Below are 72089 nucleotides of genomic sequence, written 5' to 3' on the forward strand. Positions count from 1 at the left end.
CAAAAATAAAAATAAATAAATAAATTTACACTAAAAAAATAGAATGAATGTCCTTATACATTAAAAAAAGAAAGAAAGAAAGAAAATTACCAGTTGTATATCTTCAACCCCTTGCTAACTCAAGGGTTTATGGTGACTTTGTAGTATGTCAAGTTAGCTAAGATGGAACTGCATTTCTCAGAATCCCCTTCCCTGTATGACTCTAGGTTAGGGTTAGTTAAAAGATAAATTTACGTGAGATTTGGAAGGCAGAAGTAAAGCAGAAGACTTTTTTTGCTCTGAAAATCACTTTAGGGCCAGGCACTAATCATGGTGGCTCACCATGTTGGCATGGGCAAGCAGCCTGTCCTGCAGCGATCCAGCTCCCACCAGGTCTCTCCTTCAGCTTTTCTGAATCCTCAACTAGGTGCATGTTCAACAGTGTGGCCAAAGGTACCAGGTTATCCTACAGGTCATTCATATCACTGAAGTTGGATGCAATGAGAGACACATGCAGGTTCCACTTTGTCCTTGTGGTTCCAGCTTGTCCTCTCCAGTTTCAATCTTTCCTTACTCTATCCCATTTTATGACCACTTTCCTTCCTGACTACTGCCCTGCTGACTTTAGGCCCAACACCAGACACAGTCTGCTTAACCAGCTCTTACATAATTGTAAGAGCTAATGCTCATGATAAATCCCATATTTTCTATCAGTTATAGAGGTTCTGTTTCTTTGATTTAACCCTAACTGATAAAGGACTGGTGGTTAAAACTGAAATATTTAAATCAAATTATTCTCTTTCAGCTTTACAAAGACTTGAATTCACATAAATTAAGCACTTATGCACTGCAACTCTATTGTAAAGCTATGTTTAACTCTCATGTTAGAGGTATAAAGACAATGTAATAGGAGTACAAGGGGAGGGAGGTTACTTCTGAGATGATTGGTCTGAATGCTTAGTAAAGAGGTTTGGGATTTACTTGGAAGGTGTAGATGGTTCCTGAAGGCTCTGGAATAAGAGGATGACTTGATCACTCACACAGACTATTATATTCTTCAGTACTGTATTAAAATGGAGTTGGTATTTCATTACATGGCATAAAGAATCCATATGTCAGAAGGCAATTAAACAGTTGATCCTCAAACAGCATGAGTTTGAACTGCCCGGGTCCACTTGCATGCAGATTTTTTCACTAAACATATCCTATAGTACTATAGATCCTGGGATAGTTGAATCCACAGATGCAGAACAGCAGATATGGGATTTCCACTGCAGGGAGTGTTGGCACTCCACACCTCACCCTCTCCCCATTGTTCAAGGGTCAACTGCAATCAGAGATATTTCTGAGACAGATGAGGGGAAGCTACCAAACAACTAAAAGGATAAGTGCTAGTCTTGGGAAGACTGGCCCCAGAATGATTAATGTCATTGGGAGTGACTGCTATTTATAAACTTTTGACAGACAAAATGGCAAAGATGTAACACAACAGACCAAAGATAAATTAGATAATATGACAAATGAGAATACTTTAAGACTAAATTATAGAATGATATCCCAAGGGAGAAATGTAGGAAAATTCATCAAGTCAGACTATTTAAAAAGAAAATATTTCGGGCTTCCTTGGTGGCACAGTGGTTGAGAGTCTGCTTGCCAATGCAGGGGACGTGGGTTCGTGCCCCGGTCCGGGAGGATACCACGTGCCGCGGAGCGGCTGGGCCCGTGAGCCATGGCCGCTGGGCCTGCGCGTCTGGAGCCTGCGCTCCGCAACGGGAGAGGCCACAGCAGTGAGAGGCCCGCGTACCGCAAAAAAAAAAAAAAAGAAAAGAAAATATTTCAAGTAATAGATAGCACACTATCACCATTCTACCTGGCCAATCTGCAGGATAAAAGTCATACAATAGGACTCTCTCATGTTTAATAGATGTGACCTCAATGAATAATAAATATGATAATGATACCCATGTATATAATATTACCTATTTATGAATACTAAGTTAATATTTATGCTATACTCATCTGACCTGTCATTCTTATAAACACATTGCACCTTTTTTCCATTTCACATAAGCTAAAATAAAAAATTTTGCAATTGAAGACCTGAGTTTATACCTGATGTTAGCATAAATAATTGTATGACTGAAAAAAATGTTAATACTTCATAGCTTCAGTTTTTCATTCATAAAATAGGAAAAACAATAATAATGCTAATAGAGGAAATTCCAGTATGCTTAAAGAAACATTGGGAAAAGTTAAATGAGAAAAAATGTTGGCTTCCAAAAATACTAAACTCGCAGTTACTCACCCAATTTTACCATTATATTGTACTATTCTGCATACCAAAACAAAATGTAATTTCTATAGACAAAAGAATACTTCTAGACTGTTTTTTAAATGGAGACTACTGATAAATGAACATACTCTGAAAAGAACCGAAATGTAGTTGATTTTGGCAGTGTGATAAATTGGTCAGCCAACTCACTTCACACAATACACAAAGATTAACTGAAAATGGATCATAGACCTAAATCTAAAAGTAAAAACTATAAAACTTCTAGAATAAAATGTAAGAGAAAATCTTGCAATCTTGGGGTTTAGCAAATATTTCTTAGAACACAAAAAGCATTAATAATAAAAGTTTAAAATTTCATTAATGGGACTTTATTAAAATTAAAAACTTTTGCTCTTCAAAAGACACCATTATGAAATGAAAAGGAAAGACATAACAGGAAAAAAAATTCACAATGCAAATATCTGACAACTGGTATACAAAATATATGTTTTTTAAATATTCCTAAAACTCAATGATAAGAAGACAGCTCAATTTTTTTTTTTTTTTTTGCAATATGCGGGCCTCTCACTGTTGCGGCCTCTCCTGTTGCAGAGCACAGGCTCAGTGGCCATGGCTCACGCGCCCAGCCGCTCCACGGCATGTGGGATCCTCCCAGACCGGGGCACGAACCCGTGTCCCCTGCATTGGCAGGCGGACTCTCAATAAGTGCGCCACCAGGGAAGCCCAACAGCTCAATTTTTTAAATGGGCAAAATGTTTGAACATATATTTTACAAAAGTACATATACAAATGGCCAATAAGCAGATGAAAAGATTCTCAACATAACTGGTTATTAGGGAAACACATATTAACACCACAATGAGATACCACTGCAACATTAGAATGGCTACAATTAAAAAGGCTGATAACACAGGTGCTGATGAAGATATGGAGTAATTAGAACTTATATTCTGCAGGTAAGAATGTCATGTGGTTCAATGTACTTTGAAAAACTGGCCCTTTCTTACAAAGTTAAATATATACATCTACCATATGACTTATCCACTCTGGTTCTAAGCATTCAACAGGAAAAAAAAAAAAATATGTTCACACAAACTGTTATACATAAATATTCACAGCAGCTTTATTCACAATAGCTAAAACTGTGAAATGACCCATATGTTCATTAAATGGTAAATAAATAAACAACAGGTAGTATATCCATACAATGTAACACTATTCAGTAATAGAAAGGAATGAACTACTGGTACAGGCAACAACATTGATGAACCTCAAAATCATTATATTGATTGATAGAAACCAGATACAAAGAGTACTTACTGTGTGACTCTATTTGTATAAAATTCTAGAAAATGCAAACTAATTTAGAGGGATCAAGCAATTCAATAACTGGCTGGGGCCAGGATCAGAAGCAGAGGTGAATTGCAAATGGGCATGAGAAATCTTTTGGGTTGGTGGTAATGAAGATATTCAGTATCTTGAGTACGGTAATACTTTCACAGTAGTATACAACTGTCAAAACTCATCAAAATGTACTCTCTAAATAGGTATAGTTTGTTGTACATAAAATATATCTCAATGAGGGTTTTTTAATGAGAAGTAGCCCAGAGTTCTGGGATAAGTAAGCTTATATAAATAATTCATAAGTAAACTCAAAATAAAGAACTCATTGGGGGATCTTAACAGCAGACAGAAAACAAAACAGCATATGTCAGGATTAATGAACTTGAAGAAATTATCCAAATTGAACCTCAAAAGGAAAATGGGTAAAAAGAACCTCACATAGTATGAGAAATGTTAGGCAAATAAGTTCTAGGAAGAGAGAATGAGAAAGATGTAGTTATTTAAGAAACAATGGGGACTTCCCTAGTGGCACAGTTGCTAAGAATCTGCCTGCCAATTCAGGGGACACAGGTTCGAGCCCTGGTCCAGGAAGATCCCACATGCCGCAGAGCAACTAAGTCCGTGCACCGTAACTATTGAGCCTGCGCTCTGGAGCCTGTGAGCCATAACTACTGAGCCCATGTGCCACAACTACTGAAACCCGTGCACCTAGATCCTGTGCTCCACAACAAGAGAAGCCACCGCAATGAGAAGCCCGCACACCGCACTGAGGAATAGCCCCCAGTCGCTGCAACTAGAGAAAGCCCGCATGTAGAACACCCAACACAGCCAAATAAATAAATAAAATTAAATTAAAAAAAAAAAAAAACAATGTAAGAAATAACCAAACTGATGAAAGATATTAACCACAGCTCCAAGGTTAAGGATAAATACACAGACACCACACCTGATGAAACTAAAGCTAAAAAGACAACCTTAAAAGCATCAGTCAAAAAAGACAATAGCAAGAAATACCACTGATTTCACAACAAAAACATCAAAGCACAAAACAATGGAGTGGTAGCTTTAAAGTGCTGAAAGAAAAAACTGCCAAACTAGAATACTATACCTAGGAAATATCCTTCAAAATCAAAAACAAAATTTCCAAAGTTTCTCAGATAAAATCTAGGAGAAAAAAATGAGGATGTACTTCTGATTAAAGGAAAATTATCCCATGAAAGTTCAAGAAGGAATGAACAGCCCTAGGGAGGATAAATTAATGGAAAAAAATAGAAGATTATTGACTGTTAAGGGAAACAATTAATAGCTATATCATCTGAGTTTTATAGCATGTAGAAATAAAATATATGATAAGAAAATCAAAATAAGGCATCAGGTAAGAAAGGAATCCCTGAGAGATGGGAAATAGATCAGGTAAGTTCAACTATAGCCCCAGCTAACCTCCTGCAGGAAGTTTTCAAGCCACAGTGCAGAAAGGGGAGAGAGCCACAAAAAGAGAGAGATACAGAGATCTTTAGAGGATCCCCTGAAGTATTCAGTTGAGTAGTGATTAGCGAATGCATGTGAGAAAACTCCCCGAGGCCAGGAAAAGAACCAACCAAAAGGATCAGAGGGAACAGTGTCCAAAGATCACACAGGCCCAGGAAAAGTACCTGTTCCCAACAGTCAGAGTAGAAAACTTCATCATTCATGGGGCACTGGGTAGAGTAGTAAGAGTCTTGCCTCAATACTGGGGAAAATTAACCCTGGACTAAATGCTGCTCTGGTTCTGCCCAAAAAAGCTCAAAAGGAAGACACCAAAGAGTTTCAAAATAACTTAACTGCCTCCCAGAAAAAAACTCAGTATTTGTAGGAATACAAAAGTCTCAAGCACCAAACAAGGTAAAATTTGCAATGCTTAACATCCAGTAAAAAATTATCAGGCATGCAAGGAAGCAGGAAAATATTGATATTATCCATAATGAGGCCAAAAATCACATAACTGAAACTGACCCAGCAGTGACAAAAATAGTAGAATTAGTAGACAAGGACATTAAAAGACAAGGACATTAAAAGAAAGATTGGTGAATTTGAAAACATAGCCAAAAAAAAAAAAAAAATCCGTAATGAAGTACAGAGAGAAAAAAGCTGGAAAAAAAAGTGAACAGAGTACCAGTGAGCTGTAGGACAACCTCAAGCAAAAAAATATAATGGGAGTCCATGAATAAGAAGAAAGGTAGGGACATAAAAAATATTTTAAGAAATAATTAGCAGTTTTTTTCCAAATTTAATGAAGATGATATACCCACAGATCCAAGAAGCTCAGTGAACATCAAGCACAAGAAACAAAGACATTTACACTGGGGTATATCATATTCAAATTACTTAAAACCAATGACAAAGAGAAAACTTAAAAGCCGCCAAAGAGAAAAGACTACTTACTCACAACAAATAATGATAAGTATGACAGTAAATTTCTTGTTGGAAACAATGTAAGTTAGAAGACAATGGAAGTTAAAGCAATGTCTTTAAAATGCTAAAACCAAAATCTGTCAACCTAAAATATTTTACCCATCAAAAATAACTTTCAAAAATTAAGTAACTATAAAGACTTTTTTCAGAGTTAGATAAGTTAAAATAATCCTCACTAGAAAACCTGCACCACAAGAAATATTAAAGGAAGTCCTTCAAATAGAAGGAAAATAATACCAGATGGAAACCTGAATTTGTACAAAGGAATGAAGAGCACAGAAATGGTAACTACATGGGTAAACATAAAGACTTTTTTCTTATTATTTAAATCTCTTTAAAAGGCAATCAGCTGGAGAGAATTCTGGGAAGATGGTAGAGTAGGAAGCACCAGAAATCTGTCTCCTCACTTAGACAATGCAGAATCTATCTCAGAATCTATCTCTATTTTGGAAATCTGGAGTCTATTAAGTGCTTGCATCTACCAGGTGAAGGCTTGGACAGTAAAATGCAGTTAATTTTGGTCAATTTCAGCTCTTAGCACAGTAGCTGCTATCTACACCCCCCACCCCATCCCATAGAAGGCACCTGTGTTCCTGCAGCAGTCAGGGTGGGCAAAAAGGAACCTGTCCTTCAAAAATCAGTGCTCTGTTCTCTGACCACTGATTGCTGCTTCTGATCACAAAGGTGCTGACAAAGAGGCAACCAATCATTGTTACACCTCCTCCACCCCACTGTTACAAGCCCCTCTCCCTCCAGGTGAAGTGACTTCCACGAGATTTAAGGGCCAGCACGCTGTTTCCCTGCTTCATTTTTCTCTTTTTCCCCTTTTGGGAGCCATGCATTAAAGACTAGGACATTCAAAGGCAACTGCATACATGGGGGAAATCAGCAAGTCACTACATATGCCCAGGGAAAAGCAAACACTCAGAAAAGACCATAGAAGATCTTAAGTTTTCTCCTCAGGTTGATTCTTGGCACAGAAACAGCCTACAAGAAAAAAAACAAAAACAACTCACAAAAACAAAAAACAGCAAACTCTGATAAAAGAGGAGAATCTGATTTCCAGAGTTACCACTTTATTAGAGTCAGTATCCAATTTCCAACAACAACAAAATCACAAGGCATACAAAGACACAGGAAAGTATGGCCCATTGAAAGGGAAAAATAAATCAACAGAAACTGTCCCTGAAAATATGTTATGGCAGATATACTAGACAAAGACTTTAAATTAACTGTCTTAAAGATGCCCAAAGAACTAAAGAAAGACATAGAGGAAGTCTAGAAAACAGTGTATGAACAAAATGGAAATATCAATAAAGAGATAGAAAAGCTATAAAGAAACCAAAAAAATTCTGGAGCTGAAAAGTAAAATAACTAAAATGAAAAATTCACTATGGTGATTCAAAGGTAGATTTAAACAGGCAGAAGAAAGAATCGGTGAAGTTGAAGATAGGACAATGGAAATTATTGAGTCTGAGTAACAGAAAGAAAATAAAATTGAAGAAAAGTAAACACAACCTAACAGACTTGTGGGACATCTTCAAGCAGATCATCATATGCATTTTGGAAGTCCCAGGAGGAGAAGAGAGAGAGAAAGGGGCAGAGAGAATATTTAAAGAAATAATGGCTGAGAACATCCCAAATTTGATGAAAGACATGAATATAAGCATCCAAGAAACTCAACAAACTCCAAGTTGGATGAACTGGAAGAGACCCACGCTGAGACACAATGTAATCAAACTTTTGAAAAACAAAGACAAAGATAGAATCTTGAAAGCAACAAGAGAGAGGTGACACATCACATACAGGGGATTCTCAATAAAATTAAAAGAGTTTTCATCAGAAACTTTGGAGGCCAAAAGGCAGTGGGTCAGTATATTCAAACTGCTAAAAGAAAGAAAAAACAAACAAAAAAACAATCAACCAAGAATCCTTTAACTGACAAAATGGTCCTTCAAAAGTGAAGGAGAGGAAATTCTCCAGTGGTCCAGTGGTTAGGACTCATGCTTTCACCATCAAGGGCCCGGGTTCAATCACTGGTTGTAGAACTGAGATCCCACAAGCTGTGCAGTGCAGGAAAAAAAAAAAAAGAGGGTGAAATCAAGATATTCCCAGATAAACAAAAGCTGAGGAAGTTTATTACCTTTAGACCTGCCCTGCAAGAAATGCTAAAATGAATCTTGCAAATTGAAATGAAAGGACATTTGAAGTAACTCAAAGCCATATGAAGAAATAAAGATCTCAGTAAAGGTAAATACATGGGCAATTATACAACACAGTACTATTGTAACAACAGTTTGTGATTTCACTTTTAGTTTTCTACATAATTTAACAGACTGATACTTCTTTTAGAAAGGAAATTGACTGTCTATAGCAAAAATTATAACAATGTATTTCAGGATTTATAAAATATATGAAAGTAAAATGTATGTCAACAATAGCACAAAGGCTGGAAGGGGGAAATGGAATTATACACTTGTAAGGTTCTTATACTATATGTGAAGTGGTATGTTATCATTTGAAGATAGATTGTGATAGGTTAAATATGTATACTATAAATCCTGTACTTAACCACTAAAATAATACAACAAAGGATTATCACAAGTAAGCCCCCTAAAATGGAATTTAAAAACCAGTTAATCCAAAAGAAGGCAGAAGAAGAGAACAAAGGAAACAAAAACCAGATAAGACAAATAGAAAACAGCAGGATGGTAGATTTAAACCCAACCATATCGATAATCATGTTAAACATAATCTAAGTCATCCAAACACCCCTAATAAAAAGGCAGAGATTGTCAGGTTAGTTAAAAAGCAAGACCCCACTATAGGTTGCTTACCAGAAACACATTTGGAATATAAACAAATAGGAACAAACTAAACGGTTGGCAAAAAGTATACCACTCTAACTTTCATCAACAGAAAACTGGAGTGGTTATATTAACATCAGACAAGTTAGATTCCAGAGCAAAGGATGTTACCAGAGATAAACAGTGTCATTTCATAATGATAAAGGGGTCAATTTATGAACAAGACATAAAAATCCTAATTTTTATATCCTAATTATCCTATTACTTTTATACTCTTAATAACAGGGCTTCAAAATACATGAAGCAAAAACTAAGTTGAGGATTACCAGTTTTTTATTTTCTTAATATAAAGACATATCTATAGCTTATTATTTTTATATAAACTTTTAATTCATCACTTAAGATATAACATTTATCTTGAAAAAGGAAATGACCCATGACTAAAATCTGATGCGTTGACCCAAAACAAATTACTTCCAGATTTTTAAAAAGCTTTTCCACAAAAAAAGTAGCAGACCCATATGGCTTTAATGGTGAATTCTTCCAAATATTTAAGGGCAAAATAATACCAAATTTACAAAAACTCTTCCAAAGAATAGAAAAAGAGGGAATACTTTTGATCTCACTTTTTTAAGACCAGTAAAACATTAATATCAAACCTAAAAAGGACATTACAAAAAAGAAAAATTACAGGTCAGCGTCTCCTTTGAATGTAGATGTAAAAATCCTAACAAAATATTAATAAATAGGATTCCAGGGATATAAAAAAATACATAATGCATCATAACCAAGAGGGGTTTATTCCAGGAATAAAAGGACAGTTTAACATTTTAAAATTCCATCAGTGTAGGGCTTCCCTGGTGGCGCAGTGGTTGAGAGTCCGCCTGCCGATGCAGGGGACGCAGGTTCGTGCCCTGGTCCGGGAAGATCCCACATGCTGCGGAGCGGCTGGGCCCGTGAGCCATGGCGGCTGAGCCTGCGCATCAGGAGCCTGTGCTCCGCAACGGGAGAGGCCACAACAGTGAGAAGCCCGCGTACCGCAAAAAAATAAATAAATAAAGTAAAAAAAATAAAATTAAAAAAAAAAAATTCCATCTGTGTAATTCACAACAGTAACAGAATTTTAAAAATGGGGGGAAAGCACAATCATTTCAATAGATGAAGAAAGCACATTTGATAAAACTAAACATGCGTTCACGATTTCAGGGGGAAAAATATCCTCAAAAAGTAGAAATGCAAGGAAAAATCTTTTATTTTAAAAAGGTCATCTAGTAATAAAACACTACAGCTAAATCATTCTCAGTGGTACAATGGTCAAATCTTTCTCCCCAACAAAATGAGGATGTCCACTACCACAGCTTTTATTTACCATTGTGCTAGAGGCCCTAGACAGTGCTGTAAGACTAGAAAGAAATAAAAGGTACACCACTGGAAACAAAAAGTACAATTTTCATTTACATATTACATGATTGTAAAAAAAGAAAAACTGAAAATATATCAACAGTTAAAATCAATAGTAAATTTAGCAACAAGCTCTCTAGATATAAGGTTAACATATCAAAAAAAACATATTTCTATATACTAGCAAGAAACTATCAGAAAATGAAAGTTTTAAAAATACCACTTCGGGCTTTCCTGGTGGTGCAGTGGTTGAGAGTCCGCCTGCCGATGCAGGGGACTCAGGTTCGTGTCCCAGTCCGGGAAGATCCCACATGCTGCAGAGCGGCTGTGCCCGTGAGCCATGGCCGCTGAGCCTGCGCGTCCGGAGCCTGTGCTCCGCAATAGGAAAGGCCACAACAGTGAGAGGCCTGCATACCGCAAAAAAAAAAAAAACCACTTATAGTAGAATGAAAAAAATCAAATATCTAGAAACAAGTTTAAGAAAAGTTCCATAAAGCTAATATTGAAAACTACAAAATATTGCAAGTTTCTACCATAGAAAGAAATTAAAGATGACCTAAATAAATGGAGAGCTGCATCATGTTTATGAATCAAAAGGCTGAATATTGATTTCAGTTTCCCCCAATTTGATGTGTGGATTCAATGTAAATGCAATCAAAAGCCCAGCATGAATAGTTGGTGCATATTGACAGGCTGAATCTTAAATTTATACGGAAATACAAAGAACCTAAAATAGCCAAGATAATCTTAAAGATGAATGAAATTGGAGAACTTATACTATCAGAGTTTCAAAACTTATTGTAAAGCTGCAGTAATTAAGACAGTGGGGTATTAGTGCAAGGATAGACAAATAAACCAATGTAACAAAACAGAGTTCAGAAATACACCTATACCTATAGAGTCACTTGGTTTATGACAAAAGTATCACTGCAATTCAGCAGGGAAATGATAGTCTTCTTCATTAAAAGGTGTTTCAACAATTTCATATAGGAAAAGCAATAAACCCTACCTCACATCAAACCCCAAAATTAATTCAAGGTAGATCATAGATTTAAACATGAAAGCTAAAAAAATAAAGCTCTAGAAGAAAATGCAGGAGAGCAACTTGACAATTTTGGGGTAGGTAAAGATTTCTTAAACATGACAGAAAAAGCACAAACCTTTAAAGACAAAATTGATAAATTTGACTTCATTAAAATTGAGAGCTTCTATCATCACAACACATCAGCAGAAAGTTGAATAGGCAAATCATAAACTGAGAGAATATATTTGTAATACATATATCTGATATATCTGATGAAGGATTATATCCATAATATTTATATAAAGAACTCTACAGATCAATAAGAAAGCTTTTAAATTTGGCAAAATACTTGAACATGAACTTCTTAAAAAAGGAAGCTAAACATACATCTACCTTATGATGCAGCAGTTTCACTCCTAAGTATATCCTCCCCCAAATAACAAATTGAGTGCAAATGTCTGTAAAAACTTGTATAAGAATGTTTATAGGGGCTTCCCTGGTGGCGCAGTGGTTGAGAATCTGCCTGCTAATGCAGGGGACATGGGTTTGAGCACTGGTCTGGGAGGATCCCACATGCCACGGAGCAACTGGGCCCGTGAGCCACAACTACTGAGCCTGCGCGTCCGGAGACTGTGCTCCGCAACAGGAGAGGCCACAACAGTGAGAGGCCCGCGTACTGCAAAAAAAAAAAAAAAAGTAGCAAAGAGATTCTTGAAGAGACTCTTTCAAGGACAGGCTAAACCTTTCCCATTCAAAATATGGTTAATGGAGAAGCAGGAGCAATGGCAGTACCACCTGGAACCTTGCTGGAAGTGCAGACCCACCCCAGACCTACTGAATCAGAATCTACACTTACAAGCTCCCCAAATGATTAGTTGGTCCAGTAAAGTTTGAGAAACACTGGCCTAAACTGCCTAGTAGATGCAGAAGTAGACTAGTGAACGAATTTAAGAACTATTTGGAGCGAGATGTGATTGTACTTAGCATAATCATTGAATGGATAAGGTGGGAAGGAATGAGAAATCAATAGTGATATTTAAGCTGTGGGCAACTAGCTTGATAGAAATTAATGCCATTTCCATTTTTTTTTTTTTTTTTTTTTTTTGGCTGCACCACCCGGCTTGTGGGATCTTAGTTCCCTGACCAGGGATTGAACCCAGGCCCTCCGTGGTGAAATCACAGAGTCCTAACCACTGGACCACCAGGGAACTCCTTAATGTCATTTCCTAAGATAAGGGATATGGGAAGAGGCAGAAGAAAGAGATGAGTTCTGTTTTGTATATATTGATTTTGAAGTTCTTATAGGACATGAGGCTCTTCAGGAGTTCAGAAAAGAGATCTGGAATCATCAAAATGTGTTGGAATAGATTAGATCACTCTAGAACTGTACTTTCCAATATGGTAGCCTCTAGCACATTGAGCACATGAAATGGGATTAGTGTGGCTGAGGAACTGAATTTTTAAATTTTGGTTTTAATGAATTTAAATTTAAAAGTTAAAGCAGAGTAACATGTTTTCCCATAAATACAACTTCATTGTTTTGGTAATACTACATTTCACTTTAGCCTTTGAAAATTTGGAATCGAAACTGAGATGAGCTGTAAATACAAAATACACACCAGATTTTGAAAAGTTAGTACAAAAAAAGTGAACTATTTCATTAATTTTTTAATTGATTACATGTTGAAATGGTAATTTTTTGCATATATTGGATTAAAAATATATTATTAAAATTAACTTCACTTATTTTTTAATGTGGCTGCTAGAAAGTTTTAAATTATATACATGGCTCACATTATATTTATATTGGAAAGCACTGCTTTAGAAGTATACAGTGTGAAACATAGAGGGACTAGGATAGAATTCCATGGGTTTCCAAGGGATGCCATAAGTAGACAGTCAAAACAAAGCTCAATCATTTTAGGAGGATATGATTAAACATGTAATGCTAAGTAAAATTAAGATGGAAGTGTCCAAAGAGGCCAATAATGACTTTGTGGATTAATTTAAGTATGCGGACTAAAGTCAGATTGCAAGAGGTTGAAGAGTCACTGAGCTGTAAGGAAGTAGAGATAGCAACTCCACTGAAAAATCTGTCTACGAAGAAGAGTGGACCAAGAAAGGGTACAGATGTGTCATAGAGGGCTTTTTGTTTGAGAGGAGAGGCTTGAATCTGTTTAAATGTTGTTGGAAAGGTGCCAAGAGAGGGATACGATATACAAGAGAAAGGGAATACTGATAAAGGGAGATCCCTGAGAAATTAACTCAGTATGGCCTTTAGTACAGAGATGAGCCTTGGATAGGTGGAACAAATACCTCATCCACAGTGACAGGCGGAAGAATGGAGAAGAGGATAGGTATAGACGCTGGGATGCAGGAAGTGGAAAGCATTCCCGTCTGATAGCGTCTACTTTCTCAGAAAGTGACCAACTGCCACCTGATGAGAGGGATGTAGTGTGCAGGAATTTTATAAAAAGAGAACAAGGGGATTCTTTAAACTGTTGTGGGACGTTTGGTCTCTTTTTAGGGATGAAGAAAGCTGGATAAACAGATGCTGCCAAACTTACAATGTGCAAAAAGAGCAAGTTCACAACTTTCTTGAATCCATCCAAGTGTTGAGGTTGTAGGGCAACCAACCAAGGAAACAGGTGTGACAGTGGCTTACATAGACAAGGCATAGGTGTACAAAGAAAAGAATAGTTCAGCTAGGGTGACTGGCAAAAAGGGTGAAGTCTCCGCTACTGAAAAAAGGAGAGTCTCCACCCTGGTGCAGGCTTTTTCCTCATGAATCCCACTGAGTGCTCACATAAAAGATTTTGAGAGTACTGGAAAAGTCCTCATTGTGCAAAACTCAGGGACAGAAACAACAGTCTTTGCTGGAGGTAGAAAATACTTTGCTGGGACTCTTCACTCCTACCTGCCTAGGGAAAAAAAGCCTTAATCTGTGGCAGACAAAAGCTGTCACTCTTAGGGAACTGGTGAAAACTCACTGTGGCTGAGAGAATAAAAATCTGTTCCCAAGGGCAGAGGCAGAAATATGTGTTGGGCTCAGAACTATGTTGGCAGAGGCAGGAGCACTAAGACCACATCTCCAAGACCCAGGAACGTGATGACTGCTTAAGACTGAGGCTTCATTAAAACAGAGAACATCTCCACCCCTCAACCCCCAATCCCTACTGCCAGTTAACTAGCATCAAGCAATAAGCAACTTGCAAGAGAGACCCTCTCTAAGGTGCAACACAAAGGGAAAATCTAAAGGTGAGGGTGGAGAAACAAACATTAAAAAGAAAACCTCTGCAAACTACCCCCACCTAAAACACAAGGTATAGCTAGGGAAATTTTAAGCCTGTGGTGCAGTGACAGTAATCTCAAAGCCTCAAACCCAGGCCAACTACTAACCCTGGAATAAAGGCCTAGCACAAAAACTATTTACCTCAGACTCTAGACCTAAAGAAGATGTCTGGCTTTCAATAATAAAATGACAAAGAATGGGAAAAGGCAAGAAAAAAACCAACATATTCCTAAGAGACAAAGCAATCATCAGAACTAGACTCAGATATGACATATATATGTTGGAACTGATAGAGGATTTTTTTTTTTTGACTGTGTTGGGTCTTCGTTGCTGCACACGGGCTTTTCTCTAGTTGCAGCGAGCGGGGGCTACTCTTCGTTGCGGTGCATGGGCTTCTCATTGCAGTGGCTTCTCTTGTTGCGGAGCAGAGACTCTAGGCACGCGGGCTTAAGTAGTTGTGGCGCCCAGGCTCAGTGGTTGTGGCTCGCAGGCTCTAGAGAGCAGGCTCAGTTGTTGTGGCGCACGGGCTTAGTTGCTCCGTGGCATGTGGGATCTTCCCAGACCAGGGCTCGAACCCATGTCTCCTGCATTGGCAGGCGGATTCTTAACCACTGAGCCACCAGGGAAGCCCATGATAGAGGATTTTAAATAACCATGATTAATATGTTAAAGGCACTAATGGAAAAGATGGACAACATGTAAGATCAGATAGGTAATTTCAGCAGAGAGATGGAAACCATAAGAAAAAAAATCAAGTGAAAATACTAGAGATTTTAAAACTCAGTAAGAGAGATGAAGAATGCTTTCACCAACTTATCAGTAGACTTGACGCAACCAAAGAAAAATTTAGTGAACTTGAATATAGGTCTGTTGAAAATAATCAAACTGAAACACAAAGAGGGAAAAATGTGAAGAATAAAACAAATAAAATAAAAGAGCTGTGGCACAATATCAGTGGTCAAGCATACATGTAATTAGAATTAAAGAAAGATAAGACAGAAAGAATGAAACAGAAAAAAACTGGAAGAAAATAACCACCAAGAATTTTCCAAAATTAATGACAGACATCAAATCACAGATCCAAACAGCTCAGAAAACACCAAGTAAGATTAAAAAACAAAAACCACTTAAGGCAAATCATTTTTCAAACTGTTGAAAATAAAAGACAAAGGGAGAATCTTAAAGGCACCCAGAGGGGAAAAACAACAGTTGTGGTGAATGAGATGGAAGAGCTTATCAAAAAACATAAGATTGCTGAGCAGCTCTGACAACCAAGGTGAAGTTAGAGATTGTGGTTACAGGATTTTTTTAATGCAATACTCAGTGGCCTTTTACCAATAATAAAAAAAAAAAGTACATGTGGTTGAACTTATTCAGAACTCAGGTTTTTCTGGTACAGGTGATAGAAAAGGAATGGGACAAGGGGACTGAATATCAGTCTGGAATATATGCTAAAAAATCAGTGGAAGTAAAAAATGCCTGAGAACATCTAACTCTACAAGGCTACAATATAATGCAAAATGATATCACAATATACTTTCAAGAAACAATGTTTTTAGGGTTTTTTTTTTTTCTTTTCTGCGGTATGCAGGCCTCTCACTGCTGTGGCCTCTCCCGTTGCGGAGCACAGGCTCTGGACGCGCAGGCTCAGCGGCCATGGCTCACGGGCCCAGCCGCTCCGTGGCATGTGGGATCCTCCCGGACCAGGGTACGAACCCGTGTCCCCTGCATCGGCAGGCGGACTCTCAACCACTGTGCCACCAGGGAAGCCCCATAAGTGTCTTTTGAGAGGTTTTAAATTTGTGGAATTCTTATGCTTCCATAAGACTGCCATAAGGACTTCTTTTGTCAGCCTAATTTGTAATTTCCAGAGCCTTAGTTATCTTTAAGAGTATTAATGAACATCAATTTAATTGAAACATAATCTTGGATAAAGAGACAATATAATTTTACTATACATGTGCTCTTATTTAATAACTGGAGTAGCTCTTAGCTACCAGTTTCAAAAGGATATTCAGATGCCCTTATATTATGTTGGTATGCATATACATTTTGAAAGAATATAAAAGATTTTGTGTAGGTAAGGGGATGTCCATGCAGAGTAATAAACACTTTTTCTACCTAGATTAAAAAAAATTTTTTTTTGTCTTAAAACAAAAAGTGTCTGGTTGTGCTAGAATACAAGAGTACTTTTTGTAAAGACAAATCTAAGAGTATACAGAAAATGTAGAACGTTTGAAGGGTGAACTTTGGGTTCATAATGAGCTATAAATAATAGGTTGGAATGATTAATAAATATGTTAAAACTGTTGACAAAGTTGGTTAAGTATGATGAATGTATTCACAAAGATAGGCTCATGAAACCATTACTAGATGTTGTTACATAGAAGATAAACAGAAAGAGTAAAACTATAATTTAGACTTTTTTTTTCTTCTGGTAAAACAGCAAAGCTATCTCTGTGCTCAGCTGAGAGTTGTCTTCTCTCATTATTAAAGAATACCACTCTGAACATTTTGATATACTCAAATCATTTTTGAAAAAAGTTCCCCACTTTTGAAAATATTAAAGTTCCTAATAATCTCAGTCACATACTCTTTCATCTTTTATGCTTATGCATCAAAATTAACAAAAGTAGACTATGTTTCAACAAATGGTATTGGGACAGCTGGATATCCACATGCAAAAGAATGAAGTGGAGCCCTATCTCACACCATTCACAAAAATTAACTCAAAATAAATCAAAGACCTAAATGTAAGAGCTAAAACTATACAACTCTTAAAAGAAACCATAGGAATAAACCTTTACAGATTGACAGAAAAAATCTTTTCTTAGATATGACACCAAAAGCATCAGTGACAAAAGAAAAAAGATAAATTAGACTACACCAAAATTAAAAACTTTTATGCTGCGACTATTACTCTCATCAAGAAAATGAAGACAATTCACAGAATGGGAAAAATATTTGCAAAATCATATATCTGACAAGGGACTTGTATCCAGAATATATAATGAACTGTTAGAACTCAACAATAAAAAGACAAATAACCAAACAATGGGCAAAGGATTTGAATAGACATTTTTCCAAAGAACATAAACAGATGGCCAATAAGCACACACAAAGATACTCAATATCGTTATTAGACAACTGCAAATCAAAACTAGGAGATTACCACTTTACACCCACTGGAATGGCTACAATCAAAAGAAAAAAGCTAGTGTTGACAAGGATGTGGAGCTATTGAAACCCTCATACACCACTCATGGGAAAGTAAAAGCTTTGAAAAATAGTTTAGCAATTCTTCAGAAAGTTAAACATAGTTACCATGTAACCCAGTAATTCCACTTTTAGGTATATTACCCAAGAGAGATGAAAACATATACCCACATAAGAACTGATACATGAATATTCATATGGGCATAACTCATAATAGCCAAAAACTGGAAATAACCCAAATGCCCACCAATTGATATATGGATAAAATGTGGTATAATCATACAATGTAATATTATCAGCAATAAGAAGGAATGAAGCTCTGATACATGCTATAACATGGATGAATCCTGAAAAATTATGCTAAGTAAAGGGAGTGAGTCACTAAAGACCACTATACTACAGTCGTCTTAGATAGTAGATCACTATACTATAGTGGCCTTATAGTAGACCACTATACTATATGATTCCATTTATATAAAATACTCAGAAAAGACAAATCCATGGAGACAGAAAGTAGATTCATAGTTGCTTAGAGCTGATGGGGCTTCTGGAGGCTGGGGATTAAATACTAATGGGTATGGAGTTTCTTTTGAGGGGATGAAAATGTTCTAAAATTAGATCATGATGGTTGCACAATCCTGTGACTATACTAAAAAACACTGAATTGTACACTTTGAGTGAATTTGATGTTATGTGAATTATATCTTAATAAGATTTGTAAGCAGGCAAATGCTGAAAGCAGGTATATATAGAAAAGTTATGGAAATAGAAGATGTGGAAATAAAAAATTATTTGATCATTCTAATAAATCCACAAATCTAAAAATGAAAATGGCTTACAACTATTGACCTAAGACAGCTATCCTCTCTTCAACAAAATTATTGGCTGTCAGTTTTCAATTAATTCTTCATGTATTGCATTTTGACAATACAAGAACCAAAACGTAATAAGGTAGAACCTATTAGACATGTACTTGAAATCTAGAATCAGCATTTACAAGATGGATATGTTCCCGGTTCATACATGACAACTCAAGTATAGTTAGTTAAATTCAGAAGACAATGCCCTTATCAGGTACAAATATCATGAAACTATGAAACACATATTTGAGCTTGCTATTTTCTCATTATTTAACATTCTAATAAAGTCCCTTACTATCCTTTTTTTTTGTTTAGTAAATTATTCAAAAAGTGACTCAGAAGCATTTTTAAAAGTGGATCCATTGGGCACAGATGGTAAATGGTGTTACTATTTTTCCCAGTATACTAAATACAGATATCGGCTGAGACTATTTCTTGCCTTTGGATATTTTTCACTCATGTTCATATCTTGTCTCCTCTGACCACTATGATTTTGCCTTTCCCATACTGAGGCATAATAAAACTGTTAAGATGTCTTTTTTGCCTAAACTCTCTTGAGTTTCCTTCACTTTATGGAAAAAATGATAATAGGAAAAATTAAGTTTGGCATTCTCCAAATTTTAATAAATTCAAAACTATTCTAAAAGCCCTTTTTAAAAATCAAACTTAAAAGAAAAAGAGATTGACAAATCCAGAGTTTAGCCTTCCTAGGTTAAACTGTGTGCAAGTAAAATTTGTTAATAAAATGCTTCAATGTGCCTTTGTCCCTTCAAGCTGCTATAACGAAATACCACAGACTCACATAATCAACTGAAATTTGTTTCTTACAGTTCTGGAGGCTGGAAGCCCAAGATCATGGTGTCAGCATGGTCAGCTGAGGGCCCTCTTCCAGGTCACAGAGGTCTCCGTATATCCTCACATGGCAGAAGGGACAGACCTTTAGGAGAAAATTGGTCTCCTAGGAGTTTAAAAGAATAGATATTAAATCTTTTACGGTGAAATTTGACTCTGAACCTGCTAAATTCCACTGCAGAAGACTTAATAGTTGTTCCTTTAAACTCCTGAGACAAATTTCCTCCCAAAGGCTCCTTCTAATATTTGAGCTTTCCTCATACCATTAGCCCCAGTCTTCATTATTGTAAAAACTGGAACTTTACTCCAGGTCAACAAAATACTTCTGCTATAATCATTATAGCACTGTCAGCAGAACCAACATCACCAAGGGAGGAACAAATGCTGGAGTTATTCTCACTGTACTGGTTATTTTCTCCAAGATTTTCCAGACGTCTATGAAGGAACTAAGCTCCACTGAGAATGTGCCCACCACAAGGAAACAATTATTGGCTTACTCCTGTTGTAATAAAATAGAGATAAAAATCTATATTCCTGATATTATCTATAACTCACCAGGAATTCCAACAACAATCAGACTTTTGCCCACCTCCTACACCCAAACCTATCTTGGGTGTATAGGATAATTAAGAGGCTTTCTGATATTTAAAGCCCTTTTCTCTCCAGTGTAGCATGTATCCTTTAGAAGGGTAACAAGAGACTTCCAAAATGAAGTAGGTACTGGCTGCTCAGGAGAGCTCTCAGAAGTGATAACTGAACCTCTTTATGCATACTGTGCAAGACTACTACTCCAGCAGCAAGAATACAATTAGAAAAGTGGTCCAAATTTTGCCTCATCCTCTGCTGTGAAAGCCCAACAAACCAGTTTAAATATACTACCCAGGGGACTTCCCTGGTGGTGCAGTGGTTAAAAATCCGCCTGCCAATGCAGGGGACATGGGTTCGAGCCCTGGTCCGGGAAGATCTAACATGCCGCGGAGCAACTAAGCCCGTGTGCCACAACTACTGAGCCTGTGCTCTAGAGCCCACAAGCCACAACTACTGAAGCCGGCACACCTAGAGCCCATGCTCTACAACAAGAGAAGCCACCACAATGAGAAGCCCGTGCACCGCAACTAGAGAAAGTCCGTGCGCAGCAACAAAGACCCAACGCAGCCATAATTAATTAATTAATTTAAAAAAAAAACCACTACCCAGGACTGTCATGAACAATCACACTGTCTTTATATCCTCTTGGCAAGCCAAGGGACACTTTGTTTTTAGTTAATACTTCCTGTTGTATCTCTATAAAGATCATTGGACAGATGAGATCCTGGTGGTTTCTGGTCAATGGGCATCACCAGTAAAAGTCAAAGGGCTCCCTTTGAATGAGACACAAAGGCTTTACCTTCATACAAAGAAGTAATGAATCCTATAGTCTATACACAAATGTGTAACATTACCAATATTAAACAAAACCTGATCAGTATTATGGCAATTTTGTTAATAAAAAACATATGAATTTGCAAATATAAAAAGTGACAACAAATCTGTTAATTGAAAAAACTTTTTTTTTTTTTGACCGCACCACGCAGCCTGTGGGATCTTAGCTCCCCAACCAGGGATAGAGCCCAGGCTACGGCAGTGAAAGCGCCTAGTCCTAACCACTGGCCTGCCAGGGAATTCCTCTGAAAAAACTTTTAATCTAAAGAAATACTAACTGAAAATAATTTCTCCATATGTAAAAATGTATATTTGATATGTTTTTCCAAAAGTCCCCAAATTTTGATATAGTTGATTTTAAGTTAACTATTCTAGCAAACCACTGTAAATATAAATGAAAGATTATAAATGCAATGCATGTGGCACAATATTGTGACTATGCTTTATTTTTAAGTAAAAAATGAATCATAGCCAAAACAAAATGTTTTGCCTCTGAATATTTCCAGCTTAAGGGAAAAAAGTCATTAATGATGAACATTTTTTCAGTGTTTTTAATTTTTTATAAAGATTTTAATTAACCTTCATAGTCACTAAGCAGTTTTTAAACTTAGGTTTCATGATCCTTTTGACTTCATGCTTTCAAATAGAATGATTATCTTCAAAACATGACAAATTTCAGAATCCATTAAAAATTATTTTATTCAAATTATGTTTTCCAAAAGAGAGGGTTCTGTGCTAGTCGTCTTTGAAAGTTTTCATACCTACAAAAGAAAAACATATTTATAAGAAATTTAATTAGAATCTTTCATAATGTGACAAATGACTCATCAAAAAGCAAATAACTTTACATGTCATTTCTAAAATGCTAAGATTAAAAACTTAGAAAGTTAAAAGTTAATCTGGGAGTTTAATTATTAATTTATAACAGACAGCAAGCATAGTGATTTAACTGGCTGTATCAGAAAGCACAAATCATAATAAATTTTATTAATTTTTTTATCTTTTGCAAATCTGAGAGCTAGAAGGGACCTAAGAAAAAGTGAAATCTAACTCCTTCTCCCTCGTTTCATAGATGAGAATAATTTTCTCAAGGTCACATAGCTACATTATTACAAAGCTCAAACCTAATACATTCTAGTACAATCCATGCTATACCATGCTACCACTTCTCAGCAAACTCTCCTTATGTATCTCGCCAACACTGGGATATTCAAAGTGAAAAGAAATATCTATAAAACAGAAACATAGAAAAGTGCAGTATAAACCACTCTGATGTTTCATACATGTTTATTTTAGATCAAGACTTTCTACTAGTGAAAAAAAAAGTTCATTGATATTTCAAACCTCATATACAGTACTTACAATTCAAAATATAAAAAAATGTACAGCCCTTAATTGTGGTCCCTAAAACATAAGCAATTTTATTTTCCTGTCTTTATAAAGCCAAAATGGCTACTATATAACAAAATATTATTTGGGGTAAAAATTATTCCTAATGTGAACTCTAAAATACATACTTTTTAATTGCATGCAAATGTTAATGTATTCTGATGTCCACAATAAAAGAATATGTTTAAATGTCAAAGAAGAAATACATTCACAAGCAAAAAACACACATCTTTTGTAGGCTACTAGAAGCCTTAATATGAGAGCTACAAAATGCCCCATACCATTTCAGAACCACATTTGCCGGAATGAACATTTCAGATGGACTTGGTGTCATCTGGGCCTGAGAGACAGCAAATGATGAAGCAAAATTGTAGAAGTTGTCTAACATCTTTTGTGTGAACTAAAAGTTAATAATAAATAGATTAATGGATTATACTAAACACTCCATTTATACCTTAATATTTTTAATTTAAAATGTTGTCATATTAACTTGGTTTAAGGACTGTGAGTTCTGAGACAATCTAATGCTGAACATTAAGGCAAGTCATAAAATGACATTATGCCACAAAATCATAACAATCTGCCTTTAGTACTTTCTTTATATCTCAAAGAATTTCTATGATTATCAAATATTTTAAAGTTTATAACATATTCAGTTTGGGAAAAAAAAAGAAAAAATGTTTTTTCATTCAAAATATCTTCTTTTATCTCCACCTTTGGAGATGCCCCTCTCCTCAAATACCACCCTCATCAAATCAACCTATTTTCTCATATAAAATAGTAACCATATCCAAGAAGTCTTTTTCTTACCAGAAAGATAAAAACTTAAGTATAAAAAAGGAACAACTGGTTACTCACCATCAATTACAAAGAAGAGAAAGGTAACACTATTTCATTTCTATTTCCTGGTCTGTTCGTTCTCACTGACCCTCAAATGGGCAAATCCACTAACAGCCTCCAAGACTCCTTTGTAGAAGCAAGAAGTAAACTGATTCACATTTCTTGAGAATCAAATGGGTTTAAGCACTAAACCCCAAAATTAATGAACTACTAACGATAATACTACCTTTTATTCACTCAAAAATAATCTTCCCAACATCACTTTCTCCAAAACACAAAACTAGCCATGAAGGTTCTTGCTGTCTCTTTTCTACATGGAAGAAACATCTTATTAGGGTTTTTGTTTATTTAATAATATCGAGGTAGTTTAGTCCAAGAGACTCTACTGTTAAGGTACTTGAACCAATATCAGAGTTGAACCAATAAGATCACTAACTAAAAGATCAGTACCAGGAGAAAAAAAATCAACAGCAACCCTCCATACAAGCAAGAAAAATTTTTAAATGTAACTTTAAGAAGATCCAATTCATGACAGAAACAAAGTCTGTAAGATACCTAGGGGAAATGCTAAGACAAGCTAATAGTAAGACTTTTGTGGAAAATATTTTAAGACTGTCTTGAGAGATAAGAAAGAAAACAAATGAAAGGACTTATATACCATGTCGAGTGGAAAGATACAATATGTTCACGGATGGGAATACTTAATGTGATAAAGGCACATTAAACCTATAAATCCAATGTTATTTTCAACTAAATTCCAACAAGATTTTTCATGGCACTTGACAAGCTGATACTAAAATTATTATGAAAAATACCTAAGCCTATTTTGATGACTAGGAGGAGGGACTTGGCCTTCCAGATATTAAGATTTTTCCTGGCAGAGGAACAGGCAAATTAACTGGAATAAAAGAGAAAGCCCAGGAACAAACCTAAGCATATGCGACACATGATATATAACAAAGATGCTATTATTCACAATAAAAAAAAAATGTGGACTAACTATTCATTTAATGGGACTAGAACAACTAGTTTTCCATAGGGGGGAAAATGACTTTAGATCCCTTCCCATACCACACACAAACACAATTCAAAAAGTAAAACGTTAAAAGCCTTAAGAACTATAAGAGAACGTAACATCTTTACATATCAGCATAGGGAAGAATTTCTCAAATACAAAAAACCCACAAATCATAAAGGAAACAACTGATAAAACTTGTCTACAGAAAAATGTCTGTATGCAAAAGACACCATAAACAATACTAAAAGACAAGGTAGGGGAAAAAATTTACAACATATACAACAAAGGATTATTATCCAGAACGCATAAAGGCCTTTTCCCAAAAAGCTAAAATTAAAAAGTGCCAAAATTAATACAACAGAAAATTGGGGAAAATTATATAAACAGTCAATTCCTATAAAAGAAAATACAAATGCAGGCCAAAAATCTGAAAAAATGCTCAACTTCACCAACAGTCCAAAAAAAACCCCAAAACAATAGTAATATTCTAATTTCACCTACCAAGTTTGGCAAAAATTTAAGGTCTGATAAATATTACTAAGAATGTATAAAAACATCTACCATTGGAAATGGAAAAACAAACTGCGGCTCATTCGTACATATGACATATGACAATTAAAACAAACTAAATCGATTCCATGTATCAACACAGATAAATCTTTAAAAATAATGCTGAGTGAACAACAGTAAGTTGTAGAAGTTTGTGCAGTATGATACAAACATTTATATCCATTTAAAAAACATACGAAAGGGTAAATAACAAGAAGTAAAAATAGAAGAACCAGAAAAAAAGGGATTCAACACAGAAGAGAAATAAAAGGAATTTCTGGAGTAATGGTGAAAGAAAACCATACCTTAACAACAGCTATGCAACAGACCCAGAGAATAATCAGTCCACAGTGGAACAAAAAAGAGAGTTCCAAGAGAAATGTTTCCAAGACAAATTTTAAATTGCTATATTTAAATATATTGAATGGGAATTTACAATTGGCAGAATTTGGGCATAAATTATTAGAAATGGAAATACAGAAATCCATGCAAAGGAAAAAAATGAGAAATTTATTAACCAGGATAAATGAAAAGTTATACAGAACAAGAAATATAATCATACCACTACACACGGCTCAGTTCTGAAAAACATTTACCAGGTCATAATACTGAAAACTTTGAATACTAACTTAATGAAAATCTATACTGGAAAGGTGGGGAGAAAAGATATCTGTGTATTTTGGAGAACAGAGGATTAAGAGAGCTAAATCATGTTATGTATCGGTAAGTCAATGGAAAATACCTGTAATAAATAAATTAATAAAGAAAGATTAAGCAAGTTTCTTCTGACACATGGAAATAAATACAAGGAGAAGGAGGGAAAAAAAATGAGGGGGAGGTTGAAAGTGACTGCTGCTGAGAGGCAGAATAAAGCAGAATATAAAAGGTATAATAGAGGACAGCTGTTTTACATGTAAAACTATTTGACTTTCTAAACCATGTACTACTGATAAAAACTAAAGTGAAGTAAGAATAACTAAGCATAAATTAGAAACACATTTAAACACACATACAAATAGTACTATACGTTTTGTGAACAAATATGAAAATTTTTTTTAAGTACTGAAATACAGATAGGAAAGATATATAAAGTTAGAAGAGTAGCTACCTGGAGAGGAAAGGGAAGAAGAGAAGCAGAGAGCAGTGGGCTGTATCTGTAACACTTTATATAATTTTTTAATTAGTAGCAAATATAGCAAAATGTTAACAGTTAAATCTAGGTGGAAGACATATGGAAGTCTTCAAATATACCCCACTATAAAGAGAGCTCTGTAAGGATGGGTATTATTTTATTTTGTCTACCTATTTTTATCTGTTTGTTCTTAAAAAATGCCTCGCACACAATAGGTATACAATAAATATTTGTGGAATGCACTTTTCTATATATTAAAATATTTCATAATAAAACATTTAATAAAAAAAATATGCTTCATTAAAAAGCTCAAATAACTTATTATAGAGTAAAAAGTCTTCTTGCCCCTCCCCAGGGATAACATCACTTTGTCATGTATTTTCCAGACATTTTTCAAATACAATCTATATGGGACACTATAAGTATTGTTTTACAACTTGCTTTTTTCAGTATAGTTTATTTTTTAAATCACTGACAAAATTTTTAACACCCAGATTCTGCCATTCTTTAATTTGGCCCATTCTCAAGAGATCATATGACAAGTCGGCGCTTAAATTCATGGCCACAATCTTCAAAAATGTGCTTCCTGGGCTTCCCTGGTGGCGCAGTGGTTGAGGGTCCGCCTGCCGATGCAGGGGACGCGGGTTCGTGCCCCGGTCCGGGAGGATCCCACGTGCCGCGGAGCGGCTGGGCCCGTGAGCCATGGCCGCTGGGCCTGCGCGTCCGGAGCCTGTGCTCCGCAGCGGGAGAGACCACAACAGTGAGAGGCCCGCTACCGCAAAAAAAAAAAAAAATGTGCTTCCTAGCAAGCCCAAAAGGTTTCCCTAGTCCATTCACCCTCCTCCTCTCCTAGAGGACTTGTTTAATAATCCTTTTGGTTTAGATTTCCAATACTTCTTTTCCCCTCAATCTTAGCTGATGACCTTGCTTCCTATTTCACTGAGCAAAGAGAAGGAATTAAGAGAGAACTTGCACAACTTCTCATCAGCACATTTACCAACCTCCTGTGTCTGTCTGTGCCCATATATCCATTACTATAAACACTGTCCATTATCCTATCGAAAACCTCCCAATACGGTCTTATTTCCTACTCAAGGGCACCACTTTCACAAGCCTCCCCACTCTCCTGCATCATCAATTTTTCTCTCACTAATGCTTCATTCCTGTCAAACATGATATAATATCTCCGATTAAAAACAGAAAGAAAAAAAAATTCCTTGTCCCCATAGCCCCCTCAAGCAACCAGACCATTCACCTGCTGTCCTTTATGACAACACTCGTCAAGAGTCATCTATATTCACTGTTTCCATTTCTTCCTCTCCAATTCACTCAACCTTGCTGCAAACACCCTTTCCACCTCTATGAACTCTTGTCAAAATCTTTAATAACTTTTACCTTGCTGAATCCAATGGTTAATTCTTAGCCTTCATCTTACTTGACCCATCAGCAGTGAATACTATTGATCACTTCTTCCTTCTTAAAATTCAGTCTTCGCTTGGCCTCCAAAACAGCACTTTTGGGGTCTCCTCCTACTTCAGGCTGCTCCTTTCATTTCTCCTTATCCCTTAAGCGTCTCAACTTTGAAATGGCCCCAAGCTCTGTCACTGGCCAATTTTTCTATTTACAGTTACTTCTCAGTGATCACATCCCCTTCCCAACTTTAAATACCACCTCTACACTGATGACTCCCAAATTTTTACTTCTCTTGAACTCTAAGCTTGTCTTCCCCAGCTGGATATCTAACAGGCATCCCAAACATAGTACAATCAAAATACAACTCCTGATTCCACTCCCAGCCCATACTTGTTCTTTTCACAATATTCCTGTGTTCTTGTTCCTGGATCCAACACCCTTGGAGCCATAGTTGATGTCTCTATCTCAGACCTCACATGTGATCCACACCATGAAACACTACTGGCCCCATCTTCAAATTATCTCCAGAAATCAACTACTTTTCATCACCTCCATTTCTACTTCCCCATACTTCCTGGTTCAAGTCATTAAAACCTCTCACCTAGATTTTCACAAGAGCCTCCTAACTGATCTTCCTCCTTTCCTCTCTGCCTCACTACAGTTTCTCTCCAAAGATGCAAAAGTGATCCTTTAAAAATGTAAGTTAGATCATATTACTCTCCTGCTCAAAACTCTCTTATGTTTTCTCTTCCAAACAGAATATAAGCCAAAGTCTTTACAAAAGCCAATGAGGTCACATATGATTTATCCTGCAGCCACGTCCCCCATCATCTCCAACCTCATTTCCCATCTCTCACCCTTGTTCACTCTACCCCAGACACAAAGTTTCACTTTATTCTTCAAACATAACAGGGCCTCTGTAATAGCTATAACTCTGCCTAGATCATTCTCCCCTTCAGGCCTCTGCCAGACAGGTTAAAAGTCAACCCTTATGGAATTGTGTCACTTTAAGCTCCACGAGGACAAGGATCTTGCTCATCAGGTTTACAACTGTATACTCACAGCCTAGCATACTAATTGTGGGAGGAAAAGAGGTAAAGTTAATATTTAAACCCATTTTAAAAAATCACTTTGAGCTATTTTATCACTATAAAAACTTAAGTCTCATCAAAGCATTTATAAATTTTAAAATACCTATAGAGAGGAAGACAAACTGAAAATATACATGGAAGCCAATAACTTATATCATATGTGTTTACCTTCATTTTTACATGAATTCTACCACCAAGCTAATTTCTAAAGTACAGAATGTGATTTTAAAATTATTTTAGAAAATAATGAAATGTACATTCCATTACCTGAGTAAATGAGTCAACTGAAGACACAGCAGCATTACCTACAGGAGTCTGCTGAGCCAGACTGTCCAATAATTCCACTGAAATTCCAATGTGAGCAACAGATGGATTTCGGACAATATTCATGGCTCCAAAAGGGTGCTGGCTTCCTTCTCCTGAAAAAAATTAACATGTGCCACATATTTTAAATTTAACTTGTATACACACAAATTCCTTTATAAATATGTGGGGCTTCCCTGGTGGCGCAGTGGTTGAGAGTCCGCCTGCCGATGCAGGGGACGCGGGTTCGTGCCCCGGTCCGGGAAGATCCCACATGCCGTGGTGTAGCTGGGCCCGTGAGCCATGGCCGCTGAGCCTGCGCGTCCGGAGCCTGTGCTCCACAACAGGAGAGGCCACAACAGTGAGAGGCCCGCGTACCGCAAAAAATAAATTAAAAAAAAAAATAATATAAATATGTGAAGAACCTTGATTTATATGCACTAAAAAGTTCTGTTACATGAAAGTTTGTCTCTTCTCAGATAAATGTAAAAGGATGCCTAGCTTTTACCATATTAACAAATAATTAAGAAAACCGAAGTTTTCCTCACCAGAAAAATAGCTATTACTTTTCTAAAACTTACAAAATTATTGCAGCTAGAAATGGAAATTAAGAGAAAAATAAATAAATGAGCATTAATTAGATAACAGATTCTCAATGCTAACTCTGAGGGAAGGATATTTTTAAAAATTTTTAGAATTAGTTTTAATATTTTCTGATTATTCCACTAAAGAAAGAGATTTCATTGCCATTAATACTGATAACGACATGGCATATTTTACTAAATGTCATAAATCACCCCACTCAACACCTGATGATCTGTTATCAAATAGGCAATAAAGAAATTTGCAGCTTATTCAGAAAATAGTAATTTTCGCCTTTACAATATATTTATTTACAAGTAAAGTATATAATACATCATAAATATATAAAATATATCAAATGTATATTTGATATATCTGAGCCTCTAAGTGTCAGCTAACTTATACATGAAAAAATATACCAGTTTTATTAATCCACATAAGACATAATCAGAAAAGTTAGTCTAAGAAAAAAAAAAATCATACAATGAATAGATTTTTGGTTTATCTGCTCTTTTTATATGACTATGTCTAAACAAATACTACAGAACTCTAGGACAACACACATCCCTAATAACTAGAACACTTACTGCAAGTATCAAGACTCATTAAATTTTCAAGCATATGAATACAAACATAACTGTATTTTTCTGTGCTTTAAAAATACACACACTTCACTAAACATGACTGGTTTAAGATATTTTTGGTATTTTTAAATTATTTGTTTTACTTAATTTCCACATATTTGTGAATTTTCCAGGTTTACTTCTGTTACTTCTAATTTCTATCAATGTGGCTGGAGAACATACTTTGCATGATTTCAATCCTTTAAAATACACTAAGACTTGTTTTGTGGCCTAACATACAGCTATTCAAGGAAATGTTCCATAGGCACTTGAGAAGAATGTATATCCTGCTTTTGTTGCATAGAATGTTCTACATAAGTCTATTAGGTCTAGTTGGTTTATAGTGTTTTTCAAGTCTTCTGTTTCCTTGATGATCCTCTGTCTAGTTGTTCTGTCCATATTGAAAGTAAGGTATTGAAGTTTCCAACTATTATTGTTGAACTGATTATTTCTCCTTTCAACTCTATTTCTGCTTCATGAGGCTCTATTAGGTACACAAAAGTTTGTAATTGTATCTTTTTGATAGAGTGACACTTTGGTTTCAGTTTGCATAATTTTTTTCATCCTTTACTTTCAACCAATTTTTATCTTTGAATCAACAGCTATATCATATTTTTTAATCCATTCTGAAAATCTCTACCTTTTAATTGAAGGGCTGAATTTCATGTTAAATAGATACGTGCCAGTGTACCATTTTAATTCCTTTATCATTTCCTTTACTATATATATATTTTTTATTATAGTCTTTAAATGGTTGCACTGGGGATTACAATTAACATCTTAAAATAGAACAACTCTAGTTTGGATTAATACCAATTTAATTTCAATAGTATATAAAAACTTTGCTCCTATGTAACTGCTTCTCTCCCTTATATTGTTATTGTCACTAATTACATCTTTATACCTAGTATGCACATAAGCAGACTTAAGAGTTTTTGTTTTATGCCATTGTCTTTTATATCACATAGGAAAAAAAGCAAAGTTACAAAGTATGTATTAAGGCTTTCATAATTACCTGTATAGTCACCTTTAGCTGTGTTCTTTTTTACTTAACATGAATTCGAATTACTATCCCAGGTCCTCTCATTTCAGCCTGAAGGACTCCCTTTAGCATTTCCAATAGGGTAAGTCCTCTAGCCACTATTCCAATTTCTGTTTATCTGGGAATGTCTTCATTTCTCCATTTCTGATGGCTAAATAATTCTTGATTGACCTTTTTTCTTTCAGTACTTTAAATATGTCATCCCACTGCCTCTGGTCTAAATGTTTCTGATGAGAAATCAGCCATAATCTAGTAAGAACCCTTGTATGTGATGAGCTGCTTCTCCTGCCACTTTCAAGATGCTCTGTCTTTGGCAGTTTATCATGTCTTGGAGTGAAGTTTATCCTACTTGAGTTTGTTGAGCTACTTAAGTGTGTAGATTAATGTTTTTCATCAAATTTAGAGTTTTAGGGCAATTATTTCTTCAAATATTCTTTCTACCCCTTCTCTCTTCTTCTTCTGGGACTCCCATTATGCATATGTTGGCATGCCTGATGGTGTCTCACAGGTCTCTAAGGCTCTGTTCATTTTTCATTCTTTTTCCTTTCTACTCTTCAAATTAGGTATTTTACCTATCTTCAAATTCACTGATTCTTTTTTGCACCTACTCAAATCTGCTTCTGAAACCCTCTAGTCAAATTTTCATTTCAGTTACTGTACTTTTCCACTCCATAACTTATTTCCTTTAAAATTTTTTTCTATTGGTATCTTCTATTTGATGATACATCATTCTCCTGATTTCCTTTAGCTCTTCAAGAATATTTGAGAAAGCTTCCTTAAAGTCTTTGACTATTAAGTCCAATGTCTATACTTCTTAGAAACAGTTTCTATTCATTTCTTCTGTGAAAGGGCCTTGTTTCTTGCATGCTTCATAGCATCTTGTTGAAAACTGGATATTGAATAATGTGGCAACTCCAGCAATCAGATATTTCACCTCTCCTTAGGGTTTATTGCTACTGTTCATTGTGGTTGTTTCCTTGTTTAATGATTTTTCTGAACTAATACTATAAAGTCTGTATTTTTTGTCATTTGTGACCACTGAAGTCTCTGTTCTATTAGGTTAGTGGTTAGCTAGTGAATGGAAAGAGATTTCCTTAGAAGCCTGGGACCAAAAAATTCTCCCAGTGTTTGCAGGTGGGCTTTGTGTGTTGAGACATGCCTTCAATGCTCACGCCTTCGGGCTTCCCTTGTGGTGCAGTGGTTAAGAACCCGCCTGCCAGTGCAGGGGACACGGGTTTGAGCCCTGGTCCGGGAAGATCCCGCATGCCACGGAGCAACTAAGCCCGTGTGCCACAACTACTGAAGCCCACATGCCACAACTACTGAAGGCTGCACGCCTAGAGCCTGTGCTCTGCAACAAGAGGAGCCACTGCAATGAGAAGCCCAAGGACCACTACAAGGAGTAGCCCCCACTCGCCACAACTAGAGAAAGCCCCTGCACAGCAACAAAGACCCAACGCAGCCATAAATAAATAAATAAATAAATTTATTTTAAAAAATACTCATGCCTTCAAGGTCAGCCAGCAGGAAGAGCTTAGGACCTTCTTAGGTCTTTCCCAAGCATGTGCACAGCCCTGGACACCGATGTGGTCTTTTAGATTCCCAGGAATCTCCAGGAGAATTTCAAAACCCTTGTTCCCCAAAGTATCTTATTCCCAGCCTTTCCTTCCAAGCTTTTTGGTTAGTCTGTTATTTGCCCCAACTGTTGTCACTGCCTCAGGCAGCAGTGACTAATACACTTACCTGTAAACATTTTTGACAAACATATGCAGAAAGTCATTTTAGCAGTGGAAGAGTTCCAAGTTAAAAAAGATAAAGGTGAGCCTTTTAAATCAGTCTTCCAGGGAACCACAGAACAAAACAAGTTAATTACAATTAATTGTGAATAAGGTCCATTCTACTCCCTCTGGTATCAGTACCAGTACCAAGAACATGGTCTGTTATTTTCAAGGCTACCACTGAGCTGAGGAACAAGGGTTGGGAGCAGGGTAGATTAACTACCACAAAGCTCACCGTTCTTATAGAGATTCAGTGTTTTTTCTTGATTAAATGTCCCTCTGGTTGCGACAAGCCTTTGGTTAGTTTCCAGAGTCCTGAAAAAGTTGATTCTGAGAGTTTTTGCCAGTTTTTGCTGTTGTTGCTTTTATGGAGGGATGAACTTCTGGAGTTCCTTACTCCATCCTTTCAATTGTTTTAAGCCGAGAATTATGCTAAGTCCAGAAAATGTACTGCTATTTGCCTGTATAACAGGCTCCAATGATCTCAATCAAGGAAAGTAGTGTCAATACAACCTACTACTGCCTTAGTTGTAACTACCCAGAGAGTAATCGGCCCAAGCAGAAAGCCCTGTCATCTCTAACCTCCATCCTTTATCACATACAAGCTCTTGGCAAATAAGTGAAGCCCTAAGGAAAACACTCTAAGATCTGTTGTAAAAACTGGGGCTAAGGAAATATTCTGACTCTTTCATTTTAAAGCTCTCTGGGACTAAGACAACTTAAGATGGGAAAAACAAAAAATCCCTCAGTCTTCAGTAATCTTTAATCTATATTTTCAAAGAAATCCACTGTGCAGTTAAACCATTCCTTTAGTCAATCTTATTCTCAAAACGGGCTTGACACAGTAATTGGTACCTTCCAAGTACAAAGGTTCTTGTTTGCAAACCATAAAATATTGGAAAGAAACATTGGAACATAATGTACAAACTTAAAGTGAGTGTTTAATTTTGGATATGAATTCTTGACAGCCAAAGTAAAAAGAAAAACATGATCAGTTACACTGAGTCTTATAACCAAAAAATTAAAAAACAAAAACAGCAGGGAAAGTAAAACATCTGACCTGGTCTTTAAAAAAAAACATACATTACAAAAAGTTCTCAGTAACATTCCAATAGTAAAAGAAGCAGCAAATCTTTTAAGGTTGTTTCTCAAAGTATCCCTCTTCACTAGACTAACACAACTCAGAGGAGAAAATCCTATAGGAAACTAGTGCTTTACTGTCAGTATACAAGGAAAAGCAGTCATCATCATTTACTATCTGGGTGTGACTCTTTTTAAAACTATATACACTTCATTTCACAAAAAATGTTCAAAAGAATGAAGAGATATTAAAAAACTTTATTAGAATTTTAGTAAGTACTAAAGTACAGCAAACTCAAACATCCATTCCAGATTTCCCACATTTGCCTGGTTTTAAGTTATAAATAGCCAAAATGGGCCACGTTCTCTGAATACAACTGTTCCTCAAGTGTCACTAATAAATGTGGATCTCTAATAGATTCGAGCTTATCATCAATTCTGGTCTTTCTTCTGGCAGTTGCATTGTCAAAGTGCAATACTTGAAACCTTGAAATTTTGAAACTTTTAATGGCTCATAATTTATTGAAGAAAGAATGGCCATCTTCTTTGATCTGTAATTTGCAAAACATTGTCATTTTTAGACTTATAAACATTATTTAGAATAATCAATCCAATTAGTTTCATTCATTTCTACATTATCTTCTCATCACCTTTGTATACACACCCACTTTCAGCAATATCCACTTACAAACTGTATCCAAATTTGGAGACCAAACGTAAGAGATGAAAGAATACCAGCACACATCCTTTTACCACATGTCCAAGATTTTGTCACAAAATACTACGTGATTAATTCCTCCTTGATGGATGACTAAATGGATAAGAATACCATACTTTCTTTTGGCCCTTAGAAATATACTGTTCAATCATCAATTTTTTTATTTGAGAAAATTCACCTAAGAGACCATCATCTGAAGATTCAATCTTGAGATTTTGCTTATATGATCAACTTCACCACCATCATGATTGTAGAATGCTGCTATCTGCCTCATTGTATTCATTTTCTTTAATAAATTTATTTATTTATCTTTGGCTGTGTTGGGTCTTTGTTGGCGTGCACAGGCTTTCTCTAGTTGCGGAAAGTGGGTACTACTCTTCGTTGTGGTGTGCAGGTTTCTCACTGCAGTGGCTTCTCTTGTTGCAGAGCATGGGCTCTAGGCACACAGGCTTCAGTACTTGTGGCACACGGGCTCAGTAGTTGTGGCTCGCGGGCTCTAGAGCACAGGCTCAGTAGTTGTGGTTTACGGGCTTAGTTGCTCCGCATGCATGTGAGATCTTCCCAGACCAGGGCTCCAACCCGTGTCCCCTGAATTGGCAGGCAGATTCTTAACCACTGTGCCACCAGGGAAGTCCCTGTATTCATTTTCTGATTCACACAAAATTGTGAAACTTGTTCCCCTGTCAATTTTCTTCTCTTTGCCATCATGAACAAAATATGAAAAATTATTAATTCCTAATTTTGTCCAATAAAAGCAAAAAGCAGACAATGAAGATGGTATCTCCAGTCTCCTTTTATACTTCTTGAAACATGACATAATCCTTTGGACAATGCAATATGAAAACCATAGGATAAGGCAATAGCAAACTAAGGTGCACATGCTAAATCTGGCCCATAACCTGTTTTTGTATGACCTAGGATAGGTCATACAATAGTTTTCACATTTTTAAGGTTGTTTAAAGAAGAATATGTCACAGAGACCATATGTAGTATACAAAGCCTAGAATATTTACTATCTTAAGCTTTACAAAAATGTTTGCCAACCTCTGCTTCAAGTAATTCCATCATTTTTCCTTTTTCTTATTGTTTCAGCCTTTCTTTTCTTCCATAGTTGAGAATTAATGAGAAACGATGAAATAATTCCTTGGATGAAACAGCAAAATGTTTCAAGATATAGACAAAATAAGATCACTAATATCCTCAAAAGCACATTAAATTTATAAAATGGTCCAGTGGACCCATATGGTAACTGCAAGATAGAATGAGTTTAAAAAATATATAAGTAAATGTTTTCTCTGGAAGACCTCTACAGAAGAATAAAACTCATGAAATATCAATCTTTCTAAGCCCCCAAAAAGAAACCAAAAAACTAAAAGTGAGTCCACTGGTTAAGATACTTTTGGTGTGCACAGCAGCAGGGATGAAGACTAAAGAAAACTGTTATGCCAAAAATAAGCAATTCACTATGAAGTGGCATTTGAACATGACATATGCTAAAAAGCTACAGAAAAACAACTTAATTATGTCTGCTGAAAATCCTCTTAGTATTGAATATATTTAGAAATCATATATATGTATATATATCCTTAAAACCACTGCTTTATTTCTATTGATAGCCTGATAAGCCTGAAATTACATTTTTTACTCATGCATATTCTAAGAGCTATGTGACTTCCAAAGGTCTATCAATAATAAGTACTTTAAACCAGACAAAAATAACTTACCTGACATTGTAATATGTCTAGAATTTGTTTGTCTGAAATGTATTTAAACTATCAATATTTACCGAGTATCTAAAGTCCATCACTGTGCTCTATACACTCTAAAGAACACAAGGTAAAAGATACATAAACAGTCCCTACTCTCAAGGAGCTTACACTCTAATAAGTCAGTAACAATTACTTAACCTTTCTGAATAGATTTCATTATCCGGGTGATTTTTAAGATCCCTCCTACAGCTGTCTTTCTATGATTTTATAAAAACGTAATAACCATTCCTTGAGCACCAACTACGTGCCAGGCACTATTATGCATTTTGCATTATCTCTAATGCTCCGCAAAACACATGCACTGTAGGTATTATTATCCCCGTTTTACCTGGATTCTCTTCTAAGGCTTAAAGAACTTGGTCAAGACTACCCAGCTAGTCATGAGTACCACTGGGATTCAAACGGGTCTAGCAAACTCCAAGGTTGATGCTCATTCCTGTCCATTATCCTACCTGTTTACACCAAATTCTGTAGTATGAACTCTTAACTGCTTTTTATTCATTACTTACTTCACAATAAGCCATTCAAGAAAGGAAATCAAGAAACATCAGGAAGTAAAAGGTTCCCATTCTGGCTCTAGTTCCACCGCATGCAAAAAGACTAATCATAGTATCTTGAGGTGTTGTTTTGTCCTTTCTAATCCCCTTGACAAGCTCAACCCAATCTTAAAATGAAAACTAGAATAAGTTTAAAAGTTTCTTCTTGGCAACTGAGCTAGATGAAATGAGAGACTGTATATGTCATGTGTAGAAGCCAAAGCAATGACATTAAAATATGGCAGCAAACCCAAAAAGAAAAGAGCAGAACTATAAAGAAGAAAGTTAAGTGATGATTTATGACAAACTCTAATTTTAACATTTCTTAAAAATTCCTTTTTGGTGCTAAGCCTTCTTTTCATAGATATTTTTAATGTCACTGCCATGAAAGACAAAGAAAGGCTGAGCAATGTGTCAGATTAAAGACTAAAGAAGTGTGACAATTAAATGCAACATACAATACTGACTGGATCCTAGATGGAGGGAGCAGGAAACTGCTATAAAAGGCATTATTGGGAAAACTGGCAAAACTTTAATGTAGAATGTATATCAGACAAGGTATTGTATTAATGTTAAATTTGTTGAATTTGATCATTATACTGTGATTATAAAAGAATATCCTTGTTCTAGGAAATGTATGCTGATGTATTTAGGAGTAAGGGGGTATGATATCTACAACTTATTCTCAAAAGTTTCAGGAAAAAAAAAATATCCAGAGAATGATAAAGAGTAACGAAATTAATGAATATGGGAGAATATAAAAAATTCTTTACACTATTCTTGTAATTTTTCTCTAATTTTAAAATTATTTCAAAATAAAGTTGCTCTCATTCCCTAATGCAAAAATTTTTTTAAGTATCAGAAGTGATACTTTTAGAATTTCATTCCAAACTAACACTACCTCACAGTAGGGCCCTGGCCAAAAAAATAAAAAACAAAAAACAAAAAAAAAGGTAAAACCCCACCATAAGGTGCATAGTTCAGGTGCCTAAAACACAAAGTATCAGCCTTTTCTCATAACAAGAGTATTCTACAAAGCTCTACTGCATTCATTACTCTATTTTATTCATATAAATATATAATCCCTCTTTATAGCACAGGTAATTTAATCAACTATTTCTTTTTCTTCTATTAAGTACAATCACATACTAAAGTGCTAAAGACACACAAAAAAGTATTTAAGTTCCACATAAGTGTTTTTATTATATCTGACCTAATGTCCTACTCCCCCACCTGCTCTTCCAATCTTGGCCTCTTCCGTTGCCCATTCTCCACATAATTCTCCACTGTAGATGTCACTGGAATTCTCCCTGACTGAGGCATTGAGCCATTTCCTCATTGTATCTTGAAACACTTTAAAATAGTTAACCTACAGAGAAAAGGAAGGTTTTAAGTTGAACTTAAGTATGTGTATGAAAGAATATGTGGATGTGGCTTAAACAAACTCTTCAAATAGGATATGAACTCTACAAATAATTACCTTTGACAGACATATGCATATAAACATGTATAAATATGAATAATATAAATTCTTTCAGTTACATATTTTTGGTAAAAGAAACTGCTTCCACCTTCCAAGTTCAGAATTAAAAATTTAAACCTTAATTTAAAAGATAGTGTGCTCATGTTCACATTACCTGGCATCTCATTATTCATATATAACAGGTTTTAACAGATGTTTAAGTTATAAGTCAACACCAGCACTCAGCTGACCTACTATATGAATGCTGAGTTTTTTTGTGCATCTTACAGTTTAATAATGCTACTAAGGCTGGATATCAACTTCAGAACTCAGGTAAGACATTTTAAGAAAAACTTTCCAAAATTACTGTGAAAAAAATTCAAAACGTACTGTGAGACCTGATAATACTTAATATCATAGAACTAGAAAGAAATACTAAAATTATGTGGAAAATGAGTTTCTAATTCTAATTACAGATACCTTTTGTGTTAATGAGATGGACATACATCAAAAATGGACATACATCAAAAAAGCAGCCTATCTCCCAAAAGACTTCATTAAGAAAATGAAAGATGCAGTCCACTGAGAAAATTCCCAGTACAAACCATGAAATGTTTCTCTGGATGAGATTAAGACAAAGCAAAGGTGAGCAAATAATCCTTTTGCCTCTGCTATTCAACTCTGAAGGATGTGAAAATTCTGAACTTCAGGGAAAAAATGTAGAGTATTTATAACAGATCTTTTGGCTTCCTATTACACATATCTGATTCTCCCACATGCTACTAAGAGATGCAATGTTTAACTTCAGTATGAAGATGATGAGAATGGAGATAAATATTTTTAATTCAAAATAAATTACCAAAATGTGATTTTTGCCCTAAAGTTTTCATTGTTATATTCAGAATTTCACTAAGTGGGCTGACATAGCAAGGAAAAGTGGAGATGACACGCTATAAAAATGACCAAATCCAGGTTCATAGTTGTCAAATACAGATGTTTATTTTGTTAATATTAATTCATGGTACAGTGTAAAAGTTAACGATTCATATAATAATCCATAGAGGAACCACTAAAAAAAATGCAAAGGTAAAAGTAAAAACCCAATAGAAGAAATATGGATTTTAAAAATACTCGATCCAAAAGAAGGCGGAAAAAAAAACCCAAGATAAAAACTTAAACCTAACCATATCAGTAACATTGAATATTAATGGTCTAACCACCTCATTTAAAAGGCAAAGACAGAGGTCCAAAAAAAAGGCAGCACCTAACTATACACTGTTTACAAGAGATACATAGATTTATCTCAAAGTAAAAATACAGGAAAAATATAGCATGTGAACACTGGAGAGAAAGAACCCTGGAGAAGCTACATAAATTTTAGACAAAGTAGACTTCAAGACAGAAGCATTACCATAATAAAGGGTATTTCATATTGATGAAAGACAATTCATTTTCAATCTTAGACACTCATAAAACAGAGGAAGAGAGAACAACTGTTATGTTTCTTTTCTTTTTCTTGCCTCACTGTACCCTTACTACTTCTATCCAACATGATGCTCAAAGGTCTGGGCAATGCAATAAGGCAATAAAAAGAAATAAAAGACATAAAATTTGGCAAAAAATTGGAAAGAGAGTCTTTCCAATCTATGAAAGTCTTTTTCATAGATGTTATGATCATCTATATAGAAAATTCTAGGATGCAACTAGAACTATTAATAAGGGAGTTTAGCAAGATATTCAGTGTTACCCTTTCCTTCATCCTCCAGGATACAAAGTCAATATACAAAAATCAATTGTATGACAACACCAAATGCTAGCAAAATATTTAATTTCTCTGAAATCCAGTCTCTTGAAAACCAGAAGCTAATAATAAAGATTAAATAGATAATACACATGAAAGCCTAGTACAATGCATTGCATGAGCAGATATTCAATGTTACCCTTTCCTTCATCCTTCAAACATTATAAAATCTTCCTAATTGGCTGCTCTGGCTCTAATCTCAACAAGATTCTCCAACCCATCCTAGACAATGATTTTACTAAAACATCATTTTTTAAAATATCATTCTCTTGCTCAAACACGTGCCTACCAGAAAAAAAAGTAAACCCCCCATAGCATAACCAGCACACAACAGCTCCACTTTACCTTTAAACCTTACCCCTTGCCCCACATGTCCCAAATAGAAGTCTATCAAGCTACCTTTAAAAGTCTCCTCCTCACTGTCACTTGAAGGTGCAGTATATACTACTACTTTCATGACTGATGATTTCCAAATGCAATTCCCATCCTCCCACTTCCATCCCATCCAAACCTATTCATACTTCAGGTTCATGCTCCAGTCTAATCTTCTATAGAGCCACTTTCAATTACCTCAGCTCAGTAACCTGCTTCCTTTGAATACTGTCTTGGAGTGATCTTAATATTCATACACAGATACAGAGACCCTAAATGAAAGCAGTCATCAATTTGAAATGTATGTGCTAAGAATGAAGTTGATATACAACAAAGTCTTTACATAAGCAAGTACTTTTTTCTTCTGTAACTTGTTTAATGGAAATGTAATTTCTAGTATACTTCCCAAGCATTCACAATGTAAACAGACAACTTAAAAATCATGATATAGCAAAAGACATATAGTTACCCACTTTTTAAAATATAAGTTCCATACAAACAAATTTTAATTTTGTTAATATTCCCTTTTATGTGCTAATTTGAGTTTGCATACAATTTCTGTAAAGCAAAGAATCTCTTTATATAATACTCCCAGTATTTCATGATTTTTACTAAGTTTTTGATTAAATGTCTCTTCCGCACTAAACAGCAAGCACAGCATCTAAAGATAAAAATTGCAAGAGACTCATTTAAACTTCCCCAAGTCTCTAACCACCAAACTGTATCTAAGCTTATGCCTTTTATTTATTTACTCTTTTTTAGGATTTCTAGATCCCACGGAGGGAGGAAGGAAGAAGGGAAGTTTCTTCTTGTTTCTTAACATCAAACCCTCCCTTCTATATTTTCAAGTTTAGTCCCATCCTAATCCTCAACCATCACCCCAGATTGTTCCATCATCAGCCGAAAAGTATATTCATCGTATAACTCCTTTTCAAAACCCAAGAGCTACAAAGAATCTTCTCTCAAACAAAATAAAACTCACAGTAACTTGTTTTAAGATGTCCTACCAACTGCAATTCTCTCAAGAGAGCAGTCCTGACCCTCTCTGACCAAAACCTTTCTGCGCAAAATTAAGAAATCTGTTCACGAACCAGCAGAAAACCAAACACTGCCAAAGTTTAACATGAAATTTGCTTCACTTCAACTAACTGTCTACCCTCCCTACTCCCATAAAATTCTTCTAGATTTCTTACTTAATAAATTCTCAGTTCAATCACAACTGCCTAAAGTTACTTCAGCAAGTCTCTCTTCCACCCTGATGTGCTAGTTAGCTAGGTTTGCTCAATGTAATAAAACTTATAAAGGGCATCTCAAAGGTTCAAAAATATAAATCCATTACAAGTCCACCTATTCTTATATTTCAATAATACAAAATTCCCTAATATGAATAAAAAGTCTAATCTTCTCTGTATAAATTAAGAATTCTAATACTTTAAACATCCGAAAAGCGCATTGTCCAAACACACTAGGAAAGAACCACCCAAAACATTTTAACAGCATTTTATCATTTGTTTAATGTTGATAATCAATAAGTCTCTAAATATTTTAAGCTGTTTTTCCTTTAATAAAGCATTGTGCTTTACTCATTAAAAATACTGCCTTGAAATTGCATTTTGTTTTCATAGATAAAAGCTATCAAAAGCCATGTTATAATGGAAATGATGAGAAATAATTTATTTTTTTAAAGGCAGGAGAATAAAAGAATTACTTTTTTCATAATGGAAATAAATCCATTTTCCCATAATGGATTACATATCACTCTGGGACTGGATTTTGGACTGTTTTAGCTAACTCCACAGAAAATATGTCACTGAGTAATTATTATTGTTAAAGTTTTGGTTAGAGCAACTGTATTAACTCATTTTTGATTGCTGAATTTTCTCCAGATTGGATGAGATAACACAATACGGAAATGTCTGGGTTTTTATGATCTCAGAATGTTATGCCCACTGCCCCCAACCTTTTGGGTGTCACAAAGAAAAGGGAAAAGACAGCCAAAGGCAGTGCAAAAATGACAGAAGAAAGCACTTTTCACTATTTCCAAGGCATCTCCTTCACAGAATATAGTGATGATCATAAATGAAAAAGAGATGTTGCACCCCTTTCCCTACTCAAAATGTTGGCAAAGCTAGAGCAAAGAGAAGAGAAGGTAAGGTAAGGTAAGGACAATTAAATTGACAATTTAATTAGTATGTCTCCAAAAACAACCAGTGGGTCCTGGTATACTAGATGGTGGCCAATATTAACCTTAATCAATGCATATGAGTCTGGGTACAAAATAAGCCTGCACTGTCCAACTATGCAAAGGTTAATAGTTGGCTGGCTACTAGCCTATTGCTATACAAACAAAACCCACCACTTTATGTTTAAGGCATTGCTATCGTGTTCCAAAGGTTCCTCACACCCAAACCAAAAATCTCTCTCTCTTGTCCCAAGTTAGTTGCTCCTCTGCCTATATTGCTTATTACTATTAATATCTACCAGTACCCATTTAATTTTCTAGCATGCTTTCCAACTAGTAATTTGATTAAAAAACTGTATAACGGTATCTATTTCCATTTCTCTTTCATTTTTAAATCAATATATATTCATATAAACATCTATATATTACTTTCTCTTTTCAACAAATGGTGTTGGAACAGTTTGATATCCACTTGCAAAAAAAAAAAATTCGAACTTCAATCCACACCTCGCACTAAATACGAAAATTCATTCAAATTGGACCCCAGATACAAATGTAAAATCTAAAACTAAAACCATCTAGGAGAACACTTTTGTAACCTTGGGTTAGGCAAAGATTTCTTAGACACAACACTAAAAGCATAATCCAGAGAAGAACAAACTGAAAAACTGAACTTCACTGAAATTAAAAACATGCTCTAAGTAAATCAACTATACTTCAATAAAATATTTTTAAAAAGATGCAAGGGAACAAATCAATATACAAGATGTCTGCAGAAAAACAAAACAAAAAACCACACAAAAACATATGCTCTATAAAAGACATAAAGAGAAAAGACATAAAGAGAAAAGACAATCCAAAAACTAGAAAAACATGTCAAATCACATATCTTATAAATAACTTGTATCAAGAATACATAGAGGGCTTCCCTGGTGGCGCAGTGGTTGAGAGTCCGCCTGCCGATGCAGGGGACACAGGTTCGTGCCCCGGTCTGGGAAGATCCCACATGCTGTGGAGCGGCTAGGCCCGTGAGCCATGGCCACTAAGCCTGCGTGTCCGGAGCCTGTGCTCCGCAACGGAAGAGGCCACAACAGTGAGAGGCCCACGTACTGCAAAAAAAAAAAAGAATACATAGAGAACTCTCAAAACTCAGTAAGCGGGGACTTCCCTGGTGGCACAGTGGTTAAGAATCTGCCTACCAATGCAGGGAACACAGGTTCGATCCCTGGTCCAGGAAGATCCCACACGCCGTGGAACAACTGAGCCCATGTGCCACAACTACCGAGCCTGTGCTCTAGAACCTGCAAGCCACAACTACTAAAGCCCGTGTGCCCTGGAGCCCGTGTGCTGCAACTACTGAAGCCCACATGTTCTAGGGCCCATGTGCCGCAACTACTGAGCCCGCAGGCCTAGAGCCCGTGCTCCACAATGAGAAGCCACCGCAATGAGAAGCTTGTGCACCACAACGAAGAGTAGCCCTGGCTTGCAGCAACTAGACAAAGCCCGCGAGCAGCAACGAAGACCTAGCGCAGCCAAAAAAATAAAATAAAAAAATAAACTCAATAAGAAAACGCAATTTAAAGAAAATGGCAAAAGATGTGAATAAACACTTCACCAAGGAAGATACAGAGAAAGCAAATAAGCACTTCAAAAACTAAAATGCTCAGTATCATTAGTCATTAGGGAAATGCAAATTTAAAACCTAATGGGATACCACTATACATCTATTAGAACATGTAAAACTGACCATGTGTTGACAAGGACAGGGAGGAAGTGGAACTTTCATATACTGCAGACTGAAATGTAAAATGGAACCACCACGTTGCAAAATAGTTTGGCAGTTTCTTAAAAAGTTTAACACAGAAGTACCAGCCATTCCACTCTCAAATATTTATCTAAGAGAAATGAAACCATATGTCCATACAGACTTATACACAAATGTTCACAGCGGCTTTATTTTTATGAGCCCAAAACTGAAACAATCCAAATGTCCATCAACAGGTGAATGGATACACAAATGGTGGTATACCACACAACTACCCAACAATAAATAGGAAATAATTACTATTGTAGTGAGTCATACTACAACATGGATGACTGTAAAAGTTATCATGCTGAGTTAAAGAAAACCCTAGAAAATGCAAACTGTTTTATAGTGACAGAAAGCAGATCAGTAGTTTCCTGGGGTGGAGGAAGAGATAGGAGAGGGGATTACAAAGGAGCACTAGGAAACTTTTAGGGATGATGGATATGTTCATTATCTTGATTGCGGTAATGGTTTTACAGATGTATACATATACCAAAATTTACCAAACTGTATACTTTAAATATATGCAGATTACTGTATGTAAATTATAACTCAATAAAGCTATTAAAATTGTTAGTCACAAAAAAAACCTTAACTTTCTCTGTTCTTTGGGGGATTTCTTTAGAAAGAACAAAAGTCATGAAATACCAATATCTGCCTAAAAGAGAAACTGAAAAATTAAAATTAGGTCCAATGGATTCTGATGATACACAAATGGTTAGAACACGTCAAATATAAATAAACACACACACATCAATGATATAATTCTTTAAAAAAAACCTTATTACTTCCAGAGTACGTTAGAGTATCAACTCATTTTTTTGAACACTGATATATTAACAATCAAGCATTTATCCTGCCTTATAATGACGCTACCCATAGCAAATGTCTCTTTACAGCTAATAAATGACAATTAGAATATTATCATTTTGAATTAGCGAATCTAAGCATTGCATATAAATGGCTGCTAATTTCCCAAAGAGATAACTATATGTGTGTGTGTATACATATATATAAAATTCACTTCCTGATCAAAGAACACACCATTGCCTATAATAAACTTGCCAAAAAATTTTTAAAATGCATTCGAATGAAATCTGATCAAACCTCTAAATCCAGATAATTTACTGGAAATACAGACAGAATACATTAAATCTTTGATTTTTATAAAAGATACTTGAGAGATCTATCAACCAATTAATTGCAATGTAGGGACTTTACTATTCAGGTGCTGACTGAAAATATTTTAAAACTTTAAAATATATAAACATTAAGACTTCTGAGACCACTGGAAATCTGAACACTGATTAAATGTTCAATCCGATATTAAGAAATTATTTGTTTTTAAGTGTTCAGGTGTACAACAAAGTGATTCAGTTATGAGTTGGTCATTTTTGAAGCTGCGTGATGACTAGAGAAGGGTTCAATATTCCATTTGGTCTGCTTTTGTACATCTTGAATTTTCTATAATGAAGTTTTTAAAAATAAAGATATCTTATTAAATTCACTTTTTAACTTGTATATGTACAAAGATATAAAAATCCAAAATAAATAAAACTAGCTTAGGCCAAATTTCCTCTTTCATATTGTCCTTGTCCTTTTTGATAAGGTTATATTAGCTTCAAAATCTAAACTTAGGGTAACTCTGCCTCTTTCCCTATTCTCTGACACTTTATATGAGATATGAACAATCTGTTTCATAAAGGTATAGTGGAAATTTGTAAACCATCTGGGTCTAATAGTTGTATGTGAAAGGGAGAGGTTTTTTTTTTTTTTTAATTCGAGTAAAACTGCTTTACAATGTTGTGTTTGTTTCTGCTGTACAATGAAGTGAATCAGCTATATGTATATGTATATCCCCTCCCTCTTGGATCTCCCTCCCAAGACCCCCAATCCCACCCATCTAGGTCATCACAGAGCACACGCTGAGCTCCCTGTGCTATACAGCAGGTTCCCACTAGCTATCTATTTTACACATGGTAGTGTATTTATGTCAAACCTAGTCTCCCAATTCGTCCCACTCTCCCCTTCCCCCACTGTGTCCACATGTCCGTTCTCTACGTCTACATCTCTATTCCTGCCCTACAAATAGTTTCATCTGTACCGTTTTTCTAGATTCCACATATATGCATTAATATATATTTGTTTTTCTCTTTCCAGCTTACCTCACTCTATATGACAGACTCTAGGTCCATTCACATCGGGAGAGGTATATTTTTAATTACTCATTTTAATTTCTTTATTGATATTGTATCTATTCATGATTTAAATTTATTTTTTTTTATTTTTATTTTTTTTGCGGTACGTGGGCCTCTCACTGTTGTGGCCTCTCCTGTTGCGGAGCACAGGCTCCGGATGCGCAGGCTCAGCGGCCATGACTCACGGGCCCAGCCGCTCCGCTGCATGTGGGATCTTCCCGGACCGTGGCACGAACCCGTGTCCCCTGCATCAGCAGGCGGACTCTCAACCACTGCGCCACCAGGGAGTCAGTTTTCTTTAGTATATTTTTCCAGAAAATAGCCAATTTCATCAGTTCCTTTGTTGTTCTCAAATGTATTGGCATAAAACTTCTTGTAAATTTTACTTAGTCTCTACTACAGTTATAGTCATGTCTCCATTTTCACATTTTCAATAACATTGTCTTCTCTTTTTCCTAAATATATCTTTTCAATAGCTCATCATTTTATTAGTCTTTTCAAAGAATCAAATTTTTATTTCATTAAGGCCCTCTATCATTTCTTTGCTTTGTCACTAATTTCTATTCTTAGCATTACCATTTTTCATCTACTCTCTTTGCATTGCTATGTTCAATACTTAACCCACTCATTTCAATCTCTTTTCATATACACACATTTAAGGCTAAGAGTTAATCTCTTTAGTACTACCTTACCTGCATTCAAAAGGTTTGATATGTGATGTTTTATTTTGCTTTGGTTTCTGTGGAAGTTTAATTTCCACAGTCATTTCTTCTATGAACCATTAGTTAAAATATTTTTGAATTTCTAAACATGGCAATGTTTTATCTTTTGATTTGTAATTACACTGCATTGTGGGTTGCATACTGATAATCTTCCATTTGCTACAGCTTGCTTCATGACTTGGCATGTGGTCAAATTTCATAAATGTTCTGTGTACTTAAAAAGTGTGTATGATCTAATTATTAGTTTCAGGGTTCTACAGTGTCCATTAGCTCAAGCTTGTTAATTCTTTATTCAAATTTTCCTTCTTTACTAGTATTTTATTTACTTGATGTATTAATTATCAAGAGGTATATTAAAATATTAACTGTGGGCTTCCCTGGTGGTGCAGTGGTTGAGAGTCCGCCTGCCGATGCAGAGGACACGGGTTCGTGCCCTGGTCCGGGAGGATCCTACATGCCGCGGAGCGGCTAGGCCCGTGAGCCATGGCCGCTGAGCCTGCGCATCCGGAGCCTGTGCTCCGCAACAGGAGAGGCCACAACAGTGAGAGGCCCGCATATCGCAAAAAAAAAAAAAATATTGATTGTAAGGTTGTCCACTTATCATTGTAAAGTCATTTTTTTATATATTTGAAGTTATGTTTTATATACACACAAATTCATGACATTCACTTTTTCCGAGAAATATTTAAGTCTTCCTAGTGAATTATTTCATTCCTAGTGAATGAACCTCTTAATCCTTGATAATGCTTTTGCCTTAGTCCCATTTTTCTAAAACACACCTATGACAGCTTTTTGGGGAGTTCCTTGTGTTAGACATGTTACTGATAAACATCACTATAATTATTAGTTTGCTGCCTTTAAAAAACAAAATCCCATCCTGGAGTCTCCATGCTTTCTCTGGTAAGTTTAGTCGGTTTAGATTTATTTTGATAACTGATATATGTGAAATTATTTCTACCATCTCATTTTGTTTTTCACATACCATGTATTTTTCCGTCTTTTTCTTTCTTTTTTTTAAGTTTTCCTTAAAATTTTAACAGGATTACTTGAAAGTAGAATCAATTTTATTACTCTTTCTAAACCACAGGACCTCAGAAAGCTTACTCAGATCACTACCCCTCCTGTCATATGCACTGTTTTCCAGTACAGTATTTAATTCTTGAGCATTTATTTGTTGTATTGTTTTATGTAATCAGGTTGTCCTGATTTGTCTATATGTTTACCAATTTCTTTGCTAACTTTGAATCTGGCATACCCTTCTACATTCAGGGATTCAGTTCCTTCCTATTAAAGTACAACTACCTTCAGTAGTTCTTTCAGTAATGGGCTATTAGTAGTAAACTCTACATCTCCACATGAAAACACATTTATTTCTCCTTCACTTTACAATGATAGCTTTGAGGGTTATCTTATTTTTCCTTGGCACTTTGAAGATACTCATCTATTGACTTTTGATCTCTATTCATGCTGTTGATAAATATGCTAAACTGACTCATTGCTGTTCAGTTATTAATGACTTGTCTTCCCTCTCTGGTGTCTTTATTACTTTCTCTTTATATTTAACTTCATTAAAGTGTATTGAGTTGTCCACATTTTTTTTCTACTTATTTTTTCTATTTAGGCGCAGCTACAGAAAAGAGAAAAAGTGATTTGATAATGACTGTTTTCTTAATTCTCCCAAAAACTATTCAGAACTAATACTATGCTATATGTACAAGTATTAATTCATTACATACGGTGGATGCCCTAGGACAATGATTCTCAAACTTCAGAAGGCAACAAAAACACCTAGGGAACCTATTTAAATACTTGGATTCCATTCAAGTTTTCTGATTCAGTAGGTCTGGGGTCCTACCACAAATTTGCATTTCTAACAAGTTTCCAGGTAATGCTGATGCTGCTGGTCAGGGACTCTGGCTTTAAGAACCACTGCCTTAGGGATTAGGGATAATTAACTCAGGGAACCCCCACTGAGAAGGACTGTAAGAATCTGTCCTGGTTCTTAAATCTAGAGATTAGTATTTATCATCAATCTCAACAATTTTTAGCTTTAAATATTACTCTTTCCCATTTCTTCTTGTAGAATTCCAACTACATAAATAACAGCAGCTAACAGTTCATCATCTGGCCAGAACTGCTCCAGTTCATTCTTCACAGTCCTCAGGACAAAAATTAAATTTGATCATATCATTCCCTTACGTGAAATTGTTCACTGGCTCCTCTATACATACAGGGACAGTTCTTTATGGGGAGGGACACATGGATGGGCTTCAGAGTACATGCAAATTTTTTAGTATTTACATTATGTTTATATTATATTACACATACTTTTTATGACACTATCAAATAGGTCTGTGATTTAAGCATGTTAAAAATTGCTAGCCTATTAAATTCAAATGAGTCAGTGTGATACATAAGCTTTTCAGCTTTTCATGATACGTGCCTGCCTATCTTATACACCATACCTTGTGCCGTTCTGAGCATACCACGATTTCAAACTTTAATCATTATACCCATATTACCTCTACCTAGAAAAGACTGCCCAATAGGCCTCTCACAGGCCTGACAAACTCCTACTTATCTTCTCAAAAGGTCCAATATCATCTCCCAGAAAATTTCCCCAACCTACTTAAGAGTTAATTGTCCCTTACTTAGTCTCTCTCAGCACTTTGTACAAACATCCGCAATTACTTTTCACCCTTCTAAATATTGGTCCATAGAACTATCTTCCTTTGTAAGAATATGAGTGATCTCAGGCAAGAACTTAATCATTATAGTAGATACCAAAATGTTTGTTAAATATATAAACATGTTACCTAAATATAACTTTGCCTTGGACTTTACAGACTATTTCCAGGAGAACACATATTTATAATCTAAGACTTTTCATGTCTGCTTTTATCTAGACTTTCAAAGGAACCAGATATTCAATGGGAGTAAATGCTACCTAGTATCATTCTCAATTTCTAAACAAAATACCTCAAGCATCAAAGCAAGGACTGTCCCTGTAAGATATAACACCTGCAATGTCAATACAACAAACAGAAGAACACTGAAGGGGTAATCAAATCTAAGAGCTCAAAAGATCTTCGTAGAAAAAAAGGACTCTCATTGTATTTCCTATAAAAGTCTCCTTGGTTTATCTGTTTATTTAAACACTGATGTGCATATTACAAATTATGAGAAGATTCCTCTCATTTTTATTAAAACACCCACTAATTCAGAAAAATCCCTTTACAAAGGTATATAGCATACAAAGAAAACCACAGTGAGTGGTTCTCTCCAGAGGCAGAGGATGGATGGGAGTGTAAGTGTAAAGTCTCTTCACTTACCATTTTTCAAATGTGTCAGTACCATTTGATTTTTTTTTTTCCGGCCGTGCCATGCTCACAGCATGCAGGATCTTAGTTCCCTGACCAGGGATGGAACCTGTGCCCTCTGCAGTGGAAGCATGGAGTCTTAACTACTGGACTGCCAGGGAAGTCCCTGATTTTTTTTTTTTTTTGAATAATGTTACATATTACTTCAGCAATCAGAAAAATATAATGAAAAGTAAAAAAGCCACATTCTGTGTTATGCTATTTAAGAAAAAAGTTTAATTATGAAACTGTTTTAATATATTATTCTTACCAGATTTAAGACCTGAAATTTTGAAGATGGCACTTGGTTTCCCATTTGTGACAAATCCTAGGAGTTGCCATACTGGCATTCCATTTGAATCAGGATAGGAAAAGTAGACAGATCCTCCCATTCCCTCAGGAAATGGGACTGTTCCCAGCATAAAAACCACAACATGGTTGATATTTTCATAATCAGGCAAGTCAAAAACAAACTTATCCTCTGCCACTTGCTGTGCAGCTGTTTGCACCTAGAATATAAGAAACTCGCCTTAGTGAAATGGTTTGGTAAGTTTCTATAGCCCTTTTAGTATTGCTGTAAGCTCTGTTACCAAATATAGTCAATTATAGTCATTATATCAAGTATAACATTGGATCAGTCTGATACTCTAATTATGGAATTACCAAATACACCAAAAAGAGTGCTTATTTTAATAGAAAAATCTAAAAATATACATTTAGCCTTAAAATGACTTAATGAATGTAATCTTTCAAAAACATAACTAAGTTATTTCAGAAGTGCCCTGAAAGGATTTTACTTACATAAATAAATCACTACAGTTTCAGAATGTTATAAAAATGAAAGGTTGTTCAAAACACCATGCCACCAAAGCTTTATCTTCTAGTTTGAAGGTAAAGAACCTCGGGTAATTAAAATGGGTAAGCAGTTCAGAAGTTATTACAGTCAATCCTCATTATTTGCAGATTCATTATTTGTCATTTTGCCTACTCACTGAAAAATATTTGTAACCCCCAAATTATTAAACCCTCCAGTTTAAATACAGAGAATAAAACAAAGGAAGGAAGAACATAAATATAAACCAAAATGCCTATTAGTATTAAATTCAATTTTACCAGTTTTTGGCATGCATAATCTTAAAAGGCACATAAAATCATGGTATCTACAAGTCTTGAAATAATCATCAGGTAAAATAAATATTTCTTAAATGTCAACTCTGTCAAAGGCACCAGACATTTTGTTAATCTGTATTATGACACCCTAATCCTCGACCTTAGGAAAAAGGGTACATCTTACTGAGTCCATAACTTTAGATTTGGTGAATTTTTCTAGTCAAAGAATAATGTAGTTAAACGTTGAGGCATCGCTAGGTCTATTTGCCCTTCATTTGGTTAACATGTTCAAATACTCCAGAATTAAAAAGTCAAACACCGTCAAAGAAAATCTTGTCATGAAGGAACCCCTACTGTATATCCATTATGTAGGTTAGGTGTTAGGTAAATAGACACAGGCACTGCTATAACTAAATTCCTTCCAAATTAGTAGACAACACGGATTCCATAGGGCCTTTCTATTCTTTAGAAAAACACACACATTTTAAATGTTGTTCGTTAACGAAATTCGTCCCACACTCAATCCCAGGCTGGTCCTTTCATTCTTCCTATCCGGAGCAGAAGCAATACAAAGTTATCCCACCAGTATTATCAATTACCACCATCACCAAAAGGGGCCTCCCAGTCATTCAAGGGACAGACAATAAATCTTCTGAGGATAGCCATCTCCAATTTATCTCTGTGGTTCCTTAGAACTGTGTACACACTACATTATCAAAAATTGATGAAAAAATTCAGCAAAGGGGCTGCAACATTTAATAAAGGAGGGAGAAAAAAATAAAGAGAAAGAATTCTAGGTGAAAGGAATCAGGTCTGAAATGTATTTCTGAGTGGCTTCTACGGAGGCAAGCAAGATTCACCCTCCAGATTCTTCGAACAATCCCAGGTACTTAACTCATTTACCTAACAATTCATCAAGGAAGGTAATCTCTTTTTACCAATAAGGAAATTCACTGCTCACCTCCTTCTGGGGTCATCACAGATATCGCTCACGCTTTAAGTTTCAGGCGTTTCTATCAGCCCATTTCCAATTACGTTAAGCATATTTTTATCAGGGTCCTTCCAAAAGGACCCAGCAGTTATACTTTGCCCGAGTACCTTCATCTTCGACAAACAGGACGCTACAGACTAGATTCAAACACCACATTTACCTCGAACTCACTTTATGAGCTCAGGCGAGTATTTATACTACCAACTGAGCTTTAGTTCCTCAACTGCAAAATGAGAATGAGAACCACCATCTCACGAGTTACGGTCAAGTGTGCAGTGCCAAATAAGCGCTACATAGATGGCTGAGATGACTAGGAACAGACAAAAGGCGTGCATTGCCTAGGATAATGCACACTCGATAAATGGCAGCTAATGGTGTGACTGCTACTCTGAAAAGAGCTGTGGGGAAAGGAGAGCGAACATCCCAGCGTCCCACTGCCCACCCTCACACTCTCAGCAGTCAACTAGAGGTGAGGGGGTTTCCCCGCATCCCGCGCACCGACGCACCCTCCCCTTCCCGGGGCCTCGCCCTCGGCATCCTGCCCCCTCCCCGAGACCACCCGGCCCCATCCTCACCAGCCTCCCCGCCACCAAGCAGCCAAACATGGCGGCGGCGGCTCCGCTCAGCCGGCAAGGACCCGAAGCCGGGGACTAGAAATCCTGGGGCTACTGCCCTAGTCGAGCCCAAGAACCTTCCAGAACGTGGCGGAGGGTGCCTACCCCTCCGCTACATAGCGACTAGGCCAGCGGCAGGAACGCCTTCTGCACCCGCGACCTCTAACCTCGCCTTCCTAACCAGAACGCCTCTCAGGCGACGAGTACTTCCGGGTCTCACGCCGCACCGCCCTTACTAAACGGGAAAGGCGGGCCAGATCCCGTATAAAACTACAAGTCCCAGAGGGGCCTGCGCGGGTTTCCGGGAAGGGAACGCGGAGGATTTGCCTGTTGGGACTGGTAGTCCGTAGCCCAAATTTACGAATCCAGAGCCGGGAGGAAAGGTTTCTCACGTTTGTCTAACATTTTCGAGATTACAGTGCACTTTTACAGTCATTTCGCTAGATCCTTACAAAAACTCTAGGAGGTAGGTATTATTATCTGCATTTTGTAGGCGATAAAATTGCCCAGAGTGACCAGCCCCAAATCTTTACACAGCACTCAGGGATGGGGCTTGAATCCAAATCCTGATTCAAATCCAGGGTTCTTTCTGCTACACAGTAGCTGAAAAGTACTGATTTTTAATCAGCTGTTTTGTACTTAATGACAACTTTATTGTAGTTCTTTCCAGCCTCACACCTCCATTTATTTGCCGAAAACAAATAACACTAAGCAAGTTATATAATATCTTCGTGCTTTAATGGCGCCATTTGTAAAATAAGAATAATAATTGTGCCTGTCCCCTAGGGTTGCTGTGAGGCTCAGATGAATTTATAAACAACCACTTAGAACCTGGCAGTACTTAACTAATGGCTGTTTAATTGTAAAATGTCTTTTTTTCCCTCTATGCATTTGCAGAAAAGAAGAACTGGCATCAAGTACTGACTGCCAACACTACTCATTTTCCCTTTCACAGCTTCAGTTCCCTTTCCTCTTGATAGGAAGGTAAGATATCTCCTCCCTGAAGGTCTCTGCCCAACTTGAAATATCTGAGCTTAGTCCACCAGCCACCAGCAAGTCTGTCCTCCTAACCCCAGGTTATATGTGGAAGATCAGAATGTTGGAACAGTCCTCTGGTCTCCACTCTGGCTCCATAAACTTGGACCACTTATCTTGTCTTAGATTCTCCTTTGAGAAAGCCAAAGATGAATAGATAGAAGAGGATCTTCCTACCAATGTCTCCAACTTTCTACCTAAGAAGTGCCAGAATCTTCAAAATAAAAAGGCCACTCATTATGAGACCATTTCATGAGGGGCATACAAACTGCCTGGATTCAGAGCCCATCTCCGTCATTTATTAGCTGTATAATATTAGGCCAGTTACCCTAACACTACCATGCCTCCTTTTCCCCCTCTGTAAAACAGGATAATAATAAGGTTGTAATGAAGGTTATTACATGTAAAGTACTAAGTAGTAGCCAGAATATAGCTTAATAAACTGTTAGCATTTAGCATTATTACTTTTCCTGACTAACTTTTCATGTCTTCATACCCACCTTACTATGAAATAGTAAATAAATATATTGGTCTCTGCCTCATGTACCTGACACAGGGCTCCTGAAACCCCTGTACATTCCCAAGTGATAAGAGCACTAAGAGCATCTTTTGTTCTAATGAGGGGACTCTGGTGGGCTTCTGGGTGGCTCCTAGATGGGGGCTGGTCACCAGAAAGATGAAGCCTGATTAGAAGCTTGGGATTTTCAGCCCCTCCCCACATTCTATAGAGAGGGAAGAGGGGCTAGAGATGGAGTTAATTGATCACGACTACATGAGGAAGCATCCATAAAATCCCAACCTGAGAGCTTCCAGGTTGATGAACACATCCACGTACCAGAAGGATGATGCACCCCAACTCCACCAGGAGAGAAGCTCCTGCACTCGCAGACCTTGCCTATGTATCTGTTCATCTGATTGTTCATCTGTATCCTTTATCATATCCTTTAATAAATTGGTAAACATGTTTCCCTGAGTTCTGTGAGTTGTTCTAGCCAATAATCAAATCTAAGGGGGGAGGTCATGGGAACCTCCAATTATAGCTGTGTTGGACAGAAGTTGTAGGTAACCTGGGCACTTAACTACTTGCAGTTGGCATCTGAAGTAGGGGCAGTCTTGTGGGACTGAGCCCTTAACCTGTGGGATCTGATGCTATCTCCAGGTGCTGTCTCCAGGTTGACAGTGTCAGGATTGAGTTCAATTGTAGGACACCAAGCTGGTGTCACAGAATTGCTCAGTGTAGGGAAAACCCACACACATCTGGTTTTAGAAGTACTGTGAGTACAGTAGTAGTGTGAGAGTAAAGGAGAAACATGGGAAGAAGACAGGGATTTTTCCTTTACATACTGTAACTATGTATTCTATGTATTTGTATTCTCTGAGCAACTTGTATTTTTCCACCTTTCTGTGCTTATGCAGCTTGTTTTATCTGCCTGTAATAGTCACCTGGAAATGTTTACATTCTCCCAACTGGCTCAAATATTTTCTTCAGGTTGGACAAAGAATTGGAGGCGGTGAGTTTAGTAACCTTTCTCCAGACTATGAAAGCCAGACTTCTATTCACCAAACTATATTATTTTTAAATACAAAAGTTCTTTGTAACTAAAGAGAGCAGAAATAGATACAATGTATGGAAGTGAAGAAAAGCGTTTCAGAGGAAAATATGTCTCCGATAATCAGAGCTCTCTGAAATAAGAATAGGTAGATATAGAATAGTGAATTCTCCCATTCACATTGATATTTTAACCAAAGCTGAAATCCACTTATATTGTTAAGGAGATTCATGGAAAACTTGGGAAAATTTACCTAGGACCTCAAAGGTACCTACCAGCTCTCAGACTACATTTGCTTCTGTGGAGAAAGAACAAATCATAGTTCAGTTTTGGCCAGGGAATCACGAACTGAATACTGGTTTTAACTCTTCCATTAACTAGCCTAGGGATGAAGTAATTTATTTTATCCTGTTAGGCATTAGGTTTTCACATTCTAGAATGAGGGCATTGAATTCTGATTTCAAGAGCAAAAATATTTTTTCTCTTCAAAACAAGGAGAACAAGAAATAAAAGCACAGGGACATCCCTGGTGGTGCAGTGGTTAAGAATCCACCTGCCAATGCAGGGGACACAGTTCCTATCCCTGGTCCAGGAAGATCCCACATGCCTCAGAGCAACTAAGCCCGTGAGCCACAACGACTGAGCCTGCAGTCTAGAGCCTGCGCGCCAAAACTACTGAAGCCCACGCACCCAGAGCCCATGTTCAGCAACAAGAGAAGCCACTGCAATGAGAAGCCTGCGCACCGCGACAAAGAGTAGCCCCCACTCTCCAAAACTAGAGAAAAGCCCACGTACAGCAACAAAGACCCAACACAGCCAATAAATAAATAAATAAACAAACAAATAAATAATTTTTTAAAAGGTGAGACAAATACAATTAAAAAGATACCAAAACCAGACAAAGATACTATAAAAAAGAAAATTACAGAGCAATATCAGTCATGAATACACATGCAAAAATCCTCAACAAAATACTAGCAAACAGAATCCAACGACACATTAAAAGGATCATACCCTATGATCAAGTGGGATTTATCCCAGGGATGCAAGGATTCTTCAATATACGCAAATCAATCAATATGATACACCATATTACCAAATTGAAGAATAAAAACCATATGAGCATCTCAATAGATGCAGAAAAAGCTTTTGACACAATTCAACACCATTTATGATAAAAACTCTCCAGAAAGTGGGCATAGAGGGAATCTACCTCAACATAATAAAGGCCATGTATGACAAACGCACAGCAAACATCATTCTCAATAGTGAAAAACTGAAAGCATTTCTTCTAAGGTCAGGAAAAAGACAAGGATGTCCACTCTCACCACTATTATTCAACATAGTTTTGGAAGTCCTAGCCATGGCAATCAGAGAAGAAAAAGAAATAAAAGGAATACAAATTGGAAAAGAAGAAGTAAAACTGGTACTGTTTGCAGATGACATGATACTATATATAGAGAATCCTAAAGATGCCACCAGAAAACTACTAGAACTAATCAATGAATTTGGTAAAGTTGCAGGATACAAAATTAATGCACAGGAATCTCTTGCATTCCTATACACTAATGATGAAAAATCTGAAAGAGAAATTAAGGAAACACTCCCATTTACCATTGCAACAAAAAGAATAAAATACCTAGGAATAAATCTACCTAGGGAGACAAAAGACCTGTATGCAAAAAACTATAAGACACTGATGAAAGAAGTTAAAGATGATACCAACAGATGGAGAGATATACCATGTTCTTGGATTGGAAGAATAAATATTGTGAAAATGGCTATACTACCCAAAGCAATCTACAGATTCAATGCAATCCCTGTCAAATTACCAATGGCATTTTGTACAGAACTAGAACAAAAAAATCTTACAATGTATGGAGACACAAAAGACCCCAAATAGCCAAAGCAGTCTTGAGGGAGAAAAACGGAGCTGGAGGAATCAGACTCCCTGACTATACTACAAAGCCACAATAATCAAGACAATAAGGTACTGGCACAAAAACAGAAACATAGATCAATGGAACAAGATAGAAAGCCCAGCGATAAACCCAAGCACCTATGGTCAACTAATCTATGACAAAGGAGGCAAGGATATACAATGGAGAAAAGACAGTCTCTTCAATAAGTGGTGCTGGGAAAAATGAACAGCTACATGTAAAATAATGAAATTAGAACACTCCCTAACATCATACACAAAAATAAACTCAAAATGGATTAGGGACCTAAATGTAAGACCAGACACTACAAAACTTTTAGAGGAAAACATAGGAAGAACATTCTTTGACATAAATCACAGCAAGATCTTTTTTGATCCACCTCCTAAAGTAATGGAAATAAAAATAAACAAATGTGACCTAATGAAACTTAAAAGCTTTTGCACAGCAAAGGAAACCATAAACAAGATGAAAAGACAGCCCTCAGAACAGAAGAGGGTATTTGGAAACAAATCAACAAACAAAGGATTAATCTCCAAAATATAAAAACAGCTCATGCAGCTCAATATTAAAAAAACAAACAACCCAATCCAAAAATGGGCAGAAGACCTAAATAGACATTTCTCCAAAGGAGACATACAGGGGCTTCCCTGGTGGCGCAGTGGTTGAGAGTCCACCTGCCGATGCAGGGGACACGGGTTCATGCCCCGGTCCGGGAAGATCCACATGCCGTGGACTGGCTGGGCCTGTGAGCCATGGTCGCTGAGCCTGCACATCCAGAGCCTGTGCTCCACAACGGGAGAGGCCACAATAGTGAGAGGCCCGCGTACCACAAAAAACAAACAAACAAAACAAAAGTGTATAAAATGATAACTAACAAGAACCTGCTGTATAAAATTAAATTTAAAAAAATTTTAAAATACAATTAAGAAAAAGAAGAAAGAAATAAGAGCACAAACTCTATCTTCTTTGACCTAAGTGATATCTATAACTCCAAATCACAAAGATATCAGTGGAAAGTGGATAGAAGAAAGACAAGTGACTTAGCAGAGCAGAGGAAGGTCAAACTCAAGTACCTATAGAGAAAGATAATAAGTACCGGAGAAGTTCAGGAATTGGAGACACCAGGAGCCACAGAAGGCAGGGGTAAGGCAGTAGACTGAAACATGTAGATTGCTTAAAACTGATGTAAGATTTTGTGTCTGACTCTCATCAACACCTCAGCCATTGGTATGAAATCTCTGGAAAAAAAGTGAATCAGAGAGGCCCCAGGCACTAGGAAACCAGATACTGAAAAAGAAAATGGTTGTGGGGCAAGGCCTCCATGTACAGATTAGGTCCTGAATAAGAGTGCCGGGGTGAGAGAGGAGCATTTTGCTCACCTGCTCAAACACACTAACAGTACTGTGCCACCCAAAGTGGGGGTGGCTTTTCTAAAACATCCACTTGGAGGATGGAGGTGCCTTTTTCTATATCATCCATGCAGAGAGGGATATCTCTTATTAAGTCATCCACAAGGGATAAGGGTCACTTTTTAAAAACTCATGTAATAATACAAAACCCTTTCATGATTAAAAAAAAAATTCTATTAACCAAGAATAAAAGGGAACTTCCTCAACCTGATAAAGAGCATCTATAAAAATCCCACAGCTAACATCATACTTAATGGTGAAAGTTGTATGCTTTCCTCCTAAGATCAGTAACAAAACAAAGATGTCTTCTCCAGGCACTTCTATTCAACATTGTACTGGAGCTTCCAGCCAAAGCAATGAGGCAAGAAAAAGAGAAGGCATCCAGATTGGAAATTAAGAAATAAAACTATCTCTATTTGTGACATGAGCTTGCATATAGAAAATCCTAGGGAATCCACTAAAAACTATTAGAAGTAATAAACAAGTTCAGCAAGGTTGTAAGATACCAGATCAATATACAAAATTCAGTTGTATTTCTAAACACTTAGAATGAACAATCCAAAAATAAAAATATGAAGACAATTCCATTAATAATAGCACCCAAAAAATAAATACTTAGGAATAAATTTAAGAAGGAAAGCATAAAACTCATACTCTGGAAACTATAAAAAATAAGAAATTAAAGATCTGAGTAAATGGAAAAACATCCCATGTTCATGGGTCTGCAGACTTAACATTGTTAAGATGGCATTATTCCCTAAATTGGTCTATCAATTCAATGCACTATCAGAATCTCAGCTGACTTTTCTGTAGAAATTGACAACTTGATTCTAAAATGTATAAGAAGGGAGACCCAGAATAGCCAAAACAATCTTGGGGAAAAAATGAAAAGAAAAGAAGAAACTAAGATGATTAACACTTCTCAATTTCAAAAGTTATTGCAAAGCAATGATAATGAAGACAGTGTAGTATTGAGACAGAAATAAATATGTAAATCAATGGAATAGAATTGAGAGTCCAGAAATAAATTATATCGTCTACAGTCCGCTGAATTTTCAACATGGGTGCCAAGACAATTCAATGGGGGAAAGAAGAGTCTTTTCAACAAAGATTCCGAGACAACTGGATAACCACGTGCAAAAGAAAAGCCTCATGCCATATATAAAAATTAGCTCAAAATTGATCAAAGGTCTAAATGTAAAAACTAAAACTATAAAACTCTTTGAAGAAAACATATGGGTAAATCTTCATGACTTTGGATTTGGCAAAGGATTCTTAGATATGACACCAAAAACATAAGCAAAAAAGAGAAAAAAATAGATCATCTGAACTTCATAAAAATTAAAAACTCTTCCAAGGAAACCATCAAAAAAGCGAAGAGACAACCACAGAATGGGAGAAAATATGTGCAAACCATAGATCTGATAAGGGACTTGTATCCAGAACAACAGAAACTAACACAGCATTGTGAAGCAATTATACTCCAATAAAGATTATAAAAAAATAAATAAGATAAACATAAAGCCACCATATGACCCTGTGATTCTACTCCTAGGTATATACTCAAGAGAAATGAAAACAGATGTTCACACAAAAACTTGTATATGAATGATTATAGCGACATTATTCATAATACCGAAAGGTGGAGACAAATGTCCATCAATGGATGAATGGATAAACAGAATGTGGTATATCGTACAATGGAAAATTATTCATATGTTATTATATATGATTCCACCCATATGAAATATTTAGAATAGAGAAATCTATAGAGACGGAAAGTAGATTAGTGATTGCTTAGGGCTGGGGTAGGCGAGGATGTGGAGATGGGGGTGACAGATAGCTAAAGAGCATGGTTGTTTTTAACCATCTTAACTATTTTTTAAGTGTACAGTACAGTAGTATTAACAATATCACCTTGTCGTGCAGCAGATCTCTAGGATTTTCTCATCTTGTAAAATGAAACTCTACGCCTGTTGAACAATTGCCCTGTTCCCCCACCCCTAGACTTTTTTGAGGTGATGAAAATGATCTGAAATTGACACTAGTGATGTTTGCACATATCTGTGAATATACTAAAACCCATTGAATTATACATCTTCGATGAATTGTATGGTATGTGAATTATATTTCAAGAAAACTCTTTTTAAAATCAGTACCATTTGGCCTCTCACCTTCTGAGATGGCCCACACTCTGTCTGTGGAGTATGTATCTCCCTGAATAAACCTTCTTTCACGTTAAAAGAAATTAATTAATTAATTAATTAAAATCAGTACCATTTACAATAGTATCAAAAAAAAAAAAAACTCATGCAAAAGTACCTATGAGCAAGTGGGTAGTGCTGGAGTGGGGACAGGGGGATTACATGAAAGTCTTCCCCCTCCTCCACAACAATGACATCAAGGCTCATATTTGCCAGGTAGGAGACTGAAGCATCCTTCTCAGGAAAAAGTGAACACCCCAGAGCTACAGATATCTTGAAATCTCCAGTGACAAAACTGACAGGCTGCCTAATAATAGTGAAACATGCTATTCACAAGTAACAGCCTCCTCACAGTTTGTTTGCTTTTTTTTTGGCCGTGCTGTGCAGCTTATGGGATCTTAGTTCCCCGCCCAGGGATCGAACCCATGTCCCCTGCAATGGGGGTGCAGAGTCCTAACCACTGGACCATCATGGAATTCCCCACATTGTTTGCTTGTAAATGGAACATGCTACTAAGGATCAACACACATTTGAGGAAAGTCACTATCGTGAAAGAGAAAGACCAAGGCAAATAAATAGTCGGGGCAGCAGGGGCAGGGGAATGAATTCAGTAGAAACAAAACAGTACAAGGAGCAAAAAACATAAAACGCTGTAGGTATTATCCAGAGAGAGAAATAGAGTGTGTCATTGAAACAAAAATTGAATGCTATAAAAGGAAAATCAGAGAACAAGAAAGAACCCATGGAACTTGAAAACATGAGGGCTGAAAAGACAGTTTTTAGAGTTTAGAAGTGTTGTAAGATAAGGTCAAGGAACTCTCCCAGAGAAGTGAGGGAAAGAAAGAAAGGGAAATGAAGAGAAAAATGATAAAATTAGAAGATCAATACAAGAGTGTCAATATTTGACCTAGTGGGAATTCCTGAGAGAATAAAGAAAACACTGGACAATAAATTGTCAAATAAATACTATTTTCTTTAAAAAAAAATCCCAGAACTGTAGAACATGAGTCTCTAGAAAGAAGAGGCTCACGGACTACCCAGCAATATGAATAAAAAACCCACACCAAGGCTCATCCTTATGCAATTTCAGAATATGGAACTAAATAGAGATTCCATGAAGCTAAAAGAAAAAATTATGTACAATGATTGCAGGCCAAAGTGAATTGACCTCTGTGTAGCAACACTGAACACTGAAAGACAAAGGAAAGGTGCCTTCAAAATTCTGAGTGTAAATTATTTCCTATATCGAATTAAATATCCAGCCAAAATTACAATCAAGTAAAGGGCAAACTAAAGATATTTTCAGACCTGCAAAGTCTAAGAAAAAAAAATTACCTCCCATATGTCCTTTCTCAGTAAGTTACTGGATGTGCTCCTTCCAAACAAGGGAATAAAGAGGAAGACATGAGACAAGATTCAGAACACAAGAGATTCCACTAAGGAGAGTGATAGAATTTCAAAGGTAATGGCAAAAAGAAGTCCCAGGAAATAATGCAAAGAGCACCCAATTCAGGAATCCTCAAAAAAAATGAATAGATTATTTGACATGTCTGACAACATGCAAAAGTTATACAGAGAGGTGTTTCATGGAGCTGGTGGATGGATGAAGACTTAACCTAAGTCAGATATTCAAACTAAAGCCAAAAAAGGGGCCATTACTTAGGCCAGTGCCAATAAAATGACTTAGTACAGAACAATATTTACATGAATGTATTTGTTCCGTATGGCTGCTGTAACAAAATGCCACAAATTTGGTGGCTTAAAACAGCATACATTCAGAAGTCTGAAATCAGTTTCACCTGGCTGCAAACAAGTTGCCATGAGGGCTGCACTTCTTCCAGATGCTCTAGGGGAGAATCTGTTTTCTTGCCTCTTCCAGATTCTAGAGCTGAGTTCTTTGCTTATTCCATCTTCAAAGTCAGCAGTGTAGCATCTTGCTTCAGTCCTCACTTTGCCTTCTTCTCTGTCAGATATCACTCTCCTTCCCTCTTATAAGGATATTTGTAATTGCATTTAAAGTCCAACAAAATAATTAAAAATAATCTCCATATCTCAAGATCCTTAGCTTAATCATATTGGTAAAATCTCTTTTGCCATATGAAGTAACATTCACAGGTCCTGACTATTTGGGGAGGGCATTATTTAGCCTCCCAACACTATCTTAATAAAAACTCCAAATGTGGGTTAACTAGAAATTATTTAACTACATTAAGAAGATGGAACAACAATGGAAAAGAGTATGAAAAAGAATATACATATATATGTATGCATGTATGTATACCTTAATCACTTTGCTGTACAGCAGAAATTAACACAACATTGTAAATCAACTATACTTCAATAAAATAAATTTAAAAAGAGGAAGATGGGAAAAAAGGAAGAGGAAGTGTAGATAGCTAAAATCCTCTTCTAACCAATGCTGTCAGAAAATCATCAATAACAATCATACGGTACAAGAATTTCAGCTCAGAAAAAGACATATTGGTGATTTGAAACTTTCCAAATGACAGTTCTGTCCTGAAGGGAGATCTGAATGGCTTTCTCCTGTTACTCATCTTATCATTTGTGGTAGATTGCAGAAATAGCACAAATCCTTCCTCTCCCTGTGTCCATGACCTTGCAGTGTGACTTTCCAGACGGACTCTGTTTCTTTACCCTCGTGGCCTTCTTACTTGATTTGACCAAAAGAATGCAACAGAAGTGATGTTGTGCCATTTCCATGCCCAGGCCTCAAAAATATTTGCAAGTGGTTTCTCTAGTCCTTGGAACTTTGCCAATCTACCACAGGAACAAGCCAAGGATAGCTTGCTGGATCATGAGAGACACCTGGCCCCGTTGCCTCAGCCAACAACCAGTCAAACCCCCGGAGCGGAGCTACCTGACTGCAAGCTTACCAGACACATGAATGAATGAACCCAGTCAAGACCAGAAGAACCACTCAGCTGAGCTCAGCCCAAATAGAATCATGAGATAAATAAATTTGAGATGTTTTGTTATGCAGCAAAAGCTAACTTCTGTGTAGTTCTTTCACTGTCTGTGATTACATTTTATTAATTTTCCTTCCCTGTAACAAATACCGGTAGTTATCTATTTAATATCCATTTCCCCCCTTCTTCCTTGTTAACCCCAATTTTGTTCAGGAAGGCACCCCTCCTCCATGAGACTCAGGAGCCCCAGAAGAAGACCCTGCTTGATCTAATCAACAAATTTCCATTCCCTTGGTAGTGATTGGTTTAGGATCAGTCCCATAACCCAATTCTGGTCAGTGGCACTTGGGAGGAAGTCTGCTGGGGGCTTCTGAGAAAGGTTTCTTGGTCTTAAGAAAGTCACACGAAAAGATGGTCACTTTCTCCCTCTACATTGATATATCTGAAAGTGACACCTAGAGTTGTAGCAATCATCTTGAGAACAACCTAAGAAAAAAAGCACACTCAGGAAGAGCAAAGAGATGAAAATAACTTGAGTCTTTATTAATGTCTTATGCTGTTAAACCAACCAGCCCTGGAGCCAATGTCCTACCTCTGTACATACGGTCATGCAAAATAATATATTTTTTTCTATTGCTTAAGCCAATTTTAATTGACTTTGTTGTTACTTATGGCTGATGTTATAATTAACACAACTCTTACTAGAATATAAGCTCCGAGAGGGCAGGGACCATGTCTGTTTTGTTTGCTACTGTATCTCCAGTGCCAAGCCCAGCATCTACCCCCTAGTAAGCATTTCATAGTTATTTACTGAATGAATGAAAGGATATCAATGATCATTAAATACATCTGCGGTTGACACTTGACTAGATAGTATAAACATCTAATTAGGGAGCCTGACTCTTCTTGATTGTGAGCCCTTCAAGAACGGGACTCTGTTTGCTCCCAAGTACCTGGCATACAGTAGATCCTCTCTACACGTTTGTTGAATAAATGTTCTATGATACTGAATTCTGCCAACTTTCCAGCAGGGGGTGCACACAACTAGGTGTTCTGGGCGCTAGGCACTCTCCTTTATCGGCTCATCAGTCTCTCCTCTGCCACCTTCCCCTCCACCTTCCCCACAAGGAGCTAAAGACCACAGCAATGCCTATGGGGAAGCCCAGGAGAAGGGGCTTTTCCATATTCAGAACCTCTGTGTCTGTCCTGTCCCAGCTTCCAGCACCTGTTAGAGAAAGCTGAGAACATGTTCTATAAACAGAGAAAGTTCTCTTTAGGTCAGGGTCAAGCAAATGTTTTCTGTAAAAGGCCAAATAGTACATGTTTTGGGCTTCCTAAGCCGTAAGGTCTCTGTGCTGACATGCCTTTATAACACCAAGAATTGTGGAACCAACCAGCCTGGGAGACTGCCCTACTTCTGTACTTCTGGTTATGCAAGATAATATATTCCTTTATTGTTTAAGCCAGTTTTAGCTGGCTTCATTGTTAATTATAGCTGAAGATATAATTAACCACCCACAACTAGAATAAAAATTCCAAGAGGGCAGGAAACTTAATAAGTACATACATAAAAGAATAAGTAAAATAAGTAAAAGGAATGGCTGTGGCTCTGTCCTAAAAACTTTATTAACAAGAACAGACGGGGACTTCTCTGGTAGTCCAGTGGTTAAGAATCCACCTTCCAACACAGGGGACATGGGTTCAATCCCTGGTCAGGAAACTAAGATCCCACATGCTGCTGGGCAACTAAGCCCATGTGCCACAATTACTGAGCCCACGAGCCACAACTCGAGAGCCCGTGTGTCACAACTACTGAGCCCGTGTGCTGCAGCTAGAGAGCCCACACACCACAACCACTGACCCCGTGCACTGCAACTACTGAGCCCACGTGCTCTGGAGCCCGTGCGCCACAACTAGAGAGAAGCCCGCGCACTGCAACAAAGAGCCCGTGTGCTGCAACGAAAGATCCTGCAGTGAAGATCCCACGTGCCACAACTAAGACCCAACGCAGCCAAAAAAAGAAAACCACAAGAACAGACAGCTGGCCAGAGTTGGCTGAGCCCTGCTTTAGGTAAACAGGCACTGCCTAAGGCAGTGGTTTTCAAACTTTGTCAGAATCACCTGTAGGGTATGTTAAAACACTTATGGCTGGGCCTCACCTGAGTTTTTCAGTAGGTCTGGAGTAGGGCTGAGAATTTTAATTTCTAAGAAGTTAGGGTTGCCAAATAAAATACACGATGCCCCGTATATCTTAAATGTGAATTTCAGTTAAATGGTGAATAATTTTTAGTTTTAAGTATGTCCCAAGTATTGCATTATTATCTGAAATTCAAATTTAATTTGGTATCCTGTACTTTAAGTCTGACAGCCCTTAGGCAAGTTGCCAAGAGATGCTGATGCTGCTGGTCCAGGAACCACTTTGAGAAACACTGACCTGTATAATCTCTTACATACTGGAGCTCTGCTAGTTCAGAGATCTTAAGCTGGAAAGAATACCCACCAGCTCAACTCAAGAATCTCAACACTCAGTCTGTACATGTGAACACGTTCCTCCTTCATTCACAAAAGGGTTTTTTGCCAAAACTAGATACTTTAAATATGCACTATTTTTTTTAACAATTATCCATTTATTGTGCACTTACTATGTGAGAGCTTGTTTCTAGGCTCTAGAGATAAAACAAGAAATAAGGATGATCAGGCCCCTTGCTCTCAGAGCTTATGTTTAGTGGCTGTCTGGGGTAGATATGACTGGTCATCCATCTGAGAAGTTACTGGCCTGCACATTGTCAGGTATTTACTTAAGACACAAACTATTTCGTCTATCACCATGGCTATAAACAGGGACCCTGCAGTTAGAAATTAGTTCAAATCTCAGCCCTGCCACTTACGACACTGGGCAAGGCACTTAACAGCTTTAGTTCTCAGATTCCTCCTCTGTAAAATTGGGACAATAATTTATACTTCATGAGGTCCTTGAATGGTAAATAAAATCACTCATATAAGGAACTTAGCATAGTTCCTTGGTAGGGAATAAAATGGTCAGTACTCAACTAATAGTATAGCTACTACTACTGAAAATTCAGTGGTCTTCAAAGTATGGTCCTTGGGCCAGTGTCATCAACAGACCCATGAACTTGTTAAAAATGCAGATTCTCTGTGCCCCACCCCAAACCTACTGAATCAGATACTCTGGGATGGGGCACAGCGATGCGTGATTTAACAAACCTTCCAGATGATTCTGATGCATGTTAGAATTTGGAAAACACTACTAAAGAAAATATAAGAAGCCAGGAACTGTATGTGCTAGGGGTTAAGAATATCAAGGCCAATAAGGCACAAATCTTCCCTCTTCCCAGGACTTTACATAAGGCTTAGTGGTGTTCATCTCTCTATTCATAGTGTGTGTGTGTTTGTAGTCCATATGCCCGAAACCCATCAGAAATTCATTTAAGCAAAGATTTCTTAGCTCATTTTTCATTCATTCAACATCCCACTGAGTGCCTACTGTGAGCCAGTGTGTTGAGATTGAGATTAAAAACAGAAGGAAACACTTCTGTTTCAATAGCTCTTACTCTGGCACTGATTTCATAACAGGAAAACACAACAGTGCACGCATTTCAGTGGGATACCAAAATGAGTTTCTACCAGAGATATTATGAAGGGAAGTGGAAGAAAGGCAGTAACTGGGAAACGTAGAAACTCTTTCCGGAGGACATTTAACTGAGCCCCTACAATGTGAATACAGAAAACAGCTCAGCTACCTGGAAAGCCTCTGCCAAAGCCTGGCAAGGCCACCAGAAGAAAAGAGAAAGGGCATTGGCTAAGTGAGGGGCCCTGGCCAGGAAGAAGAGACTCCAGTCTATGTCGGGTCTTGAACAGTCCCTGTCAAGTCCCAGTCTGTTCACAGCTGTCTCTCTTGGATGTCCTTATCTTGGTTGTGGCCGAGAAGACTACAGAGAAAGGCCGTAGAAAGAGGGGAGGCCTGGCAGGAAGCTGAATCAGGCCCCAGTCTGAGAACTGGGACAGAAACAATGCTAAATCCCAGACACAGAGGTGACCCAACAGACAGAAGTATTAAGAATTCTCCACCACTCCCACCAGTAGCCTTGAACATGAGTTTGAGAGGTACTAGTTAGCCACAGAGAGGAAGTTTCAAATGACTGTGGAAAGTTGTATGGGGCTGGGTTAAGATAAGCATCATCTGTGCAGCAGAATCATCTGGGTGAGTTTTTAAAAAAATACCGAATTCAAATCTCTCAGGTTGGGGCCCAGAGATCAGTCATATGCTCACGATTCTGGTGCACTCACTCTTTCCACTGACCAGCATCTGGGAACCACTGCAAGCACAGGTTTATACAGGGACCTAATGAATGCTATGCTTTGCACACCTGGCCAATTAAGTTTATAAATGAGTGATTGTCTCCTGTCTACTAGGAGCTCACATTTTAAGGCAAAGGTAATAAATTATTTTAGAAGGCCCTTCACAAAGGGTTTTTTGACTTCCAAGAGTTACAAACCCTGTTGCAGCCAGCTATTTTCAGGGATTTGAGGGAAACAATACAGCAACATAGGTAGCTACTCAGAACTGGGATTATTAAAACCTTGATTTGCAATCAGTCTTTCAGAATGATAAACATTTTTTGACACAAAATTTTCGTGGTTTAAAAAGTAATTTTGCATCAAAATAATCAAATAATGGCCAATAGAGTGCTATACATTACTCACAATGATTTTCTGACAACCCATGATTAAATGGTTTTAGAATTAAACACAAATACACACTCACTCGTTACACAAAACATAACAGAAATCACCTGTTTTACATTTCACATCAGCCTGGAGTAACTGAAGCAAGGAAGGTGAAATGAGTCTGCTTTTATTCATCTGAAGTCTTGCTCTGCATCAGAAAATAACCACAAAACACCAAGAATCTCTTTAGAAATCCACCAGTTCAATTCCAAAATGATAGTCATTTTCTACAAATCACAACAGGTTAACCACTGCGCCACCAGGGAAGTCCCTTTAATTCTGTTCTTGCCACTCTGCACAAAGCACCCTATGTTTGGGACAAAAATCACCAACTACTTTTTTTAAAATAAATTTTTATTGATTGATTGATGGCTGCATTGGGTCTTTGTTGCTGCGTGTGGGCTTCCTCTAGTTGTGGTGAGCGGGGGCTACTCCTCTTCGTTGTTGTGCGTGGGCTTCTCATTGTGGTGGCTTCTCTTGTTGCGGAGCGTGGGCTCTAGGCGCACGGGCTTCAGTAGTTGTGACACGCAGGCTCGGTAGTTGTGGCTCAGAGGCTCTAGAGTTCAGGCTCAGTAGTTGTGGTGCACGGGCTTAGTTGATCCACGGCATGTGGGATCTTCCCGGCCCAGGACTCAAACCCATGTCCCCTGCACCGGCAGGCAGATTCTTAACCACTGTGCCACCAGGAAAACCCACCAACTACTTTCAACCCTATGATATCCTCAATTTACTTGTTTCTCTTAACCAATACCCTTCTAGAAAAGGGGGCAATAACTCAATATACAAACATACTCCCCATTTCTTTCATTTTTTCAACCCACTGCATTTAAGCTTCTTTGTCCTCTCCTCCCTTGCTCTACTGATAGTATTTCCACTAAGATTACTAATGACCAAGTTGTAAATTGAATGGCAATAATATATATATATTTTTTTTTTAATTAAAAAAATTTTTTTTTTTTTTTTGCGGTACGCAGGCCTCACCGCTGTGGCCTCTCCCGCTGAAGAGCATAGGCTCCGGACGCGCAGGCCCTGTGGTCATGGCTCACGGGCCCAGCCGCTCCGCGGCACGTGGGATCCTCCCGGACTGGGGCACGAACCTGTGTCCCCTGCATCGGCAGGCGGACCCTCAACCACTGTGCCACCAGGGAAGCCCAATAATATTTTTTAACTATAAAGATAGGTTATTAAAACATTACATGTCACATCTCTTATAGAATTTACTTATTACAAAATTATTATAGAAGAAATCATTAAGAAATATAAAACCATAGGAAATACAATTTCCAATAAAGGTAAGGGTTTAGTGTAGTCAAGTACTGTTCTAATTGCTTCACATGTATTAAATCACTTGATCCTTTTACTTACCCAAGGTCAGTTAGTGGCAGAGCCAAGATTAAAATTCAGTTTGTTCTAGAGCTTATACTTAATCACTATATTATATAGCTTTCTCCAGTTACACAAATAAAACAATAATAATCACTGCAAAAAGGTAAGGTGTAATTTTATTACTTTCAACATTTCTTTTCATCACAATGAACAAAACAAAATAAACTAAAATACAACACAGCTTTACAAAAATAAATTTTTATTAAAAGCAGTAGAGTCTGAGCAGGAGACAGTACAAAGAGTGTAAACAATGTAAACATCACTACATTCAGCTCAGCTTGATTGAATGCTGAAAGACAACTCTAAATGCTCTATGTGCCCTTACTAGCAAGATACGTTAGTTCTACTGTACACAGAAAACACACTCTAATTTTGATTGAGAAAAAATATTTTATCGAAGTCGGTCCCAGCGCCAAATACTGGCATCATCACAAACGGCTATAAGAATGCTGCTATCCCTGCTAAAACTGGTTTGTCGAATAGCAGCACCACATTTATGATGAGTCAGTGTTGTGCATCTAGGGAGAAAACATGACAACAGGTTAAATACCATGCATATATAATGCTGTCAGTATCTAACTTAAAACAATGAATCAGAAAATGAATACATGTTCCAAGTCATATAGAAAGCACTTGAAAACAGAATACAGTTCACCAAGAGCCCAATCTCAAATTTCATAAAGTTTGGGTATATTTTAAATCCAAGAGGTACCATATAACTTATATTAAAAAAAGAGAAATAACTTATTACCAAAGTACTTGGGAAAAACAATCATTATTAGAATAAAAAAGAAATACTTTACAATACTCTGAGAATGTAAATGTTACAAATGATTTAAGGTTGGCATTTCAAGTATCAAATTACTTCCTCTATGCTGACATAACACTTTGGAGAAAAAGTCAGAGATTATGAAGAGGAATTTCTAAATACTTACTTGGCTTTATGAGGATCTTCTACTTCTAAATCCCAAACATAAAGTTTGCCAACCTGATTGCCCAATGCAAGCATCTGTATAAACACATTTAAAAAAATCAAATTATTAAAACAAGCTATGAAGATTTCAAACAATCCTAAGACATCTTTCTTATTTCAGAAAAACCTCAGCTCCAGCCTATGGCAACACTCTTGGTTATTTCTTTGCATCTTATATTTCTTATATTGTGTAAATGAGGATAAGAGCAACTAATGCTTCACAAAGATGTCTTGAGTAAAATAAGGAGGATATTTTGTAAATTTACGAAGAACTTTACAATTTATTTACATAGTTAGCATGTACTCTTTATTCTGCCTTAAAGAACTGTAGTAAAAGCCATAGGAAATTTCCAAAGCTTTCATATAGAAATAAATACCCAAGTAATTTATCACAAAATTCTAACACCAAATTTTGAAAAAATTTTAGATAACTAATATTTTGTCTCTATCTTCCACGTTGCTTTTCTATATAAGAAGATTAACACTCTAATCCA

The 72089-nt window shown here is 36.7% G+C and overlaps 2 protein-coding genes across 6 annotated transcripts in view; both read right to left on the reverse strand.

Annotated features, from left to right (window-relative positions):
* Positions 1 to 21361: 21361 nt before the first annotated feature.
* HIKESHI (heat shock protein nuclear import factor hikeshi) lies at positions 21362 to 53639 on the reverse strand. Of its 3 annotated transcripts, none has more exons than XM_024763603.1 (5): positions 53384 to 53639; positions 50979 to 51216; positions 28641 to 28792; positions 22612 to 22730; positions 21362 to 21702 (listed from the first exon to the last, which is right to left on the reverse strand). In XM_024763603.1, the coding sequence occupies exons 1-5, from the start codon at positions 53411 to 53413 to the stop codon at positions 21648 to 21650; spliced, it is 594 nt and encodes a 197-aa protein (XP_024619371.1). In that variant the 5' UTR covers positions 53414 to 53639; the 3' UTR covers positions 21362 to 21647. The 3 variants fall into 3 exon arrangements, with proteins under 3 accessions (XP_024619371.1, XP_024619373.1, XP_024619372.1); XM_024763605.1 differs by lacking the exon at positions 53384 to 53639 and adding an exon at positions 52779 to 53258 and having other exon boundaries at positions 21623 to 21702; XM_024763604.1 differs by lacking the exon at positions 53384 to 53639 and adding an exon at positions 38038 to 38173 and having other exon boundaries at positions 21623 to 21702; positions 50979 to 51157.
* Positions 53640 to 70804: 17165 nt separating this feature from the next.
* EED (embryonic ectoderm development) overlaps positions 70805 to 72089 on the reverse strand; it is a 33718-nt gene continuing 32433 nt past the window's right edge. For all 3 annotated transcript variants that reach the window (XM_024763595.1, XM_024763596.1, XM_024763594.1), the window contains 2 exons: positions 71558 to 71631; positions 70805 to 71140 (listed from right to left, as the gene is read on the reverse strand). In XM_024763595.1, the coding sequence (XP_024619363.1) occupies positions 71014 to 71140; positions 71558 to 71631 (201 nt within the window). In that variant the 3' untranslated portion in view covers positions 70805 to 71013. The remainder of the gene's footprint in view (positions 71141 to 71557; positions 71632 to 72089) is intronic.

The sequence above is a fragment of the Neophocaena asiaeorientalis genome, unplaced genomic scaffold (assembly GCF_003031525.2).
Source record: "Neophocaena asiaeorientalis asiaeorientalis breed wild unplaced genomic scaffold, Neophocaena_asiaeorientalis_V1.1 scaffold946, whole genome shotgun sequence".
NCBI lineage: Eukaryota > Metazoa > Chordata > Mammalia > Artiodactyla > Phocoenidae > Neophocaena > Neophocaena asiaeorientalis.

What these genes read in the sequence shown, in the direction of transcription:
- HIKESHI (XM_024763603.1), bottom strand. Translation starts at nt 53,413, where the DNA reads ATGTTTGGCTGCTTGGTGGCGGGGAGGCTG. An exon ending in AATTTCAGGTCTTAAATCTG is followed by an intron (nt 28,793 to 50,978) that starts GTAAGAATAATA and finishes AATTTTTTTCAG; the next exon opens with GAGAAGGAAGCCAGCACCCT. An exon ending in CAGTTGACTCATTTACTCAG is followed by an intron (nt 22,731 to 28,640) that starts GTAATGGAATGT and finishes ATTAACTTTTAG; the next exon opens with TTCACACAAAAGATGTTAGA.